This window comes from Microchirus variegatus, assembly GCF_963457635.1.
Source record: "Microchirus variegatus genome assembly, chromosome: 2".
In the NCBI taxonomy this organism is placed as follows: Eukaryota; Metazoa; Chordata; class Actinopteri; order Pleuronectiformes; family Soleidae; genus Microchirus; species Microchirus variegatus.
The window spans coordinates 44041989-44114077 of NC_139803.1; the positions used below are offsets into that span (position 1 = coordinate 44041989).

Sequence of the window (72089 nt, forward strand, 5' to 3'; positions counted from 1 at the left end):
GATGTCCCATTGAAATGTCTCACTGAGATGTCCCATTGAAAGGTCCCACTTGGATATTCCATTGAAATGTCCAGCTCAGATGTCCCATTGAACCTTCTTGGACATCCCATTGAAGCGTCTCAAAGATGTCCCATTGAAATGTCCGACTTGAATATTCCATTGAAACTTCTTGGACATCCCATTGAAATGTCTGCGATGTCCCATTGAAATGTCCCACTGAGACGTCCCATTGAAGCATCTCACTTAGACGTTCCATTGAAATGTCCAACTCAGATGTTCCATTGAACCTTCTTGGACATCCCATTGAAATGTCTCACTGAGATGTCCCATTGAAATGTCCCACTTGGATATTCCATTGAAACTTCTTGGACATCCCATTGAAGCGTCTCACAGATGTCCCATTGAAATGTCTCACTGAGATGTCCCATTGAAATGTCCCACTTGGATATTCCATTGAAATGTCCAGCTCAGATGTCCCATTGAACCTTCTTGGACATCCCATTGAAGCGTCTCAAAGATGTCCCATTGAAATGTCCGACTTGAATATTCCATTGAAACTTCTTGGACATCCCATTGAAATGTCTGCGATGTCCCATTGAAATGTCCCACTGAGACGTCCCATTGAAGCATCTCACTTAGACGTTCCATTGAAATGTCCAACTCAGATGTTCCATTGAACCTTCTTGGACATCCCATTGAAATGTCTCACTGAGATGTCCCATTGAAATGTCCCACTTGGATATTCCATTGAAACTTCTTGGACATCCCATTGAAGCATCTCACAGACGTCCCACTGAGACGTCTCATTGAAATGTCTCACTTAGATGTCCCATTGAAATGTCCAGCTCAGATGTCCCATTGAACCTTCTTGGACATCCCATTACAGCGTCTCAAAGAAGTCCCATTGAAATGTCCGACCTGAATATTCCATTGAAACTTCTTGGACATCCCATTGAAATGTCTGCGATGTCCCATTGAAATGTCCCACTGAGATGTCCCATTGAAATGTCCCACTGAGACGTCCCATTGAAGCATCTCACTTAGACGTCCCATTGAAATGTCCAACTCAGATGTTCCATTGAACCTTCTTGGTACGTCCCATTGAAGCGTCTCACAGACGTCCCATTGAAATGTCTCACTGAGATGTCCCTCGTCCCATTGAAATGTCCCGCTCGAAAGTTTGACGCTAAATTCCAGTTCCACGAAGTTAAAAGATCGCAACGTCCGACACCGAGCGATTTCTTAATCCGTTCAGATTAACAAATCGTTCGTTACGACGTTAGTTTTCGCCGTTTAGTTTGTCGTCAGAGCAGACAAACGTAGTTCTTGGGCACATTCCCGCGTCTCCCTCCCACAACTCCCACAATCCACTGCTCATTCACAGCCTCCACCTGAGTGATGATGTCACCCACCTGCAGGACGAGACACAGATGGGAGGGGGGGGGGGGAGGGTGGAGGAGGGGGCGTGGTTTAAAAACACGACACCTGATCACGTGACCGCCGCCACCGACGTCCTCGTGAATCTCACTCACCTTCAGCGAGATCTCGTCCTCGCTCTCCGCCGTGAAGTCAAACAACGCCTTCGCCGCTCCTTTAGACGCCGCCGCCGCCGCCGCTTCCTGCTGCTGCTGCTCTGTGATTGGCCGAGCTGGAAAACAGGAAGTAGTGGTTTAATCTAATCTAATCTAACGATGACATCATCTGTGTGTGTGTGTGTGTGTGTGTGTGTGTGTGTGTGTGTTACCGTGGCAGGGTTGTGTGAATGCGGCCGGGTAAAGCCCCTCCCTCCCCTCCAGTCTTCCTCTCCTCCACTCGGCGTCCACGTGCTCCGTCACCAGGATCAGCGCCCCCTTGTGGAAGGACAGGTCCTCTGCAGCCTGACCGGGGTAATCAAACAGAGCCAACGCCCACTCCTCGGACTACACACACACATATAAACAGGTTTTTATATCTTAGCGAGGACACAATGTAATCCCTAAACCCCTTACCTTAACCTTAACCATCACAACTAAGTGTCTAACCCTTAACTTAATCCTAAAACCAGGTCTTAAGCGCCTTAAAGATATGAGAACCAGACAAAACGTCCTCAAAAAGACAGAAATACAAGTACAAACACACATAAATGTGTTAGTGAGGACACATTAGAGACATAATGCAGTTCCTAAACCCCTTACCTTAGCCATTAGCTCGGGCCTAACCCTTAACTTGACCCTAAAACCAGGTCTCAACTCTGTTAAAGCCCCTTAAAGATATCAGAACCTGACAAAACGTCATCAAAAAGATAGAAATACAAGTACAGAGACATACAAACTTATTTTTTAATCTTAGTGAGGACACATTAGCCCCTTACCTTAACCATCACAGCTAGTGCCTAACCCTTAACTTAACTCTAAAACCAGGTCTTAAGCTCCTTAAAGATTTGAGAACCAGACAAAACGTCCTCAAAAAGATAGAAATACAAGTGAGGACATAAACTTCTTTTTAATCTTAGTGAGGACACGTTTGCCCCTTAAATTAACCTTAACCATCACAACTAGGTGCCTAACCCTTAACTTAACCCCAAAAACAGGTCCTAACCCTGAAAAATCCCCTTAAAGATGTGAGGACCTGAAAAACATCCTCAAAAAGAAGAAATACAAGTAGGGGTTAGAATTGGGTGAAAACAGTGAAAAAGCCCCTTAAAAATATAAGAACCAGACAAAACGTCCTCAAAAAGATAGAAATACAAGCACAAACACATACACACTTGTTTTTCTCTCTTAGTGAGGACACTTCAGCCCTTTACCTTAACCTTACCCATTACAGCTAGTGCCTAACCTTTAACCCTCAACCTTAAGACCTGGTTTTAGGGTTAGAATTGGGTGAAAACAGTGAAAAAGGCCCCTTAAAAATATAAGAAACAGACAAAATGTCCTCAAAAAGATAGAAATACAACAATAACAACTACAGTTAAAGTCAGATTAGGTCATGTGACCATCAGTGAAACCCGACCTTCCTGTTACCGCTCAAACGAGTCAGGCTTTTATTTTGAAAGCCAGGGTGAAATAAAAAGGTATTTAGGTGTTTTATAAAAGAAGAAAACAAAACTAAACTCCCAGTGAGGAGTTTCTAATCTTCACTGCATCAGACACTGCCCTCTGGTGGTGTGAGGTAAGAACGCGGCGCTCACTCACCTCAGCGTTAGAGTCCTGCGGCGTCTTCGCTGCAAAAATAAAAGACAGTGTTTACGTTTAGTGAAAATGAACATTCAACGGGAGCAAAAGTGACAGATAAAAGGTAAAGAGAAGGAAAACAAAGAGAAACCAGTTTAAAAAACAAACAAACACGGTTTAGTTAGTTAAATACTTCAGTGCAGAACTCGTCACATAATAATACCATAAATCAATAAACTTGAGTAAACAAACGGAAAAGAAACCGTAGGAATCTTTAACTCACCTGAAGTCTCCGTCGTATCCAGCGGCGTTTTCGTCGTTTCCTCCGGTGACGTTTTCACCGTCTGAGGCGGCGGCGGCGGCGGCTCCGTCACCTCAGTGAAGTTGAGCGGGAATATCCCGATTCGCCCGTGGATCTGGCCCCGCCCCCAATCCTGCCCCACGAGCTCCAGGAGAGCGATGACGTCGCCCTGGGAGAAGGTGAGCTCGTCCTCCTCCTCGCCCTCGTAGTCGAAGAGGGCGACGCAGCGCGGGCCGCTGCGACAAAGAAAACACGGAGCACCGGAGTTCAGCGGGGGGGGAGGGGAGTGTGTGTGTGTGTGTGTGTGTGTGTGTGTGTGTGTGTGTGTGTGTGTGTGTGTCACACACACCTGACAGGAGCAGCATCTGGTTGTTCTTTCTGCTCAGGAGGCTGCACAGGTAGGATGGACTGAAGAGAGAGAGGAAACACAATCATCACTCAAATTAAAAGGAGAAGAAAAACATGGCTGCTGCAGGGATGTGAGAGAAATCACTCTAAAATCTAAAATCTGTTAAAGACTACGACGTCTTTATAACACGTTCACGTCTTTATCTTCACTGTTAGACAGACTTTTCCTTGTGGAATCTGAAGTTTCACTCTCCCACACCAAAGCCCATAGAGAAAATCAGTGATTTTAGCTCACAGGGGACACAGGAGCTGCTGGTCCTCTGCTGCCTCGTGTGGTCAAATTGTGTCACTGAGTTAAGTCGAAAATAAATATTTTGAAAGCTGAATTGAACAAAATCAGTCATTGTAACTCAGTGATGGAGGCAGCAGTGGATCAACAACTCCTGCGTCTCTGTGATGTTAAAATCACTGATTTTCTCTATGGGGTTTGGTGTGGGAGAGTGAGTGACTTTGGTGTGGGAGACTGAGTGGTTTACAAATGTCAGTTTTTTGTTAATTAAACCTATTGTACTTCATAAAATCCACATCAGTTTAAGTCTACAGTATCTTTAGAACACGTTCACGTCTTTATTTCACTGTTAGACAGACTTTTCCAACAGGAAACTGAAGTTTGTAAACCGCTCACTCTCCCACACCAAAGTCCATAGAGTAAACCAGTGATTTTAACATCACAGCACACAGGAGTTCACGGGAGTTGTTGATCCACTGCTGACTCCTCACTGAGTTATAATGTGCTATTTTAAGAAATTTGGCTTTTAAAATATTTAATTTAGCCTTTACTCAGTGACACAAAGTGACCACACGAGGCAGCAGCAGACCAGCAGCTCCTGTGTCCCTGTGAGCTAATGGGCTTTGGTGTGGGAGAGTGAGTGGTTTACAAACTACAGCTTATGAAGTGTTTCAGTACCTGAGACTGTGACAGGTCCAGGCTGGGTTTACACTCGCTGTCCTGGTGGACTCCTGGTTCTGGTTCTGGTTCTGGTTCCATGTCCAGGAGACACTCAGACACTGAGCTGGTGACAGGAGAGGCGGGGCTTAGATCCTCCGGGGGCGGAGCAGGACTGGGGTCGTCGAGGACGATCAGCACTTCCTGTTTCTGTGGGACACGTTTAGAAACGACACGAGGTCAAAGCATAAATATTCTGTGTGTGTGTGTGTGTGTGTGTGGGTGGGTGGGTGTGTTCTTGTACTTGCGGCATACTGAGGACCAGTGAGGGGTTTTTAACCAACAAAGTGAGGTCATTTTTACAAAGTGAGGACATTTTGGTCGGTCCTCACTTTGTTTTCATTGAAATCACTTCCTCAGGTTGCTAAAACATGCTTTACTCAATTTGTCAAAAAATATAATTCAAATTTTGGGCAAGATATGATGTTTTTGTCAAATTTTGGACAAAAATTTTTTTATCAAAGTTTTTTTCAAATTTTGGGCGACATTATAGTGTGACGTTTTTGTCACATTTTGGACCAAAAATTTTGGGTACATTTTTTTTTTCAAATTTTGGGCGACATAGTATATATAGTGTGACGTTTTTGTCACATTTTGGACCAAAAATTTTGGGTACATTTTTTTTAAAAATTTTGGACGACATAGTATAGTGTGACGTTTTTGTCACATTTTGAACCAAAAATTTTGGGTACATTTTTTTTTTCAAATTTTGGACGACAGTATAGTGTGATGTTTTTGTCACATTTTGGACCAAAATTCTGGGTACATTTTTTTTTTCAAGTTTTGGACGACATAGTATAGTGTGACGTTTTTGTCACATTTTGAACCAAAAATTTTGGGCACATTTTTTTTTTCAAATTTTGGGCGACATAGTATAGTGTGACGTTTTTGTCACATTTTGAACCAACAATTTTGGGTACATTTTTTTTTTCAAATTTTGGACGACAGTATAGTGTGACGTTTTTGTCACATTTTGGACCAAAAATTTTGGGTACATTTTTTTTTTTCAAATTTTGGACGACAGTATAGTGTGACGTTTTTGTCACATTTTGGTCCAAAAATTTTGGGTCCATTTTTTTTTTCAAATTTTGGACGACAGTATAGTGTGACGTTTTTGTCACATTTTGAACCAAACATTTTGGGCACATTTTTTTTTTCAAATTTTGGGCGACATAGTATAGTGTGACGTTTTTGTCACATTTTGGACCAAAAATTTTGGGTACATTTTTTTTCAAAATTTTGGACGACATAGTATAGTGTGACGTTTTTGTCACATTTTGGACCAAAAATTTTGGGCACATTTTTTTTTTCAAATTTTGGGCGACATAGTATAGTGTGACGTTTTTGTCACATTTTGAACCAAAAATTTTGGGTACATTTTTTTTAAAAATTTTGGACGACATAGTATAGTGTGACGTTTTTGTCACATTTTGAACCAAAAATTTTGGGTACATTTTTTTTTTCAAATTTTGGACGACAGTATAGTGTGATGTTTTTGTCACATTTTGGACCAAAATTCTGGGTACATTTTTTTTTTCAAGTTTTGGACGACATAGTATAGTGTGACGTTTTTGTCACATTTTGAACCAAAAATTTTGGGCACATTTTTTTTTTCAAATTTTGGGCGACATAGTATAGTGTGACGTTTTTGTCACATTTTGAACCAACAATTTTGGGTACATTTTTTTTTTCAAATTTTGGACGACAGTATAGTGTGACGTTTTTGTCACATTTTGGTCCAAAAATTTTGGGTCCATTTTTTTTTTCAAATTTTGGACGACAGTATAGTGTGACGTTTTTGTCACATTTTGAACCAAAAATTTTGGGCACATTTTTTTTTTCAAATTTTGGGCGACATAGTATAGTGTGACGTTTTTGTCACATTTTGGACCAAAAATTTTGGGTACATTTTTTTTAAAAATTTTGGACGACATAGTATAGTGTGACGTTTTTGTCACATTTTGGACCAAAAATTTTGGGCACATTTTTTTTTTCAAATTTTGGGCGACATAGTATAGTGTGACGTTTTTGTCACATTTTGAACCAACAATTTTGGGTACATTTTTTTTTTCAAATTTTGGGCGACAGTATAGTGTGATGTTTTTGTCACATTTTGGACCAAAATTCTGGGTACATTTTTTTTTTCAAGTTTTGGACGACATAGTATAGTGTGACGTTTTTGTCACATTTTGAACCAAAAATTTTGGGCACATTTTTTTTTTCAAATTTTGGGCGACATAGTATAGTGTGACGTTTTTGTCACATTTTGAACCAACAATTTTGGGTACATTTTTTTTTTCAAATTTTGGACGACAGTATAGTGTGACGTTTTTGTCACATTTTGGACCAAAAATTTTGGGTACATTTTTTTTTTTCAAATTTTGGACGACAGTATAGTGTGACGTTTTTGTCACATTTTGGTCCAAAAATTTTGGGTCCATTTTTTTTTTCAAATTTTGGACGACAGTATAGTGTGACGTTTTTGTCACATTTTGAACCAAAAATTTTGGGCACATTTTTTTTTTCAAATTTTGGGCGACATAGTATAGTGTGACGTTTTTGTCACATTTTGGACCAAAAATTTTGGGTACATTTTTTTTTTCAAATTTTGGACGACAGTATAGTGTGACGTTTTTGTCACATTTTGGACCAAAAATTTTGGGTACATTTTTTTTTTTCACATTTTGGACCAAAAAAATAATAAAATAAAATAAAAAAAGTTTTCCAGCCCTTTTTGCTCTGGGGCTCCACTTGCAGTCATTTTATGGTACTGCAACCAGAAGTTCTTTGTAGTTGTGATTCATGAAGTAGATATTTGTAATTGTGTTGATTTATAAAGTGGAAATGCTGGTCCTCACTGTCAGCAACCCAGTCCTCAGTATGCAGCAAGTACAAGAATGAATGTGTGTGTGTGTGTGTGTGTGTGTGTGTGTGTGTGTGTGTGTGTGTGTACCGTGGAGCTGCTGTAAAGTGGATGTCCAGGTTTGGGTCTCGGAGGAAGAGGAGGTCCTTTCTTTGGGACTCTTTGTTGCTGATTGGCCGTCACAGGCGTGGGAGGAGGAGGAGTAGGAGGAGTCTGCGAGGGTGAACACTGACTGGCCGGTGACGCTGCGGGGGCGGAGCCAGCCGAGGCGGAGGTGACGGCTGGAGGCGGAGGTCGCTCTGGGATGGATTTGATGGGCGGAGGACGGAGGGGGAGGAGCTTAACACTTGAGGGCCTGAAGAAGACGATGGAGCACGAGTCAGCATTTTAAACAGAGAGTGTGATGCACTTTAAGGCTGTGTAATTTAAACTCTTAAGTGGGTTTAAGGTTTATTTGTTATTTTATCTGCACCAAAAGAAAAAAAACTGGTTTAACTTGGTTAAATTTAAATGATTATTATTCAAATATAAAGCTTATTAAAGTGTCAGACTCTGCTGAACATCGTCGAGTGAGTCAGGAAATGTTACCGTGGAGGAAGAGGAGGGTCAGAGCTGGAGCTTTCTGCTCTGACTGGAATCACCGGGTTTTTCCTCTGAGCTGGAGCTGGAGGTTTGACCGGAACTGGAGCCTGAGCTGGAGCTGGAGCTGGAGCTGGAGCCGGAGCTGCAGGTTTGACCGGAACTGGAGCTGGAGCCTGAACTGGAGCCGGAGCTGCAGGTTTGACCGGAGCCGGAGTTGGAGCCGGAGCTGCAGGTCCTGCAGGTTTGACCGGAACTGGGTTTGGGTCTAGAGACGTTTGAGAAGCAGCTCCACTGGGTTTGGGAGCCAGAGCTGGAGCTGAAAATGATTCAGATTAATTTTCATTCAGATTAAAATGAATAAATCAAAAATGAAAAGCCACATTTTTGTGATGAATAGACGCAGAAATGAAATCTCCGACCCCAGCTTTAATAAGGTGCTGTTTGAATAGTTGCATCATGGGAAACAGCACTTGTACACACACACACACACACACACAGTGGGGCTCATTTTCTTTGCACACAATCACAGCACTTGTCTTTCACAATACTGGGGGTTGCGTGATAAAACCCTCCCTCACACACACACAGAGAGACACACACACACTTTTGCATATTCCAGCCACTTCACAAGTGAGATTTGCATCTCTAAGCTTTCAAACACTCCCTTGTACGACAGCTACATCCAGCTTAGTCACACACACACAGACACACACACACACACACACACACACACGGACACACACACACACACTCACCGCTGGCTCGGCGTGGTGAGGTCACAGCTGTCGGTTTGGTCGAGACGCCGAGACGAACACTTCCTTCTCTCACTGAAACAAAAACGATTCAGACAAAATGATTATTGAACGTTTCCCAGCATGCTTTGTTGATCCACGACGGTCATATTTCAGTGGTTTAGATTATTTTAGATATATCTTAATAACACGTTCACGTCTTCATCTTCACTGTTAGACAACAGGAAACTGAAGTTTGTAAACCACTCACTCTCCCACACCAAAGCCCGTAGAGAAAATCAGTGATTTTAGCTCACAGGGACACAGGAGCTGCTGGTCCTCTGCTGCCTCGTGTGGTCACTTTGTGTCACTGAGGTCAATCTGAGCAAAGTTTTTCAAAAGCCGAATTGATAAAATCAGTCATTGTAAGTTAGTGATGGAGGCAGCAGTGGATCAACAACTCCTGTGAACTCCTGTGTGCTGTGATGTTAAAATCACTGGTTTACTCTATGGACTTTGGTGTGGGAGAGTGAGTGACTTTGGTGTGGGAGAGTGAGTGACTTTGGTGTGGGAGAGTGAGTGACTTTGGTGTGGGAGAGTGAGTGAGAGTGACTTTGGTGTGGGAGAGTGAGTGACTTTGGTGTGGGAGAGTGAGTGACTTTGGTGTGGGAGAGTGAGTGACTTTGGTGTGGGAGAGTGAGTGACTTTGGTGTGGGAGAGTGAGTGACTTTGGTGTGGGAGCGTGAGTGACTTTGGTGTGGGAGAGTGAGTGACTTTGGTGTGAGAGAGTGAGTGACTTTGGTGTGGGAGAGTGAGTGACTTTGGTGTGGAAGCGTGAGTGACTTTGGTGTGGGAGAGTGAGTGACTTTGGTGTGGAAGAGTGAGTGACTTTGGTGTGAGAGAGTGAGTGACTTTGGTGTGGGAGCGTGAGTGACTTTGGTGTGGGAGAGTGAGTGACTTTGGTGTGAGAGAGTGAGTGACTTTGGTGTGGGAGAGTGAGTGGTTTACAAACTTCAGTTTCCTGAAAAATGTCAACAAATAAGATAAATATGAGTTGATTGATCGTAAACAGGAAACACTGACCCGTTTCCTGCGCCTCGTCAGCTGTAGGCTCCGCCCTCGCTCTGCTGCTGACCTCCACCGAGGGTCTGGGGGGAAGAGTCGGGGAGGATTTATCCAGGTTTCCTCTGGGGGCGACCGCGGGTCTGGGTGGAGGTCTGGGGTTAGTGGAGGAGGAGGAGGAGGAGGAGGAGGAGGAGGAGGAGGAGGAGGAGGCGTCACTGAGGGAGTGGGTGAGTTTGGGTGGCGGGGGCCTGGGGGCGGGGACAGGGGCGGGGACAGGGGCGGGGACAGAAGGCGGGAGCGTCTCAGTGGGGGACTGTGGTTTCGGTGCGAGTGTGGGTTTTTCGGCCGTCCTGACCGGTTGCGGTTCGGCCTCGGATGCCGACGACGACGACCCGCCGTCTTCCCAGAATACTTTGCTGGACGGTTTCGGAGCTTGTGAGAAGCTCTTGGGCTTGGGTGCGACGGTGGGCGGGGCGGATTTGGCGTGCTGTCCCTGGAGACGGGGGCGTGGCCGGGGTTCGGGTCTCGTCGCCGCAGCATCGCCGCAGCTTTCGTCGGCCGCCTGCTGCTCGAAGGCTTGAATCCTCGCTTTCAGAGCGGCCATGTCCTCGCCGTCGTCTTCTTCTTCCTCCTCCTCCTCCTCGCTCTCTGATTGGCCGCTGCTGTCGCTGTGGCGTTCAGGGAAGCCCCAGTCGTCGGAGCTGAAGGCCTGGAGCAGCTCCTGCAGGTACTTCCCCTGACTCACTCCTGCGGCGGCGTTAGCGTTAGCTCCGGCGCGGGCTGCTAACGTGGCCAAACCGTCATCACGCAGTTTCACCAGAGTCTGGACTTGGACTTCGCCGCCGCCGCCGGTTGGCTGGAGGTGGAGCTTAGAGCGGGGGCGTGGTCTAGGTCGCTCGGTTTGGGAGCAGGTGGGCGGAGTCAACGGCGCAAACAGGTCTGTGTCGGCGCCGAGTGCTGATTGGCTGGTGGTGACGTCTTCAGCGTGAGAGAAAGATGGCCGCGGCGGTCTCACTGGTCGTCTCGCTACACGGGGGGGAGGGAAAAAACTCAATTATTTACAAACAAACATCAAACACGAACGTGAAAACAACGGCGAGCGACACTCACGCTGCACGCCGCCACCGCCGCCGGGACCTGGAGCGGACCCCGTGTCCGTCTGTGTGGCGATGGTTATGGAGGACGCGGGACGCGACGAGGAAGAGGAGGAGGAAGAGGAGGAGGAAGAAGATGGAGGCAGCGGCGGCAGGAGAACCTGCTCCTGCGTCTTCTCTCTGATCACCTCCTCATAGGAAGGAGGAGGCTGAGGAACGGGGAAAGCATCATTAACACCAAGTTTAGTTCAGACCACTCACTCTCACTCACCAAAGTCCTGTGGTCACTTTGTGTCACTGAGTTAAGTCTAAATTAAATATTTTAAAAGCTGAATTCACCAAAATAAGACGTTTTAACTTAGTGATGGAGGCAGCAGTGGATCAACAACTCCTGTGAACTCCTGTGTGCTGTGATGTTAAAATCACTGGTTTACTCTATGGACTTTGGTGTGGGAGAGTGAGTGACTTTGGTGTGGGAGAGTGAGTGACTTTGGTGTGGGAGAGTGAGTGACTTTGGTGTGAGAGAGTGAGTGACTTTGGTGTGGGAGAGTGAGTGACTTTGGTGTGGGAGAGTGAGCGACTTTGGTGTGGGAGAGTGAGCGACTTTGGTGTGAGAGAGTGAGCGACTGTGGTGTGGGAGAGTGAGTGACTTTGGTGTGGGAGAGTGAGTGACTTTGGTGTGAGAGAGTGAGTGACTTTGGTGTGAGAGAGTGAGTGACTTTGGTGTGAGAGAGTGAGTGACTTTGGTGTGGGAGAGTGAGTGACTTTGGAGTGGGAGAGTGAGTGACTTTGGTGTGGGAGAGTGAATGACTTTGGTGTGGGAGAGTGGGTGACTTTGGTGTGGGAGAGTGGGTGACTTTGGTGTGGGAGAGTGAGTGACTTTGGTGTGGGAGAGTGAGTGACTTTGGTGTGGGAGAGTGAGTGACTTTGGTGTGGGAGAGCGAGTGACTTTGGTGTGAGAGAGTGAGTGACTTTGGTGACATCTTTATCTTCACTGTCAGACAGACTTTTGCAACAGGAAATTGACGTTTATAAACCACTCACTTTCCCACACCAAAGCCCAAAGAGAAAATCAGTGATTTTAACATCACAGGGACACAGGAGCTGCTGGTCCGCTGCGGCCTCGTGTGGTCACTTTGTGTCATTGAGGTTCATTGAAATGAAGGTTTTTAAAAGCCTTATTGTCAAAATAAGACGTTTGAAGTTAGTGATGGAGGCAGCAGTGGATCAACAACTCCTGTGAACTCCTGTGTCTCTGTGATGTTAAAATCACTGGTTTTCTCTATGGGCTTTGGTGTGGGAGAGTGAGTGGTTTAGAAACGTCAATTTCCTGTTGCAAAAGTCTGTCTGACAGTGAAGATAAAGACGTGAAACATGAAACTGACTTCAGATCAGCTGATCACCTGTACGGCTGGAGGGATGGTGGATCCCCAGATCTGTGCAGCAGGAGGAGGAGGAGGAGGGAACCCTCCAGAGGCTCCGGGGAACCAGGACGCTGCGCTCAGAGGCTCTGCAGACAGGATGGTGATCTCTGGTCGCCTGGCAACAGGAAGTCAGCAGAAGACACACGTTTACAGATTCACTATATGAAAAAGTTCATATTTAGTTTGAACGTTTAAACAGATTAAACAGCGTCGTTCTCTCACCTCCTGTCCCTGTCCCTCTCTCTGTCTCTGTCTCTGGACGTCTCAGAGACAGACGTGGACCTGGTGGACGCTGAGACACAGACGGGGAAACAGCAGACGATAAAAGCGTCAAACACGTGGACACGGATACGGTCTCTTTGATTCAAAGTGTCCTATGTTCAATTAACGTCAAACTACAGCAGCTTTAAAGTGAAGAATTCGTCAAAATTTGGATTTTATTTAAACTCTAAAGTGGAGAAAACAAAAATAAACTAAATTAGAGAAAATAAAAGTCTGTTTTTGACACAAACACATAAATATACATACATGTAAAACTCATTTGCTATGAAACATTTTATTTATTCATAAAAAAGAACAGTTTTGTTCCTTTCCTGCCACTTAGTGTGACAGAAATATCATTAAATAAAGTCCATAAATAATTGACGACGTAAAACACAGCAAAAACCAAACGTCAAACAGCTTTGAATAAAAGAAAAGAACGTGAACAAATAATAAATATGAGCAAATATATCACCAAAATATGACGACATTTATTCATGTTTCTTTGCAGATTTTAATGCTTTATTTACATTAATCAAAGTGTATTTTTTTATTCATATTTAAGCTACAATACATTATTTTGTAAAACCACATAGTTGGTGTTTTTGTGCGTACACTTTTATTTTGTTTAATAAATTAGAACCAGAGACATTTATTTTGAAAACCACAGTGTCGCGTATTAGTGCTGATAAACAGAAACGACTAGTTTTATTTTGAAAACTGCTGGGTTGCGTTTTTCGTGTAGAGCAACAGAAAACTGAGACATTTATTTTGAAAACGACAGTGTTGTGTATTAATGTGGATACATTAATACTTTTATTTTGAAAAATGCAGGGTTGTGTATAAACTGCTGAATACATGAAAAATAGCAACATATTTATAGACAGATTTTTGGATTATGACTCGTTCATTGTTTTAATTTGTTAATTCACGGTTAATTTCATCAAAAAAACACTCTTTAAAACACAAGATTGAGCGATTATTGAAGTGATGACAAATTATATTTAGTCTACGACGAAACACGGGTCGACCTTTGACTGTTACACTTTGACTTTTCCTTGTGTAAACTGACGTCTGTAAACCACTCACTCTCCCACACCAAAGTCCATAGAGTAAACCAGTGATTTTAACATCACAGCACACAGGAGTTCACAGGAGTTGTTGATCCACTGCTGCCTCCATCACTAACTTACAATGACTGATTTTAATGAATTTAAAATATTTAATTGCTACTTAAATCAGTGCCACAAAGTGACCACACGAGGCAGCAGAGGACCAGCAGCTCCTGTGTCCCTGTGAGCTAAAAATCACTGGTTTTCTCTATGGACTTTGGTGTGGGAGAGTGAGTGGTTTATAAACAAATAAGGACTAAACACAGGCCGACCTTTGACCTCTCACACACACACACACACACAGGTTAAAAGAAGACTCACTTCTCTTGATGACGGCTCTGATGGACGACAGTGGACCTTGACTGGAGGAAAAAGAAGAGAAGAGGAAACCGTGAGTCACTTTGTTTTAGTTTAACCTCGTACGTCTCTCTCTCTCTCCGTCTGTTTTCCAGTGACAAACGAAGCTCGCTCGCCCGTCCCCGTCCACTCGGCTAAATTGACGATGTTTTTTCCGTCTGTTTTCTGTCAAAGACGACGCTTTAAGACACGAGACGACAAACAAACAAACAAACAAAGATGCCCCTACGGGGACGATCGGGAACTTTTTTGAAATAAGAGGGAAACTGACTCAGGAATTTTTTTTTCCCCTCTTTCGCTCACACTCACACACACACACACTCACACACACACACACACACACAGATAAAAACAGAGAAAAACAACACTCCCTCATTTCCTTCTCTGTCGTCTCGCTGAAAAACAGACAACGATAAAACACGTTTGTACTGCACTGGTCACTTCACAGTTAAACCTCCATGGTCATTTTTTTATAAAGTTGCGGAGTCATCAGTAAAAAAAAAAAAAACTTAAAAAGAAAAAAGAACTTTCCAGCCTCTCGTTTAAATCACATTACGTCATTTTTCAGGCTCTAAAAGCAGCCGTTTGTTTGAGGTCATCTGAACTTTAACCGTCTTTAAATGTCTTTTTAAGCAACTTTACGACGTCTTTAAGAACGCGTTCGCGTCTCTATCTCACTGTTAGATGGACTTTTCCAACAGGAAACTGAAGTTTGTAAAACCACTCACTCTCTCACACCAAACCCCTTAGAGAAAACCAGTGATTTTAGCTCACTGTGGACACAGGAGCTTTCTGGTCTACTGCTGCCTCGTGTGGTCACTTTGTGTCACTGAGTTAAGTCTAAATTAAATATTTTAAAAGCTGAATTAACTAAAATCAGTCATTGTAAGTTAGTGATGGAGGCAGCAGTGGATCAACAACTCCCTGTGAACTCCTGTGTGCTGTGATGTTAAAATCACTGGTTTACTCTATGGACTTTGGTGTGGGAGAGTAAGTGACTTTGGTGTGGGAGAGTGAGGGACTTTGGTGTGGGAGTTTCCCGTTTGCTGCCAAACAGCAGAAAACTCCTCACCATACTGAGACTCCCCTTCCCCAATAAAACACACACACACACGCACCCCCCCCCACACACACACAGAGTCTTTAAACCCTGTGACTTCTCAGACTGGTTGCCATGCCAACCAGCCGGCAGCCCAAATACTTTGAGGAGTGAGTCAGAGTCAGAGACCTGAGGAGGTGAAAGGCTGAGAGGACACAGAAGAAGAAGAAGAAGAAGTTTTTCTTAAATGGAAACAGTTGAAGATCAAAGAGAGAAAACCATGTGTTTTAAAAGTGGGTCACATCAAACATTCAACTGCTGCTACAAATTATTCATCTTCTTCAAAGACAAAGACTCTAAGAACACACCACTGTTGCTATGGGGGGGTGTTTTACAACGGAGACTTTTACTGTGAAAACTAACAGAATATGATACTTTTATTTTGAAAACCACATGGTCGTGTTTTAGTGTGTAAAGTCACACTTTTATTTTGTTTAATTGTGGAAGAACAGAACCCAAGACATTTATTTTGAAAGCTATGGGATGTTGTTCAATGTGGACTAACAGAAAACTGAGACATTTAATTTGAAAACTACAGTGTTGTGTATTAGTATGGATAATTTTATTTTGAAAACCGTGGGTTAGGTTTTAGTGTAGATCAACAGAAAACAGAGACATTTATTTTGAAAACTACAGTGTTGTGTATTAGTGTGGAATAAAAAGAAAAGTATACTTTAATTTTGAAAACTGCACGGTTCGGTTTTAACATAGACCAACATAAAACTACAGTGTTGTGTATTATTGTGGATGAATTAATACTTTTATTTTGAAAAATGCTGGGTTGTGCATAAACAGAAATGAATACTTTTATTTTGAAAAATACAGTGTTGTGTATTAGTGTGGATAAACGGAAATGAATGCTTTTATTTTGAAAAATACAGTGTTGTGTATTAGTGTGGATAAACGGAAATGAATGCTTTTATTTTGAAAAATAGTGTTGTGTATTAGTGTGGATAAACGGAAATGAATGCTTTTATTTTGAAAACTAAAGTGTTGTGTATTGGTGTGGATCAACAGAAATTAATACTTTTATTTTGAAAACTACAGTGTTGTGTATTGATGTGGATAAACGGAAATTAATGCTTTTATTTTGAAAACTAAAGTGCTGTGTATTAGTGTGGATAAACAGAAATTAATACTTTTATTTTGAAAAATACAGTGTTGTGTATTAGTGTGGATAAACGGAAATGAATGCTTTTATTTTGAAAACTAAAGTGCTGTGTATTAGTGTGGATAAACAGAAATTAATACTTTTATTTTGAAAAATACAGTGTTGTGTATTAGTGTGGATAAACGGAAATGAATGCTTTTATTTTGAAAACTAAAGTGCTGTGTATTAGTGTGGATAAACAGAAATTAATACTTTTATTTTGAAAAATACAGTGTTGTGTATTAGTGTGGATAAACGGAAATGAATGCTTTTATTTTGAAAACTAAAGTGCTGTGTATTAGTGTGGATAAACAGAAATTAATACTTTTATTTTGAAAAATACAGTGTTGTGTATTAGCGTGGATAAACCTAAATTAATTATTTTATTTTGAAAACTGATTGGTTGCGTTTTAGCGTAGACCAACAGAAAAAAGAGACATTTATTTTGAAAACTACAGTGCTGTGTATTAGTGTGGATTAACATAAATTAATACTTTTATTTTGAAAACTGTGTGTTAAGTTTTCGCGTAGACCAACAGAAAACTGAGACATTTATTTTGAAAAATACAGTGTTGTGTATTGGTGTTTTGCTGTTTTTCATGCAGGAGGATTGTGCGTGAACTACTTCCTGTTTACAGCTGACGGCTGTGGTCATGTGACGTGTGTTTCCAGGCGTGTTGGCGTGGATTCAGCAGCAGAAAAAGAAGAAAAAAGAATAGTGTCTCACCTGAGACGATGCTCTGGTTTACGTCTGCCGGGACGACCTGTGGAGACAAATCAGGATTAACACAGTGACAGAGACAACAGCGCCACCTGTAGAGACTACATGGAATTAAAACGAAAGCCGAAAGCAGAAGATTTGAAAGTGAGGACACTTTAGGTTTTTAAACAGCTGACGATGCAAAAAAAAAAAAAACTGGACGACTGGATTTTCCTCTGTCGGTGAGGACTCTCCTCCTTTACTACCTTGTCTCCTTTCCTTCCTTCCTTCCTTCCTTCCTTCCTTCCTTCCTCGCACTGATAAACCACGTCGACTCGACTTCCTGAAAAGTGTCTCAAAATCTAAACGTTTGTCCAAACGTCTTCTTTTCCTCCTCTGTCCAGATAAAATGAAAACCCTCTTTTCTTTCCTCTTCTTCTCCCTTCTCTGGACGTCACAAGGCCCCGCCCACCCTCTTCCCGATTGGCGGGGAGCTGACACAGAGCCGGGCCGTGATTGGCCCACAGCGGCGGTGTTTCTGCTGGAGTCATCAGCTGCTCGATCACTTCCAGATGTTTGAGCTGCAGCAGGAACGACAAAGAGCTGCGTTCAAACACGCCGACGCATGACTCAGCAAAACTCTGCTGCTGCTCGCAGAGGTCAAAGGTCAAAGGGAAACTGAAGCTTCCCAGGACGACAACAGCTGTCAACTCCACCGGGAGGCGCTACTTCCTGCTCATGACCTCATGTTTGTCAATGAATACATGGCTTTTTTTTTAAACTCTGGTTTTCTTTTAACTGTGGACCAACAGAACCCAAGACATTTATTTTGAAAACCATGGGTTACTTGTTGGCGTGGACCAACATAATCTAAACACATTTATTTTGAAAACTGTGAACTGCTTGTTCATGTGGACCAACAGAACCTAAAGACATTTATTTTGAAAACCGTGTGTTGCTTGTTAGTGTGGACCAACAGAATCTAAAGACATTTATTTTGAAAACCGTGGGCTGCTTGCTAATGTGGACCAACAGAACCTAAGACATTTATTTTGAAAATCATGGGTTGCTTGCTAATGTGGACCAACAGAATCTAAAGACATTTATTTTGAAAACCATGAGTTGCTTGTGAGTGTGGACTAACAGAACCTAAAGACATTTATTTTGAAAACCATGGGTTTCTTGTTCGCATGAACCAACAGAACCTAAGACATTTATTTTGAAAATCATGGGTTGCTTGTTCGCATGAACCAACAGAACCTAGACATTTATTTTGAAAACCGTGGGTTGCTTGTTTGTGTGGACCAACAGAATCTAAGACATTTATTTTGAAAACTATGGGTTTCTTGTTCGCATCAACCAACAGAATCTAAAGACATTTATTTTGAAAACTACAGTCTTGAGGTTTTGTTTGGCCCTTTTATTCTGAAAACTGCTGGGTTGGGTTTCATGCACTAAATGCTTACTGCCGCTACCCTGTGGTAATGGACAACCAATGATGTGTTTTTTTTAATAAATGCAATAGTTCTGTATTTATTAAATATACAGTATTTCGATCCCTGTTTTTTTTATTGTAAATGTGGAAAAATCAGCTTTAATTTCAGTTTTGAAGATTATTTTGAAAATCTTCCAACATTTAAATGGTGCAGCTGTGTTTCATAAACATAAAGTCGACTGTGGAGGAAACTAACGAACCTCAGACGCCAGAGAAATTCATCTCAGACTGTCGTTAAATCCACACACACACACGTACACGCACACACAGAGCAGGAATGTTGTAAACAAAGATTCTCAATCTAATCTGACAAATATTCACATTTTAGAAGCTGAATAATGACAGAAACATGAAAATATTCACATTTAAGAAGCAGAAAAATGACAGAAACATGAAAATATTCACATTTAAGAAGCAGAAAAATGACAGAAACGTGAAAATATTCACATTTAAGAAGCTGAAAAATGACAGAAACATGAAAATATTCACATTTTAGAAGCTGAAAAATGACAGAAACGTGAAAATATTCACATTTAAGAAGCTGAAAAATGACAGAAACTTGAAAATATTCACATTTAAGAAGCTGAAAAATGACAGAAACTTGAAATTATTCACATTTAAGAAGCTGAAAAATGACAGAAACTTGAAAATATTCACAATAAAGAAGCTGAAAAATGACAGAAACGTGAAAATATTCACATTTAAGAAGCTGAAAAATGACAGAAACGTGAAAATATTCACATTTAAGAAGCTGAAAAATGACAGAAACGTGAAAATATTCACATTTAAGAAGCTGAAAAATGACAGAAACGTGAAAATATTCACATTTAAGAAGCTGAAAAATGACAGAAATGTGAAAATATTCACATTTAAGAAGCTGAAAAATGACAGAAATGTGAAAATATTCACATTTAAGAAGCTGAAAAATGACAGAAAGTAGAAAATATTCACATTTAAGAAGCTGAAAAATGACAGAAAGTAGAAAATATTCACATTTAAGAAGCTGAAAAAAGACAGAAACGTGAAAATATTCACATTTAAGAAGCTGAAAAATGACAGAAACGTGAAAATATTCACATTTAAGAAGCTGAAAAATGACAGAAACGTGAAAATATTCACATTTAAGAAGCTGAAAAATGACAGAAACTTGAAAATATTCACATTTAAGACTCTGAAAAACAATTGTGTGAATTTAGAGTGAATGTGTGTCATCACAACATCTCCAGACTCTGATGCTGTAACGTTTCCAAAGATATAACCAGTCATTGAGGTGAGGTCAAATTATACGCTTGTCTCGTTCACACAATTATAACTAGTGTTTTCCTGACGTTTAACTAATGGCTCTAAGTGTTGGCTCAGGCCTGCACCATCACGTTTGTGTGTGTGTGCGTGTGTGTGCATGTGTGTGTGTGTGTGTGTGTGTGTGTGAGAAAGAGAACTTTGACCCACATGATGACATATGCTGATGCCTGTTGATACAAGAATTTATGGCGTTGGGTTTCAGAGGGTCACACCCACACACACACACACACACACACACACACAGACTGAAACTAGTCAAAAATGAGAATTTGTTTCATAAAAACACACAAAAATCATCGTATCTGAACAAACCTAATCGTCATATGACACCACTGGCAGATAAATACTGATGTTAGCCACTTCACAAAAGACTTAGCTCATGAAACATACGTCAGTTCACGTCTACGATACCTTCAGAGTACGTTTAAGTCTTTATCTCACTGTAAACCACTCACTCTGCCACACCAAAGCCCATAGAGAAAATCAGTGATTTTAGCTCACAGGGACACAGGAGCTACTGGTCTACTGCTGCCTCGTGTGGTCACTTTGTGTCACTGAGGTATGTTATAATGAAGGTTTTTTAAAGCCGAATTGACAAAATCAGTCATTGTAAGTTAGTGATGGAGGCAGCAGTGGATCAACAACTCCTGTGAACTCCTGTGTGCTGTGATGCTAAAATCACTGGTTTTCTCTATGGGCTTTGGTGTGGGAGAGTTATTGAGGCTTTGACCAATCACAGAGCGGCTCAGAGAGAGAGAGTGCCCCCTATTGCTTGTTCTACTAAGTCTGCGATCGTTTAAGAATATGTTTGACGGACTTTCCCAACAGGAAACTGAAGTTTATAAACCTGAAATTGACGATTCGATTCAGCTTCAAAACTAAACCAAACTCTCCTTTAAAAATTGAGCATTTTAAAATGTAAACGCTAACCCCCGACTCACACGTGTGCTTTATTTCTATATCGTCAAAACGGACTTTATCGTTAAGTGACAACTTTATATTCGGCACACAAGAAAAGCACATTAAAAGTGTATTTTAAGTCCAGTCTGTTCAAAGTTTTGTCAGCACAGTGTTAGATTTTACAGGGAAGCTAGAAATACCACAGAGCTGGAGGATAATCCCAGTGTGTGTGTGTGTGTGTGTGTGTGTGTGTGTGTGTGTGTGTGTGTGTGTGTGTGAGTGGATTATCCAAATAAGTGCAATCCATTGTATTTTTTAGTGCCGTGCAAAAGGTTAACGCATTACACGTTTCCATGACGACTGACCGGAAAAAGGCGCGCGTGACGCCATGTTTACGTGCCGCAACACCGGAGTCCAGGCGCAGGCGCCGCTTACCAGTTAGCTCCGTTATCTGCATTAGCTCCCTTTAGCGCCGTTAGCGTTAGCCTACAGTGGACCTGGAGCGGTCTGTTTATTAAAGGAAGAGAGCAGCGCTAACAAAATAACCAGCGTACCCGTGTACTGCGTGCGTGTGCGTCTGTTTTTTAAAGGTTAGCGTTAACTTTAGAGACTCATTTTAACGACGCGGAGTCACGTAAACATGGCGCGTTAACGTTTGACATCGCTAGTGTTTTTGTCAAAAAATATGCTTTTGGTGGGAGAAATTGTTTGTTCTGTTGCGAAAATTGACTTTACTAAGTAAACACGACTTAGTGACGCAACTATACAAACACATGCTAGGAAATATCTTTTTTTTGTGTGTTTTTTTAAGCAGAAAACAGGGTCATAATAAAGTGCGATTGTCCAGGAATGACGGGACAGATGAAGCTCCCCCTGGTGGCATGTCAAAATAATCCACGAGCTATCTATGAACTATTTTCACCTAACTTTTTACTTGTCCTATATAAGTATATTGTATATATATTGTCCGAGGAATATTCATGACGTCATGTTTTACGGGAAAGTTTCAAGGTCATAAAACGTGTTTTTTGTGTGCCAGTAGGGGGCGATAGATACAGATTAGCTAGCTAGATTAAGTTCCAGTGAAAGACCTTATTTTTATTATTAAAAAAGGTGCTATTTGACACGTGACAACTTCATTGTTCAGCACTTATCAATAAATATGATCAATATCACTTGGATTCAGTGTGAAAAATGTACGATTTTTGTGTATTTTGGGGGTTTATTTTACCTCCGGAGGAGCGGGGCTGCCGTCGGACCACTTGTTCCCGGGTGTCCCTCATGTTTTCCTCGTCTTCCTCAGACCGAGCCTCGGCCATGTCGCTGCTCCTCCTTCTCTCCGTGTTTGTCTCGGTTTGTCTCGGGTAAAAGGAACTGGGTCAACACTCCTCTTTCTCCTCCTGCTGCTGCTGTTGTCTCGTCGCTAACATCCACCACAACCACAACAACAACAACATTAGCTCCGCGACCCCGCGACAACTTCTCCCGATATAACACCGTCAACTTCCCCCGCCGAAGCCGAGTTCCGGCTCGGACACACACTCCGACGTCGCGTTCGGCAGCGACGGCGGCGTCGACGTCGTTGAAAGCCGCTGTTTTGTGTAAAACAACGCGTCAAACTGGGCAGAGTTTCGGCTAAAGTTTCCCTCGTCCTTCCTCCTCTACTCTGCCCGGCTGCTGCTGCTGCTGCTGCGGCGCGAGCTCATCACGCACAGCTGCTGCACGCGCACCGGCCCCGTGACGTCACGGACTGGGAGAAAAAGGGTGCGCGAGCAGGAAAAAAAAAAAACAATTAGCCTAGCAAACAACAGCGTGTCAAATGACCACAAAGACAGGCTAACAGTTAGCTTTAAAAGCGCTAGATCAATATGTGTGCGTTAAATCTGATCATATTCACAGATTGAGGATTTAATAAAGCAAATAAATGTCCAAAGATTATGCTAATAACGAGGCAAAATGACAGTTAAGTGATGCTAATGACCAGAAAGGCACCAAATAATCGTAAAGAGATGCTAAACTATCACAAACAAACAAACTACCTTGAATCTGACCACAAATATGAGACAAGATCATATTTGTGATTGAAAAAGAGAGTTATTTCCAGGTATATGATGCAAAACAACAACAAATAGACTGGAAACGATAGGAAATGTGATGCTAAATGACACGAAAACAACCTCAAAAAGACACGATAACAGTTAGCTTTAAAGCGCTAGATCAATATTTGTGCGTTAAATCTGATCAAATTAACAGATTGAGGATTAACAGTTTGGTCTAAAGCGCTAGATCAACCTTCCGTGTGAAACAGTCAAAGAGATGCTAAATTATTAAAAACAAACAAACTACCTTAAATCTGACCACAAATATGAGACGAGATCACATTTGTGATTGAAAAAGAGAGTTATTTCCAGATATATGATGCTAAACAACAACAAATAGACTGGAAATGAGAGGAAATGTGATGCTAAATGACCTTTAAAAGTAAAATGACACAAAACAACCACAAAAAGACACGATAACAGTTAGCTTTAAAGCGCTAGAGCAATATTTGTGTGTTAGATGGTCGACTTAAATCTGATCAAATTAACAGATTGCGGATTTAACAGTTTGGTCTAAATCGCTAGATCAATCTTCCAAGTGAAACAATCAAATAAAGGTACAAAGATTATGCTAATAATGAGGCAAAATGACAGTTAAGTGATGCTAATGACCAGAAAGGCACAAAATAATCATAAAAAAGACAAAAAGTGACCAGAAATATTATCACAAAATGACAGAAACGACCAGAAATTACAATAAATATGATGATAAAGACAAAAATGTTCAGGAATATAAGACAAAGAGGGAAAAATTACCTAAGATAACAATGAAAAATGGCCAAAACAGACAAAAATGAACAGACATACAACACCTGACACGGTTTGTGGTTTACAGTGAATGTAAATGACGACAACAGGACGTTTATTACATGTGTAGAAACTGTATTTCATCGACTTCCTCAGGAACAACGGACGATGAATGAGGAGAGAAAAGCCAAAGAAACCATGACGAGGCAAAAATATCGTGATTACAGCGACGGAGTCACGACGAAGACACGTAAACAGTCATTAACGCGTCCGGACTCTCAGACGATCGTCGTCTGTAAATAAGCTTTTGTGCTTCATTTCAACATGTTTTCATTGTGATAAATGTGATTAAAAAAAATTCAAATGAAATTAAAATTCACAAAACAAGATTTGACTGGAAGGTTTGAAAAATCTGTAGTTTCACTGTTTTACCACTAGAGAGCAGCACTGGTGTTTCTATCTGCAGGTGAGCAGTCAAACACTGACCTCTGGTGGATAAAGGCTGACATTGAAAAGACACATATATCACATCGTGTGGCCACTGTTTTAAGTTTATAAATACAAAGTGACGTGTTGTCTTCAATTCGGCGCACATTACAAGTGATAAATCAACATATTTCATTCATTCACATGTAATTTAATGATTTCAAAATGTACTAATTTTGTTTAAAATCGTCAGATATTTATTTGTATTTCATATAAGATGCAGATATTTAAGTCTTTCTCTCTCTCTCTTTGGGGCGTGTTTTATTATCCTTGTGGGGGCGGGGCTTCAGTGTTACCTAGCAGCCAGCAGGAGTGATTGACAGCTGAGCGGATTAAATCCTCAGTGAGTCTGAGCTCAGTGTGGACAGAAAGAGCTCAGCTCTGGACAGAAACCTCGGGATTTTACTTTTGATTATTTGTTTGTTTATGTTTGTTTTTGTTGATCTGTTTGTTTCTGAGACTCTGACGGAGTTTTGGAGACTTTTATTTTGGGGGTTTTTTTGGAAGAAAAAGAGCGACAGAGTCCAGGAAAGTGAGGAGCAACTCACTGCAGGTGCAGGTCAGTCCATTATATATATATATATATATATATGTATATATATCTGTGTATATAAAGTAATATAACATGAGTAAAAATACAACAAAACAAGAACAAAACAAAAAAACAACACATACATTAAATATAAAGTAATAATAATAATAATAATAAAAAACACTTTTTTATGAGTGTGTGTTAATTTTAGCAAATAAAACATGTAAATAACTAACTTTCATATGAATTTTGGGACTTTTTTTCCCCTCAAAAACGTTGAATTTCCTTGGTTTTTGTTTATTTCTTTAGAGAAAATGAGACGTTTGAGGTGAAATCAGGACAAACGAGGACACCGACCGTAATAAAGGTGCAAAAACAAACACAACAACTGTACTGTGTGTGTGTGTGTGTGTGTGTGTGTGTGTGTGTGTGTGTGTGTGTGTGTGTGTGTGTGTGAACCAGCAGCTGGTTCAAGAGCAGAGATTAGAGAATCTACGAGAACCAAGGAACTGTGTCAACAAACGAAAACCACGTCCACAGACTGATCTTCATCATCATCATCATCATCATCATCATCGTCATCATCAGGGTTTAAATCAAACCACAATCTGATAAAATGAAGAAAATGAAAAAATTAGGTCAATAGTCTGTGTCTGTGTGTGTGTGTGTGTGTGTGTGTGTGTGTGTGTGTGTGTGTGTGTGTGTGTGTGTGTGTGTGTGTGTGTGGGCTTAATCCCTGGTTTGTGTGATGGCATGTGACAGTCTGACAGTCTTTAACACACACACACACACACTGGTGTTGGTCAATTGTGGGGACATTAAATCAAGTGACTCACCCTAATCTGTAATCTAATCTAATCTATAAAACCGATGTCAGATCAAGTCTACGACATCATTAAGAACATGTTCACGTCTTCACCATTAGACAGACTTTAACAACAGGAAACTGAAGTTTATAAACCAATCACTCTCCCACACCAAAGCCCATAGAGAAAATCAGTGATTTTAGCTCACAGGGACACAGGAGCTGCTGGTCCTCTGCTGCCTCGTGTGGTCACTTTGTGTCATTGCTGTATATCTGAACGACGGATTTCAAAAGCCGAATTGACAAAATAAGACGTTTATACTTTGTGATGGAGGCAGCAGTGGATCAACAACTCCTGTGAACTCCTGTGTGCTGTGATGTTAAAATCACTGGTTTACTCTATGGACTTTGGTGTGGGAGAATGAGTGGTTTATAAACTGTTCCATTCCTACATTTCAGCAGTTGTTTGTCACTAAACTGTATCCATGTAATTGTTGCATTGATGATGTGTCCTTAAATGTACCCTCTGACAAACACACGTTTGGGATTAACCATCAGTTTATCACAAATAATCTGTCCTTCTAATCTCTCTCTCTCTCTCTCTCTCCACAGCAGCAGCACAGTGGTCAGTACAGTACGGCGCTCGTTCTCCCTGGGAATTCCTGGAATGTCCTGGAACGCCCTGGGTGCGACTCAGACGTACTCGGACCACACTTCCTGTTTCCTCATGGCCACTGACGACCCTCACTTCCTGTTAGTTCTCAGTCAGAGATGAAGTCGGAGACAAAAACACAAACGAGCTCAGGAAACTTTGTGTTTGTGTGTCGCTGTCATGTGTGATGGTCTGGTGTCCTCTCTGTTGTGTGCGCCCCCTGCAGGCCAGCAGCTGAACTCTGAACCCAGGAACTCGCTGTAGTCACATGACAGCCGCTCACGATGATGGCTTCAGTGGTCGTCGGGGGCAACCGGAAAACGTCTCTAACACTGAGAGGAGTCGACCCAGAGACCTGCATGATCGTCTTTAAGAACCACTGGGCTCAGGTAACGAGTTAATGAGTTAATGTCTCAACCAGCCACACTATTCAGTGAGGGATCGGTTAACCGATCAACTAGCCAATCGACGAATAGATCAACCAACAAACATAACAGCCAACCAACCAATCAACCAACTAACAGAACAACCAACCAACCAACCAACGAAAGAAACAACTAGCCAACCAACCTACAGAACAACCAACCAACCATTCAACCAACCAAACAACGAAAGAAACAACTAGCCAACCATCCTACAGAACAACCAACCAACCATTCAACCAACCAACCAATGAAAGAAACATCCAACCAACCAACCAACCAACAGAACAACCAACCGACCTATAGAACGACCAACCAACCAACCAACCAAACATCCAACTAACCAACCAAACAACCAACCAACCAAACATCCAACTAATCAACCAGCCAACCAACCAACCAACCAACCAACCAACAGAACAACCAACCGACCTATAGAACGACCAACCAACCAACCAACCAAACATCCAACTAACCAACCAACCAACCAACCAACCAACCAACCAAACATCCAACTAACCAACCAACCAACCAACCAAACATCCAACTAACCAACCAACCAACCAACCAACCAAACATCCAACTAACCAACCAACCAACCAACCAACCAACCAACCAGCCTTCACTGTTGTTTTTCCTCTCATATTCTATTTATCTTTTCTTTCTCTCAATCACTTCAGTTCATCCCTTTTTCCTCATAATGGTTGGCAGATAACTGTGTGTGTGTGTGTGTGTGTGTGTGTGTGTGTGTGGTGTTCCTGGTCCAGACTCTGGCTCTCAAACACAGGATCCATTTATGACAAACCTCTCTCTCTCTCTCTCTCTCTCTCTCTCTCTCTCTCTCTCTCTCTCTCTCTCTCTCTCTCTCTCTCTCTCTCTCTCTCTCTCTCTCTCTCTCTCTCTCTATCTCTACACTCGCCAAGAAAACCAACAAGAGGAGTGTGTGTATGTGTGTGTGTGTGTGGTCATCTCAGGGGTCAAAGGTTAACACAAGTCCAGACAGTGTGTTACATTTGTGTCTATTCATTCATGTGTTCACCCGTTGTTCTGCTTTCTACTGAAACTCTGACAGTCTGACCTGGTCAAAAGATACTCTTCAACCAACCAACCAACCGACCAATCAACCAACTAACAGACCAACCAACTGACCAACAAACCAACTGACCAACAAACCAACCAATTGACCAACAAACCAACAGACCAACCAACCAACTGACCAATCGACCAACCGACTGAACAACAAACCAACCAACTGACCAACAAACCAACCAACCAACCAACTGACCAACAAACCAACAGACCAACAGACCAACCAACCAACTGACCAATCGACCAACCGACTGAACAAACCAACCAACCAACCAACAGATCAACCAATCAACAGCCAGCCAGCCAACCTAAGAATACCTAAAACTTTCTACAACTTCTTCTACGACGCTAGCACAACCACCACAGCTCAACTCTGGCTTTGGCTCCTCCCACTCCTGACAACTTTCATCCTGTCCATTTACTTCCTCGTCTATCACTCAAAACTGTCAAGAACACTTATGTTTTCCTTAAAAAGTAGACGATTGGCTCCTGGGAGGAAGGGGGCGGGACATGTGACGTCTGAATGGACTTGCCCTTCAAAATAAAGTCAGTGACGTCTCTCTGTTCAACCTTGTTTTGTGCAGGTGGTGAAGATCCTGGAGAGACACGAGCCGGGTCGCAGCAGCACCGGTGCGTTGGGTTTCCTCTCAGGTCACATGAGCATCAGCGGTGGTTCTGGTTCTGGTTCTGGTTCCGGTTCTTTACGCCTCGGTCCGATCCCGGCAGACGAAGCCAGCGCCGTCCAGAACTACGTGGAACACATGCTGTTCCTGCTGATGGAGGAAGAGGCGGGGAAAGGTTAGCGCGCGACACAACAAACAAACAAACAAACAAACAGAACTCCAGAACTCTTTGTGAGTAGGTGCTGCAGAGTTTGACCTCTGGTCCTGGTTTCAGGAGGAGCCAAGACCAAAGACCTGTTGACCTGTCTCTTCAAGTCTTTCAAGGCACTTACAGACATTTGAAGATGCTTCACGACCTAAAAGACGCAGAGATTTCAAGACTCTACAAGACCTTTCATGTTCTCTAAAACCCTGTAAGACCAAAGACTTATTTCTAGACTCCCAAAGACTCTGTAAGACCAAAGACCTCTCGATACAGACTTCAAGACCTTGAAGATTCTCCAAAACTCAAGACCAAAGACTCTGTAAGACATTTGAAGACACTTCACAACCAAAGACCTGTTGACCTGTCTCTTCAAGACCTTAAAGACTCTCCAAAATCCTTCACAACATAAAAAGACGCTCAGAGACTCTTGAGATTCAAGACATTTCAAGACTCTTCAAGACCTCACATGTTCTCTAAGACCCTGTAAGACCAAAGACTCAATTCTACTCACCAAGACTCTGTCAGACACTTTAAAGACCTCTGGTCCTGGTTTCAGGAGGAGCCATGGGTCCCATCCTGGAGTTTGTGGTGGTGGAGGCCGTTATGGAGAGGCTGTTCCTGTGGAGCCTGAGGAGACACTTCACCGAGGACATGAAGCTGGAGCAGCTCAGGATGTACCAGATGCTTCTGTCTCAGGCCAAACAGCCGCTGCTGCATCACAAACCCGTGCTGCGGCCGCTCATGATGCTGCTCGCCTCCTGTGCCGGACCCGGACCAGGACCTGGACCAGGTGAGGATCCGCGGAACCAACGCGAACCCTGGATGACGGAGAATCGTGTTTTCACGCTGCGTTTTCCTCCGCAGATAGCGGCGGCGTGGTGGAGGCGGAGCTTGTGCTGCTGCTGTATCAGCTGTGTGTCGCTCTGGTCAAAGACTCATCTGTGCTGGAGCTGTTTTTCCACACCAGTGAGGACCAGGGAGCGGCCAACTTCCTCCTCTTCTCTCTGCTCATACCATACACACACAGGTATGTGTATGTGTGTGTACACACACGTGTACTTATACACACACCTACAGTATGTTCATGTGCGTGTGTGTGTGTGTGTGTGTGTGTGTGTGTGTGTGTGTCAGACAGGGGTCAGTAGGTCAACAGGCCAGAGACGCTCTGCTGCTCATCATGACTCTGTCTGAGTCTGAGCCTCGAGTCGCTCGACACATCAGTGACAACACATACTTCTGTCCTGTGAGTACACACACACACACACACACACACACACACACACACACGCATGCACGCACACAGACACACACACACACACAGACATAGACACATACACACACACACACACACCCCTCACGCACACGCATGCATGCACACATGCACGAACACACACACACACACTCACATTCACACACACGCACGCACACACATGCATGCACGCACACACACACACACATGCACACACACACGCATACGCACACACACACACGCATACGCACACACACACATACACACCCACACTCATGCACACACACACACAGACACACACACGCATGCACGCACACAGACACACACACACACACAGACATAGACACATACACACACACACACACACCCCTCACGCACACGCATGCATGCACACATGCACGAACACACACACACACACTCACATTCACACACACGCACGCACGCACATGCATGCACGCACACACACACACACATGCACACACACACGCATACGCACACACACACACGCATACGCACACACACACATACACACCCACACTCATGCACACACACACACAGACACTCACACACACAGACACACACTCATGCACACAGACACACACACACAGACATAGACAAATACACACACACACACCCCTCACGCACACGCATGCATGCACACATGCACGAACACACACACACTCACATTCACACACATGCATGCACGCACACACACACACATGCACACACACACGCATACGCACACACACACATACACACCCACACTCATGCACACACACACACACAGACACTCACACACTCATGCACACAGACACACACACATGCACAAACACACAGGAACGCACACACACACACACCCCACACTCACACAAATACGCACACACACACACACACACACACACACACACATCACTTACATTTTCATGAATCAGATCTGTGTTTAAATAATTGCTGACTCATTCTTTCCATTCATCATAATCTCATTATTACAGTTATGTAATAAATTAATGAGCTCAGGAACAGAGTGTGTGTGTGTGTGTGTGTGTGTGATGACATGTTAGCATATATGCTATCTGCACAAAAATATGATTGAAAATGGATAAAAAGCATATAAAGACCCAGCATTAACACAATAACGTTGTTGATGTCGGCCATTTTGGCTCCGTCACTGCCAGTTACTGTGTGTGTGTGTGTGAGATTTAGACCTCACTCTGACCTCAATCTCTCCACACAGAGCAGATTAGTAACTCAGCGTGAGATTGGCTCAAACACAGAGGGATTAGTAAGTCTGCACGTGATTGGACGTCGTGTCTTTGTGGAGACGATGTTTGACCATCACTGCTGATGCTGTAACAACAGAGACATGAAGACATTTAGAGACATTTAGAGACGCTTCACAACATAAAACACTCCCAGATTCAAGACTCTACAAGACCTCATGTTCTCTAAGACCCTTTAAGACCAAAGACTCTTTTCTAGACTCTGTCAGACACTGTAAGTAGATTCAAGACTTTTTGAAACTCTTCAATACCTTGAAATACTCTCTTCAAGTGTCTTCAAGACCAAAGACCTGTTGATCTGTCTCTTCAAGACTCTGTCAGACACTTTAAGTTGATTCAAGACTTTTTGAAACTCTTCAATAACCTGAAATACTCTCCAAGACTCTTCAAAAACAAAGACCTGTCAAGACAGTCTTCAAGACCTTAAAGATTCTCCGAAACTCAAGACCAAATACATTTAAAGACGCTTCACAACATAAAAAGACGCTCAGAGACACTGAGATTCAAGACATTTCAAGACTCTTCAAGACCTTTCATGTTCTCTAAGACCCTGTAAGACCAAAGACTCAGTTCTAGATTCTGTCAGACACTTTAAGTTGATTCAAGACCTTTTGAAACTCCTCAACACCCTGAAATACTCTCCAAGACTCTTCAAAAACAAAGACATCTCAAGACAGTCTTCAAGACCTTAAAGACCAAAGACTCTTGCAGACATTTGAAGACACTTCAAGACCTAAAAGACTATCCAAGACTCTCCAAGACCAAAGACCTGTTGACCTGTCTCTTCAAGTCTTTCAAGGCACTTACAGACATTTGAAGATGCTTCACGACCTAAAAGACGCAGAGATTTCAAGACTCTACAAGACCTTTCATGTTCTCTAAGACCCTGTAAGACCAAAGACTTATTTCTAGACTCCCAAAGACTCTGTAAGCCCAAAGACCTCTCGATACAGACTTCAAGACCTTGAAGATTCTCCAAAACTCAAGACCAAAGACTCTTGCAGACATTTGAAGACACTTCACAACCAAAGACCTGTTGACCTGTCTCTTCAAGACCTTAAAGACTCTCCAAAATCCTTCACAACATAAAAAGACGCTCAGAGACTCTGAGATTCAAGACATTTCAAGACTCTTCAAGACCTCACATGTTCTCTAAGACCCTGTAAGACCAAAGACTCAATTCTACTCACCAAGACTCTGTCAGACACTTTAAGTGGATTCAAGATCTTTTTAAACTCTTCAATACTCTTCAAAAACAAAGACCTCTCAAGACAGTCTTCAAGACCTTAAAGATTCTCCAAAACTCAAGACCAGCGACTCTTGCAGACATTTAAAGACACCTCACAACCTAAAAGACGCAGAGATTCAAGACATTTCAAGACCTTACATGTTCTCTAAGACCCTGTAAGACCACAGACTCATTTCTAGACTCCCCAAGACTCTGTAAGACACTTTAAGTAGATTCAAGACCTTTTGAAACTCTTCAACACCCCGAAATAATCTCTTCAAGTGTCTTCAAGACCTTAAAGACCTTAATTTCAAGACTCTACAAGACCTTTCATGTTCTCTAAGACCCTGTAAGACCACAGACTCATTTCTAGACTCCCCAAGACTCTGTAAGACACTTTAAGTAGATTCAAGACCTTTTGAAACTCTTCAACACCCCGAAATAATCTCTTCAAGTGTCTTCAAGACCTTAAAGACCTTAATTTCAAGACTCTACAAGACCTTTCATGTTCTCTAAGACCCTGTAAGACCACAGACTCATTTCTAGACTCCCCAAGACTCTGTAAGACACTTTAAGTAGATTCAAGACCTTTTGAAACTCTTCAACACCCCGAAATAATCTCTTCAAGTGTCTTCAAGACCTTAAAGACCTTAATTTCAAGACTCTACAAGACCTTTCATGTTCTCTAAGACCCTGTAAGACCACAGACTCATTTCTAGACTCCCCAAGACTCTGTAAGACACTTTAAGTAGATTCAAGACCTTTTGAAACTCTTCAACACCCCGAAATAATCTCTTCAAGTGTCTTCAAGACCTTAAAGACCTTAATTTCAAGACTCTACAAGACCTTTCATGTTCTCTAAGACCCTGTAAGACCACAGACTCATTTCTAGACTCCCCAAGACTCTGTAAGACACTTTAAGTAGATTCAAGACCTTTTGAAACTCTTCAACACCCCGAAATAATCTCTTCAAGTGTCTTCAAGACCTTAAAGACCTTAATTTCAAGACTCTACAAGACCTTTCATGTTCTCTAAGACCCTGTAAGACCACAGACTCATTTCTAGACTCCCCAAGACTCTGTAAGACACTTTAAGTAGATTCAAGACCTTTTGAAACTCTTCAACACCCCGAAATAATCTCTTCAAGTGTCTTCAAGACCTTAAAGACCTTAATTTCAAGACTCTACAAGACCTTTCATGTTCTCTAAGACCCTGTAAGACCACAGACTCATTTCTAGACTCCCCAAGACTCTGTAAGACACTTTAAGTAGATTCAAGACCTTTTGAAACTCTTCAACACCCCGAAATAATCTCTTCAAGTGTCTTCAAGACCTTAAAGACCTTAATTTCAAGACTCTACAAGACCTTTCATGTTCTCTAAGACCCTGTAAGACCACAGACTCATTTCTAGACTCCCCAAGACTCTGTAAGACACTTTAAGTAGATTCAAGACCTTTTGAAACTCTTCAACACCCCGAAATAATCTCTTCAAGTGTCTTCAAGACCTTAAAGACCTTAATTTCAAGACTCTACAAGACCTTTCATGTTCTCTAAGACCCTGTAAGACCACAGACTCAGTTCTAGACTCCCCAAGACTCTGTAAGACCAAAGACCTGTCGACACGGACTTCAAGACCTCGAAGACTCGCCAATACTCAAGACCAAAGACACGTTTCAGGACTCTACAAATCCTGAAAGATTCTCCGAGACCCTTTTAGACAGAAGACATTTGAAAGCATCATTAACCGTTGTGATGTGTTCAGGTGTTGGCCACAGGTCTCTCTGGTCTCTACTCGTCTCTTCCTGCCAGACTCCAGGTCTACAGTGAAGACTGGTGCTGTCTGGAGCCGGACGACTGGCAGCAGGTAACCATGACGACCACAACTCGATTTATCTGTAACCATGACGACCACGCCTCGAGTTATCTGTTACCACGACGACCGCAACTCGATTTATCGCTTAACGATAAGCGGACAAATAACGCCGTAAATAACCGCCCCCTCGCGTCCGCAGGTTCCAGCGCTCGTCCACTTCCTGAATTCACTGGACTTCTGCAGTGCCGTTACCAAGGTAACGTCAACAACGCACACACAGGCTTCGAACAATGGTACAGCCCAATGAAAACAAACCTTTATCACCTTGCGTGTGTGTGTGTTTATCTTTATCTGTGTTCTTTCAGGTCGCTCATCCTTCCGTACGCTCTCAGCTGCTGAGCTACATCTACAACGGCTTCCTGGTCCCGGTCCTCGCTCCTGCTCTGCACAAGGTACTGAAGGACAACGCTGTGGTCACTGATAACACTGATGTGTTCACTGATAACATTGTTCCACTGTGAGCAGACGTAGCTCTGCCCATTCTTCTCCTCTGTCCAAAACCCTGGCTCTACACCTCTTCTTCTTCTTCTTCTTCTTCTTCTTCTTCTTCTTCTTCTTCTCTATGTGATGACAATGTCAAATATTCGTCAGAAATGAACCTATATTAAAGGGACACTGCCTAGTATTTATGGGTTTATATGACCCAAAATTACTGTGGCCCTGAGGTGCTAAACACAAACGCAAAACACAAAACACAAACGCAAATTAAAAAACACAAACACAAAAACATTAACTCAAAACGGAAACACAAATCACACAACGCAAACACAAATGCAGAAAACACAAAAACATTAACTCACAACGCAAAAGCAGAAAACACAAATACATTAACTCACAACGCAAACACAAATGCAGAAAACACAAAAACATTAACTCACAACGCAAACACAAATCACACAACGCAAACACAAAAGCAGAAAACACGAAAACATTAACTCACAACACAAACACAAATCACACAACGCAAACACAAAAGCAGAAAACACAGAAAAACATTAACTCACAACGAAAACACAAATGCAGAAAACACAAAAACATTAACTCACAACGCAAACACAAAAGCAGAAAACACGGAAAAACATTAACTCACAACGCAAACACAAAAGCAGAAAACACGAAAAAACATTAACTCACAACGCAAACACAAATGCAGAAAACACAAAAACATTAACTCACAACCCAAACACAAATCACACAACGCAAACACAAAAACATTAACTCACAACGCAAATACAAATCACACAACGCAAACACAAAAACATTAACTCACAATGCAAAAACACAAAAGCAGAAAACATTAAATCGCAACGCAAACACAAATGCAGAAAACACGAAAACATTAACTCACAACGCAAACACAAATCACACAACGCAAACACAAAAGCAGAAAACGCGAAAAAACATTAACTCACAACGCAAATACAAATGCAGAAAACACAAAAACATTAACTCACAACCCAAACACAAATCACACAACGCAAACACAAAAACATTAACTCACAACGCAAATACAAATCACACAACGCAAACACAAAAACATTAACTCACAATGCAAAAACACAAAAGCAGAAAACATTAAATCGCAACGCAAACACAAATGCAGAAAACACGAAAACATTAACTCACAACGCAAACACAAATCACACAACGCAAACACAAAAGCAGAAAACACGAAAACATTAACTCACAACGCAAACACAAATCACACAACGCAAACACAAAAGCAGAAAAACGAAAAAACATTAACTCACAACGCAAACACAAATGCAGAAAACACAAAAACATTAACTCACAACCCAAACACAAATCACACAACGCAAACACAAAAACATTAACTCACAACGCAAATACAAATCACACAACACAAACACAAAAACATTAACTCACAACGCAAACACAAAAGCAGAAAACACAAAAACATTAACTCACAACCCAAACACAAATCACACAACGCAAACACAAAAACATTAACTCACAACGCAAACACAAATCACACAACGCAAACACAAAAACATTAACTCACAATGCAAAAACACAAAAGCAGAAAACACAAAAACATTGACTCACTTTATCTCACTTGGTAGAGCTGCCGTCTCATGTAGAAGTACACACTACAGATATCCTCAGTTCAAATCACGCCCCAAGCAGAAAACACAAACACTAAAGCATTTAACACAACAACATTATCTCACAACGGAAACGCAAACAAAAAAGCAGACAACACAACGGAATTATGAGCGACGACACTGGTCGATCGCATCATAAATCATGTTTATGTTTTGAAATCGTGTTTTGGCATGTGGCGCCATCACTGCAGTCAGTAGAGTCTCAGCTGTCGAGCAACCACGGGTTGAACCAGTTACGTCAGAAAACCAAACCTAAAAAGACTTTGGTGTTTTGAATTTGAATGCAGTAACTGTTTTTGGCCACATTCTTACACGTGGCGCCTTTAACGTCCTTTTTTGGTCGTGATCAGCTGACACTGGAGGAGGCCATGACCACGACGGCGTACCTGGACCTGTTTTTGCGCTCCGTCTTTGAACCCGCCCTCCTACAGATCTTCCTGTCCTTCATCCTGCTGCACGCGCACGACGGCGTGCAGATCCTGGACACACTGGTCAGCCGGGTCAACACGCCCTTCCAGGTAACTAACACACACACACACACACACACACTGAACACGGATGTCGTGATTCCGTTTCTGATGAAGTAAGACGAACCTTCTGTCTGTCATCAGTTGGGTACGGTGTCTCTGGCTCTGTTCAGGACTCTGATTGGTCTGTTCTGTGAGGACGTCATGCTGCAGCTCGTCTTCAGGTCAGATTTCTACTGAGTTTGGTCACATTGATGCTGTTTGGTACAGTAGAGCAGTGTTTCCTAACCCTGATCCTCAGGGAACTCTGCCCTGCCATGTTTTAGATGTTGCCCTGCTCCAAAAACACCCGATTCAGACGAAACATTACAATTTTGAACAACATTTTTTTTAACAAAAGTTGAAACATTAAATTAAATTAAATAAAAAAAATTTTGACAAAAGTTGAAACTTTATTCTTCTTCTTATTACGTTAATTGAAAGATATATTTTTCTTTTTGACAAAAGTTAAAACATAACATTTTCGAATTTTTTTTGACAAAAGTTGAAACATTAATTTTTTTTTAAATGACAAAAGTTGAAATATTATTATTTATTAAAAAAAAAAAATTCTATTAAAAAAGTGGAAACATTATTTAAAAAAAAAAAGAATTGTATTACATTTTTTTTTTCAAATGACAAAAGTTGAAACATAACATTTACAAAGAAAATTGGTAAAAGTTGAAACTACATTTTTTTTAAATGACAAGAGTTGAAACATTTTTTTAATGGTCAAAAGTTGAAAAACATTTTTTTTGAAAAAAATTTGAAATATAACTTTTTTTCAAATGACAAAAGTTAAAACTACATTTTAGATTTTTTATTTTTTTTTAACAAAAGTTGAAACAATTATTTATTAAAAAAAAAAATTAAATGGTCAAAAGTGGAAACATTATTTAAAAAAAAAAAAAAATGTATTAAATTTTTTTTTTCAAATGACAAAAGTTAAAACATAACATTTAAAAAAAAATTGGTAAAAGTTGAAACTGAATTTTTTTTAAATGACAAAAGTTGAAACAACATTTTTTATTTATTTTTTTAACAAAAGTTGAAACATTACATAAACAGGGCAACATCTAAAACATGGCAGGACAGAGTTTCCTGAGGATCAGGGTTGGGAAACTGCAGTAGCGTGCGTATTTTCTTACGCTACCGAAATAACCAGCGCCAACCGTTCCACTCTTTGGCGATCCTTCCCTTGGTGTACCAGAGTACAAAGCTACGCTAAGGTCACGACAGTCAGCTCCCTTGAGATCGGTGTTTCTTCAACGCCCACAGTCTAAAATAAGAGCTGCTGGACGTCCTCCATTGTCGTCTGTTGTGTTGCGTTCCATGTCGTTGTCACCGGTACGACGACACGATGTAAACACAGCTTCCGTGTCCCTCAGGTACCTGATTCCGTGCGGCCACCTGAGCAGGAAGCAGCGCTCGTCCTTGAACCGGAGGGACTGCCACGCCTCCGGCGCCACCTCCTTCCTGCTCCTCATGCCCTCCTGGTGCCCCGTGAACCTCCACTCTGAGCTCATCCACTGGGCCAAAGGAGCAGGTGAGGAACATCGTACTGAGACATGGACCTGAAGACCTTCACGGCTGCTCGTACCAACTTATCTTCTCTGTTTGCGTTAGACCCGTCTGTGTCGGACAGCGTCGGTTACTGCCGCGGCTCGGACTTCCTGATGGACGTGAACTACCTTCAGTACCTTTTAGACGCCCGACAGGCCATTTCCACCTCTGACAGGTCAGTGAGTCTGATGTTTAAAGATGAAAAGGCTTAAGCTTTATCCTTCAAATGAGGGTCAAGACCTTTTGAAACTCTTCAAAAACAAAGACCTCTCAAGACAGTCTTCGAGACCTTAAAGATTCTCCGAAACTCAAGACCAAAGACTCTTGCAGACATTTGAAGACACTTCACGACCTAAAAGTCTCTCAGAGACCGAGATTCAAGACATTTCAAGACTCTACAAGACCTTTAATGTTCTCTAAGACCCTGTTCGAGACCTTTTAAAACACTTCAATACCCTGAAGTACTCTCTTCAAGTGTCTTCAAGACCTAAGACCTGTTGACTTGTCTCTTCAAGACCTTAAAGACTCTCCAAACTCCTTCAAGACATTTAAAGACGCTTCACAACATACAAAGAAGCTCCAAGACGTTGAGATTCAAGACATTTCAAGACTCTACAAGACCCTTTAAGACCAAAGACTGATTTCTAGACTCCCCAAGACTCTGTCAGACACTTTAAGTTGATTCAAGACCTTTGAAACTCTTCAATACTCTGAAATACTCTTCAAAACCAAAGACCTGTCACAACAGTTTTCAAGACCTTAAAGATTCTCCAAAACTCAAGACCAAAGACTCTTGCGTACATTTGAAGACACTTCACGACCTAAAAGACGCTCAGAGACGCCGAGATTCAAGACATTTCAAGACTCTACAAGACCTTTCATGTTCTCCAAGACCCTCTAAGACCAAAGACTCATTTCTAGACTCTGTCAGACACTTTAAGTAGATTCAAGACCTTTTGAAACTCTTCAATACCCTGAAATACTCTCTTCAAGTGTCTTCAAGACCTTAAAGACCTTACATGTTCTCCAAGACCCTGTAAGACCAAAGACTGATGTTTAAAGATTAAATGGCTTAAGCTTTATCCTTCAAAAGAGGGTCGCGAGATTGGTGCCAATCTCGGCACAGACGGTGGCGGTCCACATGTCTTTGGACTGTTGGGAGGAAACCGGAGAACCCAGAGAAAACAGGGAGAACATGCCAACTCCACTCAGAAAAAGGCCGTTGTTCCAACCGGATCAGGAACCCGGGTTTTTTTTAGCAACCGTACGACACTCTGGTGTTTTTTGATTTGTCCAACATCTGCACGTGTGACGAGTTGTTGTCTGTTTCTCAGGGCGTGTCGTCTGTGGTCAGCCCCGTACGACGGGATCGACCCTTCGCCTGAGCAATCCCCATCTGACACACCGGGGGGCGGAGTTAAAGAGGAAGAAGACCAAGAAGAAGAAGACGAAGAGATCTTACAGCAAGTCGCGAGTCTTCCGTCCTTGGCCGTCTCACCCACCCCGTCCTCCACGGACAAACCCACAGGAAGAGTCAGTTCTGCCCTGGAGTTGGAGTGGGATGACGATATTTTTGCAGACGATGAACCTTCCTCACCTCCTCCTCCTCTTCCTCCTCTTCCTCTTCCTCCTCCTCTTCTTCCTCCTCAGCACATCCAGGAAATGCGACGCAGTGCAATCAAGTTGGTGAACGGCTCCTACGTCGAGGAATCGGAGTTCCAGGACGACGTCCTGGTCTACGACCTCGTCGCCCGGACGGACGCGAGGGCGGCCGTTTTGGAGCGAACCGTGGCATCGAATCATCAACGGCGAAGCGTCGCGCGCGGTCATCGAGCGTCCGCGACGATGTTGGCAAAGAGGAGGAGGAGCGAATATCACGGGATGGAGGTGATAAGGATGGACGAGGAGGAGGAAGGCGAGAAGAACGGGTCAGAACAAGTCTTCACCAACGGATTCGACAGAAACGGTCACGTCGTCGCCGAAGACGAGCAGGAAACCGACGGTCGCGCAAAACGGCGTCCGACAAACGCGTCGCGCAACAAAGACGCCGAGCGGCGTTCTGCTCTCCTCTCTGAAACCACCGCCGCCGCCGCGTCGGGAAGTCTGCCCGGCAACAGCGACTTCCTGTCTCAGTACCACCAGCTCATGCTCTCTCTGGGGGCGGAGCCAGACTTCGACGACATCACCGACAACATGGGCGCGTTCAGGAGGCGTGTCCGAGCCCTGAGGAAGAGGCTGGAGGAGGAAGACGACGACGACGAGGGCCTCGGAGAGGAATCCTTCTTTAGCTCCTCCATGGAGGACAGTGAGGAGGAGGAGGAGGAGGAGGAAGGAGAGGAGACGAGGAGACAAGGAGTTCCTTTTACAGGTTTGTTTCTGTCATTTAAAGGGTATTATCACAATATTTAAGTCCCGATATTTAAATCAAGATACGATATTATCACGATATTTAAATCAAGATACGATATTATCAAGATATTCAAGTCAAGATACGATATTATCACGATATTTAAATCAAGATACGATATTATCAAGATATTCAAGTCAAGATACGATATTATCACGATATTCAAGTCAAGATACGATATTAATATTATCACGATATTTAAGTCAAGATACAATATTATAGTCACAATACGATATTACAACAATATTCAAGTCAAGGTACAATATCACGATATTCAAGTCAAGGTACGATATCATGATATTTAAGTCACAATACGTTATTATCACGATATTTAAGTCAGGATATGATACTATCATGATAGTTAAGTCAGGACACGATATTATCACAATATTTAATTCACAATACGATATCACAATATTTAAGTCATGATATGATATCACGATATTTAAGTCATGATACGATATTATCAGGATATTCAAGTCAAGGTACGATATCACGATATTTAAGTCAAGATACGATATTAATATTATCACGATATTTAAGTCAAGATACAATATTATAGTCACAATAGGATATTCTCACGATATTCAAGTCAAGGTACGATATCACGATATTCAAGTCAAGGTACAATATCATGATATTTAAGTCACCATACGATATTATCACGATATTTAAGTCATGATATGATATCACGATATTTAAGTCACGGTACAATATTATCACGATATTTATGTCACAATAAGATATTATAACGATATTTTAATCAAGATACAATATTCTAACGATATTTAAGTCAAAATACGATATTATCACCATATGAAAGTCAAGATACGATATTATCACCACATTTAAGTCCCGATATTTTAATCAAGATACAATATCACCACGATATTCAAGTCAAGGTACGATATCACGATATTCAAGTCAAGGTACAATATCATGATATTTAAGTCACCATACGATATTATCACGATATTTAAGTCATGATATGATATCACGATATTTAAGTCACGGTACAATATTATCACGATATTTATGTCACAATAAGATATTATAACGATATTTTAATCAAGATACAATATTCTAACGATATTTAAGTCAAAATACGATATTATCACCATATGAAAGTCAAGATACGATATTATCACCACATTTAAGTCCCGATATTTTAATCAAGATACAATATCACCACGATATTCAAGTCAAGGTACGATATCACGATATTCAAGTCAAGGTACAATATCATGATATTTAAGTCACCATACGATATTATCACGATATTTAAGTCATGATATGATATCACGATATTTAAGTCACGGTACAATATTATCACGATATTTATGTCACAATAAGATATTATAACGATATTTTAATCAAGATACAATATTCTAACGATATTTAAGTCAAAATACGATATTATCACCATATGAAAGTCAAGATACGATATTATCACCACATTTAAGTCCCGATACGATATTATCACCACATTTAAGTCCCGATATTTTAATCAAGATACAATATCACCACGATATTTAAGTCAGGATATGATATTATCACGATATTTAAGTCACGGTACGATATCACTTCTGTGGAGCAAAGAAACCAGAAAATATTCACATTTAAGAAGCTGTAAAGATCACACCTGAGTTTCTCGTGGCGTCTCAGGTCCGTTCATCAGCGTCCTGCTGTCGCGTCTCGAGAACCTTCTGGAAAACTCCATCGCCGTGAACCTGCTGGTGACGGGGATCCTGGCCCAGCTGGCGTCGTACCCGCAACCTCTGCTGCGCTCGTTCCTGCTCAGCACCGACACGAAACACCGACAGACCAACGTCCGCACGCTGTACCAGGTAACAAACAAACACGTTTATCTGCTAACGTTACTTCTTATTTCATGTCAAAGATTCACTTCTTCTTATTATTTTTCTCGTCTCTGCAGGTGTTAGCGTCGGTTCGTGATCAGATCGAGCGCTACGTAGCGTCCAGACCAGAATACCCAGGTCTAGTCGCTCAGGCCTGGAGGTTCTTGTTGGCCAAAGACCAGGAGAGCAAGTTCAGAGGTTAATGACCGCTAAAAACAAGCTAATCTAGGTGGTACGAGCAGGTGTTAGCATCGGATCGAGCGCTACGTGGCGTCCAGACCAGAATACTCAGGTCTGGACGCTCAGGCCTGGAGGTTCTTGTTAGCCAAAGACCAGGAGAGCAAGTTCAGAGGTTAGTGAATGCAAAAACCAAGCTAAGCTAGGTGGTACGAGCAAGTGTTAGCATCAGATCGAGCGCTACGTGGCGTCCAGACCAGAATACTCAGGTCTGGTCGCTCAGGCCTGGAGGTTCTTGTTGGCCAAAGACCAAGAGAGCAAGTTCAGAGGTTAGTGAACGCAAAAACCAAGCTAAGCTAGGTGGTACGAGCAGGTGTTAGCATCGGATTGAGCACTACATGGCGTCCAGACCAGAATATCCCGGTCTGGTCGCTCAGGCCTGGAGGTTCTTGTTAGCCAAAGACCAAGAGAGCAAGTTCAGAGGTTAGTGAACGCAAAAACCAAGCTAAGCTAGGTGGTACGAGCAGGTGTTAGCATCGGATTGAGCACTACATGGCGTCCAGACCAGAATATCCCGGTCTGGTCGCTCAGGCCTGGAGGTTCTTGTTGGCCAAAGACCAAGAGAGCAAGTTCAGAGGTTAGTGAACGCAAAAACCAAGCTAAGCTAGGTGGTACGAGCAGGTGTTAGCATCGGATCGAGCGCTACGTGGCGTCCAGACCAGAATACTCAGGTCTGGACGCTCAGGCCTGGAGGTTCTTGTTAGCCAAGACCAGGAGAGCAAGTTCAGAGGTTAGTGAACGCAAAAACCAAGCTAAGCTAGGTGGTGCGAGCAGGCGGAGCTAACGGCTAAGCTAACAGACGTTTCAGAGTCAGCAGATCTGTTGTGTGCTGTTAAAACCAGAACTATGTGGTATCTAAGCGCTTACAGTGCCCTCTGCTGGACCATGCGCTCATCACTTTAGGTTGTACATTTTCAAAGGTATTTCTGGTTTAATTTAATGACAAAAGTCGTAAAAAAAACTCCACCTAAATCTGTTTTAAGAAAAGTTTGAATGGAATTTCAGATAATTTGAGTTAGAAATGATTAAGAATGTGTTAAATAAAGTCGTGAAATTCACTTTTACGACTCATTTTAGGTCATGAAACGTTTCTTACGCGATGTTTAATGTCGTTAAAGTACAACTTTCTTCAATTTTGTCCAGTTGTGTCCTCATATATTGACCTTTAGCGTCTCATGTCCTCATGTCCACGTCCTCGTGTCCACATGTCCTTGTGTCCTCATGTCTTCGTGTCCTCGTGTCCACATGTCCTTGTGTTCTCATGTCCACATGTCCTTGTGTCCTCATATCCTCCACATGTCCTCATGTCCACGTGTCCATATGTCCTCGTTTCCTCATGTCCTTGTGTCCTCATGTCCTTGTGTCCTCATGTCCTTGTGTCATCGTGTCCTCATGTCATCGTGTCCTCATGTCCTTGTGTCATCGTGTCCGCATGTCCATATGTCCTCATGTCCACGTGTCCTCATGTCCATATGTCCACCTGTCCTCATGTCCATATGTCCTCATGTCCATGTGTCCTCATGTCCATATGTCCTCATGTCCACGTGTCCTCATGTCCATGTGTCCTCATGTCCACGTGTCCTCATGTCCATATGTCCTCGTGTCCACATGTCCTCTTGTCCACATGTCCTTGTGTTCTCATGTCCACATGTCCTTGTGTCCTCATATCCTCCACGTGTCCTCATGTCCTCATGTCCACGTGTCCTCGTGTCCACATGTCCTCGTGTCCACATGTTCTCATGTCCTGGTGTCCACATATCCTCATGTCCTCGCGTCCACATGTCCTTATGTTCACATGTCCCACAGAGTCCCTGGAGTCTCATGGCGGCGCCATCAACGAGCCTCGTCTTCCCAATGGCTCCGTGAGGAACCGTCTGGCTCCGCCTCCCGTCGCCGTTTTGCCGCCGTGCCCCTCGATCCCGCCGCAGGCGAAGAGCCGAGTGTTCGCCGTCGTCCTGTTCGCCGAGTTCCTCAAAGAACTCGCCGCCGTCGCCCAAGAGCACGGCGTCGCTCCGCACTGACGTGACAACAAAAAGCACTCGACGCAAATAATCTGAAGATTAAAGTCAGATTCCTGGCTGCACTTGAACGGTTATTTATGTTAACGAACGTCGTTTGTCTACGTTATTATTTGTCGGGTCAGTGCAAATCGTTTTCTACACTTTGTTTCTTTCATCTTTGAGTAAAAATAAAATAAATTACCAGATTATGCCAACGGTTATAAACCGGATTAGTTTGACGGAGGTGAAGGTAAAGTGTTTACATTCATGTTAAAGGTCCGATTTTAGTCAAAGACGAAGACAATAACTCCGTTTTCTTTTAAACACCGTTAGCGCGACTAAAATCGAGCTAGTCTTAGTCGGACTAACGTACCTGGATAATGTGCTTCATAGTCCGATTACTGCATGTGTACGCTGAGTCCGACTGGACTGGATGTAAACGTGCTAGCTTACAGAGCGCTACAGCTAGCTAGCTGCTGGAAAGGCCGGCTAACTTGTGAAAATGTGAATTTATTAATATTTTAAACGACCATACGTTAAAACTCACACATGAAATACAGCAACGGAGAAGTTTTATTCTCCTTTTTGGAATATTTTTTTTTTACTTCCTCAAAAAACAGTAATATTTCACATTATAATCCACAGTGAATATTCAGACATTCACATTAAAAATATCACATTTATCTTGGTTTTTTATCTTCATTAAGTTCATTGTGTGTTTGATGTAAATCATGTGTCTTTTGTGTCGACTTCAGGTCAAATATGAAAACATGGTACACTGTTTTTTTTTTATGTGTTGTATAAATAAACTTTAACCTTGACCTTTGACCTCGATCAGAGTCAAAAAGGACTTTTATTGACCCGTTTTGTTGATCTGGTGCAGGTTTGCTGACTTTGGTTTGGGAGAGTGAGTGATTTTCTGAATGATTTCAACCACGTTACAAGACTCACCTAATTTAATCTATGTCAATGTAAGTCTACGATATCTTCACTTTATCACAAAATGTGGTTAAAAATGTGTCAATCGGAGAATTAGCATCTTAGCATTCTTAGCATTGAGATGATCTAATAACAAAAATATACACACACATAATATATATGTTTACATGAGTTATATATAAAAAACCTTTAAAATATATCTCATTTTCCTTGGGGGCTTTTATTTTGAAGGATAGAGTGATATAAAAAGTAGACGTTTAAACGTCTCTGATGAAATATCGTGTCGTTAAAATTAAAATAATCACGTAAATAAAGAGCTCTTATTGTGACAGAAGATATGATTTTAAAACTTGTTTTTTCACATTTTTACGTCAAACTGACGAAAGAAAACAGTTGATTTGTTCATTCCATGTTTTTTATTTCAATAATAAAGTTACACACGTTATTATGATAATCTGTTAAAACATGAACATTTTACGTTAAATAAGTGAAACGAGGGATTGTTTTCTCTTCAGTTTATGATGAAAAATGTCAATAAAAAAGACGATTTTTTTAACACTGATTTAAAATTGGGATCAAATTTTTTTGACAGAAAATAATGAAAATTAAAAGGCAACATTGTTTTCTGTCAATTTAACTGATGACACTGAGTTTTATTCAGGGGCAGCCTCTGCTGAGAGAGCGAGGACATGGAGGACACACTCCATCGTGACATTTAAGCTCACAGGTGTGAAACCAACAGGAGAGACAAGCACGACACACCTGCAACACACACACACACACACACACACATACATTAGTATATGATGATAAAACAGTAGAATAATAAAGGTGTGTATTGTGTAGTGCAGTGGTTCTCAACCTTTTTGAGTTGCGACCCCCAATTTAACATGCACTGCTGTCCACAACAGCAGTCTGTAAAGTGCAGTCAGGTGGTGAAAAGCTGGTGTATCCAGTGAACTTTTTCAGCCCAACCGCTCGTCGTCATTCTAACGTCTGATTGGACGCTACATTCATTTTGATTTAATTATTTATTTTTATTTTTTAATTTAAAAAAAATATATACATTATTTTTTTAAATCTATTTTTCCAGAATGATTTGGCGACCCCCAGAAATCATCTCCCGACCCCAATTGGGGTCGGGACCCCAAGGTTGAGAACGGCTGGTGTAGTGTGTATTGTTGTTGTCACCTGTTCACAGTTCCACTGAGGACTCGCACACGGCCTCTCAGTTTTCTCTTTGCCACACCCACACGACTGAATACTGACTCTGTGACACGGAGCACACTCTACACACACACACACGCACATGCACACACACACACACACACACACACACACAGTTATTATAAGACGTTGATTTTATCATGAGATTTAATTGACATGTGACCTTTATATTTAGTGTCTGTGTTTGTGTGTTTAACTGTGTGTGTGTATGTAACTGTGTGTTTGTCTGCATGTGTAACTGTGTTTGTTTGTGAGTGTGTGTTGAACTGTGTGTGTGTTTAACTGTGTGTGTTTGTGTCTGTGTACCTGTGTGTGTGTTTAACTGTGTGTGTGTGTGTACCTGTGTGTGTTTAACTGTGTGTACCTGTGTGTGTTTGTGTCTGTGTACCTGTGTGTGTTTAACTGTGTGTGCATGTGTACCTGTGTGTGTTTAACTGTGAGTGTGTGTTTAACTGTGTGTTTACCTGTGTGTGTGTTTGTTTAACTGTGTGTGTACCTGTGTGTTTAACTGTGTGTGTACCTGCGTGTTTGTGTCTGTGTGTGTGTAACTGTGTGTGCATGTGTTTGTGTGCGTCAGTATGTGTGTGTGTTTGTGTGTATGTACCCGTGTGTACTTGTGTGCAAGTGTTTGTGTAGAATGTGTATGTGTGTACATGTACGTGTGTGTGTGTGTGTGTGTGTAAATACCTTTGTGACAGCGTTTTTTACACTTGTGTTGTTTGCAGCTCAACAATTTGCCGCACTTTTCCTGACACGACCAATCCTGGAGAGAGAGAGAGAGAGAGTCAGTCACACATACACACACGTAAAAACCATACATGTACCTTGTTGTTACAGCGACGGGGGAGGGGCTTAGCTTTGCCGCACAGACAGGAAACAGTCACCATTCTTGGACACGGAGGACAGGGACCTGAAAAGAGACACATTTTACCCATAATGCTCCTGGGCCTCTACAGGTGTGTGTGTGTGTGTGTGTGTGGTTACCATGGTGACAGAGCAGCAGACAGGTGTGTCCACAGGACGGTTTGAGCTCCTTCTCACACACTTCTCCGCATGAGTGAGGCACCAACCAGGGGTTAAAGGGAGGGTCCTGCAGTTTCCCACAGTAACACATGTACCTGAGCACAACACACACACACACAAATGTAGTAACTGTTTTTGGCCACATTCTTACATATGGCGCCTTTAATTGTATATATTTCTATTATTTACACTCAACACAACCCTCTTCTCCTCTATTTGTAGATTTAACTACATTTGTAGTTTGAATGTTTACTGGATTTTATTAATTACTATTTTCAAGGCTTAAATATCAATATTATATTGTTTATTATTGATTAATCTGGATTACTTTTCCAGATGTTTTTGGTCCATAAATTGTCAGAAAAAGCTGAAAAAACCTTCCTCTCAAACAAAACAAACATATTCTAATAATAAATAGTTATTGATAAGTGATCAGTCCACGATTATTGAGTTGGTAATCGTTTGCGTTACCTGTTGGGCGTGGCACTGGGAGGATACTCAGCTTGACACTTGGGACTGAGGAGGGAAAATTAAAAAAACATTTATATTCATCAATCATTTGGTCTATTTATACGATAATAAATGAGTTTAAGATGTCAGAATGTGTCTTTCTGCACGTGTTTAACGTGAGTTTTGTGTCCCAGTAAAGCAAATGTTATTTCCTCCTTTTTCGCATTATATAGCAAAGTTCGCAAACTTTGGTCCCCGCTAAAGTGAGCAGGCCAGAATGTGTGTGTGAGCGTTCGGCTCCTCCAGTGAACAGACTTGCATACATGCTTTAGTTGGGGACCACGATGAACAGAAATTTTGCGTTCACGTTTATTTTCCGTGCAAAAATTGACAAATAGCAAAGTTTGCGAACTTTGGTCCCCCACTAATGTAAGCAGACCAGAATGTGTGTGTGAGTGTTTGGCTCTTCCATTGATCAACGACTCGCATAAACACGATGTCGCTTCTCTACGCGTTTGTTAAACAAAAATTTTGCGTTAACATTGACATTTTGTGCAAAAATTGACGAATAGCAGAGTTTGCTAACTTTGGTCCCCACTATAGGGAGTAAGCCAGAATGTGTGTGTGAGTATATGGCTCCTCCACTGAACAACGACTCGCATAAACACGATGTTGTTTCTCTGCGCGTTTGTTAAACAGACATTTTGCGTTAACATTGATATTCTGTGCAAAAATTGACGAATAGCGGAGTTTGCGAACTTTGGTCCCCACTATAGGGAGTAAGCCAGAATGTGTGTATATGGCTCCTCCATTGATCAATGACTCGCATAAACACGATGTCGCTTCTCTACGTGTTTGTTGAACAGAAATTTTGCGCTAACGTTGATGTTCCGTGCAAAAATTTGACGAATAGCGAAGTTTGCAAACTTTGAACTTTGACCCCCCCCCCCTCCTTCGGAGGACACGCCCCCAAGAGTGCCATAGCATCGTTTGGCTACTTTTTACGCAATCAAATGAAAGCGTTTGTGACGATATTGTAGAGATTTTCAAAATAAAAGCTCCTCACCAGGGCCACAGTTGCTGCTTCGGACCGAAGGCGGAGTCTCTCGCCCATTTCTGCAGACAAACGATGTGGAAGAGAGAGAAGCAGCTGCTGCAGCTCCACACCTGCACACACACACACACACACACAGTTTAAATAACGATGACTCATCGATCGGCGGATCAATACAGGAAGTGATGGATCGGCGTCTGACCGGCTGTGTGCTTTTCATGGACGCGCTGCAGATGAGGCAGGTGAGGGCGCCGGACTGAAACAGGTCACTGTCGTACTGACCGGTCCTGACCAGACCAGTGACATCACCACCTACACACACACACACACACACACACACACACACACACACACACACACACACACACACACACACACACACACACACACACACACACACACACACACACACACACACACACACACACACACACACACACACACACACACACACACACACACACACACAATTCTTTATCTTTGATCTCACCCGCGTCTTGGCATTTTCCAAACATCACAAAGTGGGCGGGGTTAACCTGTCTGGTTCGTGTAGGTGGTGACGCCCACTTCGCCGTCGTCATCATCATCATCATCATCATCATCATCATCGGAGGAGGAGGAGCTACTCTGATCCTCAGTGGACTTGGCTGCCAGGGAAGAAAAATCAGTCATCAATAATCAATCCTCACTTTGATCTGATGACATCAGAGGGGGGGGGGCGTGTCCTCACCCGGTGGAGGCTCAGGGGCCGCGGCGACACGGAACGGTCCTCCTCGTCTCGCGGCCCACATTTCCGCGGCGGTGACCTTCGGCCATCCTCGACCGCGACCTCGACCGATACCATACAGACGCCAGGCCGGCTCCGTGGCAACCGTTTCCCGAACTTCACAGACACAGAGAGGGAAACGGTCGTTATTACACTTGATCAAAAATAACTATGATTCAGGGAAAAAAAAAATCTCCGTAAACAGCACATTGTTTGTGTGTAATTTGCATATTGAAACTTTTTAATACAGATTACACTTAAAAACACGTACGTACGATAGCAAAAGTGGTAAAATATGTTGTATTGTTACAAAACGTTTCATTGACGTAAGAAAAAACACATTTACAAAACGGAATAATGTTGAAAAAATATGTTCAATGTTTGTAAAAAAACAATTTTTATTACGTATTGTAAAAAAAAAACTACGTGTCCTCACCCTGTGGTGGTCCAGGGGCCACGGCGACCTGATCCCCTCCCCCTCCTCCTGCGGCGGCGACCTGATTCGTTCCTCCTCGTCCTGCGGCGGCGACCTGATCCGTTCCTCCTCCTCCTGCGGCGGCGACCTGATCCGTTCCTCCTCGTCCTGCGGCGGCGACCTGATTCGTTCCTCCTCCTCCTGCGGCGGCGGCGACCTGATCCGTTCCTCCTCCTCCTGCGGCGGCGACCTGATCCGTTCCTCCTCGTCCTGCGGCGGCGACCTGATTCGTTCCTCCTCGTCCTGCGGCGGCGACCTGATTCGTTCCTCCTCGTCCTGCGGCGGCGACCCCCGGCCGTTCTCTGCCTGTCTGCGGAGGTCGTGAACTTTCACCCTGACTGCGACCACACTGAAGCCAGTCCGGCTCCATGGCAACTGTTTCCTGGTCTTCACAGACACAGAGAGGGAAACGCCATTATTTATCAAAAATAACTGTGACTCTTTAAGGATAAATCGTTACATTTACAGGAAATAATACAATTTTTTTTCATCAACATCAGCAAACCTAAAAACGCAAAATACAATTTTTTTTCGTCATAAATCATGAGGTTCGTGGCACTTCAAGTTAAGGCTCACGTTAAAAAAAAAAACATTAATAACAGCCATTTTCGATATTCGCGATTGTCGTGAAAATGTACCACAGTTAAATTATCGTCAGTACTTTTATCGCTGTAGTGGCGAAAGTCCACTTAAAAGGCAAGAGAAAGTCATATGAAGGGTTTGCACGTTTACTTCCACTTGCCGTAAATCCGAGTTTCGCTCCTGTATCCGAGCCTGTCGAGGATCAGCAACGCGTAGAAATGTTCCTTTGATGTTCCGGGTTTGTGAATGACGATCAATAGGTTCAGTAAAACAGCGTAATGCAATATCACGTAGTGACCTGGCGGTTAAAAAACCTGCCAGATATTCTCAGTACATATATCTCAAAGCCTCTTTGTATCACAGCCAGCAAAGACATCAAAGTGTCCATGATGCCCTTTATCCAAAGGACACATTTAGCAACAAAGTGCTACAAAGCTACACAATTTTCAATAAAATCCTTGAGGCCAACAGTTGACAATTTAGTGATGGCTAGATGAAGCCTCATGAACCACTGAAGCCTTCCATCCGAGCAGTTCATCCTTGGGCCAAAGCTTTATGAGGCTTCATTTGCTCTACTGCGCCATCAAGTGGACAATAAGTGTGAAGCTCCGACATCAGTTGTGCTTAAATGATTCTGATAATAAACAAAAATGTGCTTGAAGTACTTGTGTCTGGGAGATAAAAAAAAAAACCCACTTGTGTCTGGGGGAACACCAAAAGGTGATTTGGTGTCAAAGGTTCGAGGTCGTTTAGGTCATCAGACGAAGTTGTTATTGCTTCGATTTCACACACGAGTGCAAGCAGAGCTTCATCATCAATAGTCTGCTCTTTCAGCAGAGCTTTGAGAAGTTTTCTCACATTCCCAATCTGCCTTTCCCATACGCTGCCGAAGTGGCAGCAGCTCAGCCACCACCGCGGCAACCACCGGCCGCCGCTCTGCCCCCGCAGCCAGGTAGGAGCGGACCAGATGTCCTGTAGCGTCATGTAACGCAACGTAGCGTCATGTAACGTAACCTAACGTAGCTTCATGTAACGTAATGTCATGTAACATAACGTCATGTAACGTAATGTCATGTACCCTAACTTCATGTAACGTAATGCCATGTAACATAACGTCATGTACCGTAACATCATGTAACGTAGCGTCATTTAACATAACGTCATGTAACGTAGCGTCATGTAACGTAGCGTCATTTAACATAACGTCATGTAACGTAACATCATGTAACGTAGCGTCATGTAACATAACGTCATGTACCGTAACATCATGTAACGTAGCGTCATTTAACATAACGTCATGTACCGTAACGTCATGTAACGTAGCGTCATGTAACGTAGCGTCATTTAACATAACGTCATGTAACGTAACATCATGTAACATAGCGCCACGTAACATAACCTCATGTACCCTAACGTCATGTAACGTAACATCATGTAACATAACATCATGTAACATAACATCATGTAACGCAATGTCATGTAACATAACGTCATGTAACTTAACATCATGTAACGTAATGTCATGTAACATAACAATGTCACGTAACGTAGCGTCATGTAACATATCGTCACGTAACATAACGCCATGTAACGTAGCTTCATGTAACGTAGCATCATGTAACGTAACGTCATGTTACTGAACCTCATGTACCCTAACGTGATGTAACGCAACGTCGTGTAACGTAGCTTCATGTAACGTAACGTCATGTAACTGAACCTCATGTACTTTAACGTCGTGTAATGTAACGTAACGTCATGTAACGTAACGTCGTGTAACGTAACGTCGTGTAACGTAACGTCGTGTAACGTAACGTCGTGTAACGCAATGTCATGTAACTTAACGTCATGTAACGTAACTTCATGTAACGTAATGTCAGACAGACAGGTGTGTGTGTGTGTGCGTGCTTACCATGGTGACAGAGCAGCAGACAGGTGTGTCCACAGGACGGTTTGAGCTCCTTCTCACACACTTCTCCGCATGAGTGAGGCACCAACCAGGGGTTAAAGGGAGGGTCCTGCAGTTTCCCACAGTAACACATGTACCTGAACACAACACACACACACACACACACACAGGCTGTTTGCAGCAATAACACAATCCATTTTGATGGTTAATTGTTTATATTTCTATCACTTACATAGAACTGGACTGGACCGACACAGCTGCCAGCGAAGAAAAATCAGTCATCAATAATCAATCCTCACTTTGATCTGATGACATCAGAGGGGGGCGTGTCCTCACCCTCCTCGTCCTGCGGCCCATGCTCCCGTGGCGAGCCCCGGCCATTCTCGTTTTCTGTCTGCGGAGGTCGTGAACTTTCATCCCGGACGGCTCTGGCTGCGACTTTCCCAGCGCGGCGTGAACCTCCGGCTCCCGAAGTCGCTGCCACCGTCTCCGCGATCAGCCGAACCGAAGCCCCCGGCTCCTGCCAGGTTTGGCCTGGTGAACAAAACGTTTATGTGTGTGTTAAAAGTATTGTAACGTCATGAAAAACGGCTTAGCAGCAAAACGTACTTAACTTATTAAAACAGTGTAGGGGCGGGGCTCTTTAAGGATAAAATGTTACATTTACAGGAAATAATTAATTTTTTTCGTAAAAATCTGCAAACAAAAAACGTAAAATACAATTCACTCTCAACTGCACTGCTGTTAGCCGGTTAGCAACCACATGCTAATCGCCGCAAACAAACATCACATCGGGCTTTCCAAATGAAAGCGTTTGTGACGATATTGTAGAGATTTTCAAAATAAAAGCTCCTCACCAGGGCCACGGGTGCTGATTCTGACCAAAGTCGTCGTCGGTGATGGACGAGACGAGGAAGGCGGAGTCTCTCGCCCATTTCCGGATACACACGAGGTGGAAGAGAGAGAAGCAGCTGCTGCAGCTCCACACCTGCACACACACATACACACACACAGTTTCAATAACGATGACTCATCGATCAGCGGATCAATACAGGAAGTGATGGATCGGCGTCTGACCGGCGGGTTAATCTACAATCTACAATCAATCTACACACAATGTTGAAACATGTCATGACTAAGTTTAAAGGTGTGGTGGTATAATCCAGTTTACAAACCACAAAATACAATTAAATAATACTCCAATTGTTCAAAGAAATAACGCCTCTTCAAAGTGTAAACTGAAATCCCTTCTACGGGGAAACAAACTAAGGAACAGGAAGTCTGGGAAAAACTTAAAAAGAAGAATTTACTCACTTATAGATTAAAATTTTTTAAATAAACCAGAAACATAAGGACCTCATGCAGTTGGTATTCTGCATTGTGTGGTCAAAATTATGTTTGTTATAAAACAAACAATAATAGACAGTAATACAGTATACAAACAAGTTTTATCAGAACATAGTCTTTGTTTACTGTTTTTGTATGTGTTTTTTGCATCTCCGCTAGTTTGGATTCGCGGGGGGGGGGTCAGTTTAAACCAGTTCATGGCAGTTATCGGCAACGGACTGACACTTCCGGTTGACTGCGAGTTCCACAGCAATGCTAACCGCCGATAACCGCCGCAAATGCCACTTTTCATACAGTTAGCCATTTTCGACATTCGCGATTGTTCGTGACGATGAAAATTTACCACGATTAACTTACTTTTATCGCAAATTTATGACCATATCCCACATCGGCCAGCAGTAAACACACCTGTACCTGTACCTCAACGGCACTGCTGTTAGCCGATTAGCATCCACATGCTAACCGCCCGCCGAACTTTGAGTGAAAACAGCCGCAAACAAACATCAAATTCGGTTCAGAACAGAGATTGAGACGTAAATAACGCGCCGGAAACAGCGGGAGTTCGAAGACTGAGACAGAAAGACGGAGAAAAAAATACTTTTGAGTGGTTTTAACTTCAACTTACTTTGAATTACGGCGCACACACACTCAGGAAGTAGCAGCAGCGGGAGAGCGGTTGACGAGGTTGCGTCATGCACGCAACGCCGCGCGGTGCATGCCGGTACTTGCAGTCAGTTTAGGTTTTTGAATACTGGAAGTTAATAGGAGCATAAAACTACAAATCCCGCTGGGCACAGTGACACACAGACAGTGCGACGTGTCAACAAGCACAGGCTACGCTTTTATCATGTTTTTATTATATATATAGATATCATTTATAATTTAGAAACATTTATATAATTTATACATTTTTATTTTAATCAACTATTTTTTTTTTTTAGAATTAATTTAATTTAATTTAATTTAATTTAATTTAATTTAATTTAATTTAATTTAATTTAATTTAATTTAATTATTACATTTTATTTGATCAAATTTGGTTGACTTTAACTTTAATGCATTATTTATTAAAACACACGAAATCAGCAAAAAATAAATACACTATATAACACGATTTAAATGTAAATGAATGAATATGCATTTTATATATGATGTGTTTTTTTCAATAAAAAAGCCGTTCATTTTTACAAAGTTGTATATAAGCAGACTGATGTTATTTTGACTCTTTTATTCCTTTTTTGCTCAGCAGCTTTAAAAACAACAACAACAACAACAACAACAACAACAATGCACCTGAGTTTATTGATGAAGACGCCGTGGGTTTGTAGTTCTAGTTTTAAGCCGCTGATCTACACATTTAAGCTGTTTTTCGCTGACTCATGGTTGCTGTGAAATAAGAACTATGTAAAGCTTATTTGCATATTAAACACATGATACATTATAGTAACAATGTTTTATGTCTGATAAATATCAGATTTATCTTGGTTTTTATCTTCATTAAGTTGTGTGTTTGACGTAGATCATGTGACTTTGGTGGTGACTTCAGGTCAAATATTACGGTGGCCCTGAGGTGCAAAACACAAACGCAAATCACAAAACACAAACGCAAATCAAAAAACACAAACACAAAAGCAGAAAACACAAAAATATTAACTCACAACGCAAACACAAAAGCAGAAAACACGTAAACATTAACTCACAACGCAAACACAACGCAAACACAAAAGCTGAAAACACAAAAATATTCTGTGTTTTTAACAAACGGAAGCTCTACCAAGTGAGCTAAAGTGAGTTAATGTTTTTGTGTTTTCTGCTTTTGTGTTGTGTGATTTGTGTTTCCGTTTTGAGTTAATGTTTTTGCGTTTTTGATTTGCGTTCGTGTTTTTTGATTTGCGTCCGTGTTTTTTGATTTGGGTTCGTGTTTTTTGATTTGGGTTCGTGTTTTTTGATTTGCTTCCGTGTTTTTTGATTTGCGTCCGTGTTTTTTGATTTGGGTTCGTGTTTTTTGATTTGCGTTTATGTTTTTTGATTTGCGTTTGTGTTTTTTGATTTGCGCTCGTGTTTTTTGATTTGCGTTCGTGTTCTTGATTTGCGTTTGTGTTTTTTGATTTGCGTTTGTGTTTTTTGATTTGCGTTCGTGTTTTTTGATTTGCGTCCGTGTTCTTGATTTGCGTTTGTGTTTTTTGATTTGCGCTCGTGTTTTTTGATTTGCGTTCGTGTTCTTGATTTGCGTTTGTGTTTTTTGATTTGCGTTTGTGTTTTTTGATTTGCGTTCGTGTTTTTTTATATGCGTCCGTGTTTTTTGATTTGCGTCCGTGTTTTTTGATTTGCGCCCGTGTTTTTTGATTTGCGTTCGTGTTTTTTGATTTGCGTCCGTGTTTTTTGATTTGCGTCCGTGTTTTTTGATTTGGGTTCGTGTTTTTTGATTTGCGTTTATGTTTTTTGATTTGCGTTTGTGTTTTTTGATTTGCGCTCGTGTTTTTTGATTTGCGTTCGTGTTCTTGATTTGCGTTTGTGTTTTTTGATTTGCGTTTGTGTTTTTTGATTTGCGTTCGTGTTTTTTTATATGCGTCCGTGTTTTTTGATTTGCGTCCGTGTTTTTTGATTTGCGCCCGTGTTTTTTGATTTGCGTCCGTGTTTTTTGATTTGCGTCCGTGTTTTTTGATTTGCGTTCGTGTTTTTTGATTTGCGTTCGTGTTTTTTTGATTTGCGTTTGTGTTTTGCACCTCAGGGCCACCGCAAAATATGAAACATGATACACTGTTTTTCTTTTAAAAATGTGTTGTATAAATAAACTTTCACCTTGACCTTTGACCTCGATCAGAGTCAGCGCTTACATCTGCTGATTTGTTAGGAATCGGTGTCTTCACTTCCTGTGTTTTCATGTCAACAATCCAAGCCTGGACTCAGGGTCATGCAGTGCTGCCATCTGCTGGTAAATCACGCCCTCAGACTCCTTTTGGAATAAAAGACACACGTGTAAGATTATTGTTAAAGTCCAGACCTGCAGCTACAGACATGAAGAACATCGTGTCTGTGAAGCTCCTGCAGCAGTGGAGAACCTGAGGAGACCTGACTCTGACTCTGACTCTGACTCTGAGCGTGAAGCTACAGTTCCTCCCCGGTTCCTGAATCTGAGCGTGATGATGTGAGTCAGTAGGTGTGGTGGTGACGTCCGTGTCTTTGTCTGTGGTTTGCTGCTTCCTGTCTCCGTCTCATACAGCGGTGAGGAGACGCATGACTGACAGATAACGGAGACCTCCCGTCAGCTGGAGAACCTGAAGCTGGTGGTCTGGAGTTTGACGGAGCAGAAGGTGATGAAGGTGATGAAGGTGATGAAGGTCTACCTGCTGCTGTGGACTCTGCTGGGTGAGTGTGTGAAGAAACAACAGCAGCTGAGCTTTAAAGGTCTCCATGACATTATCATACATGTGTGGGTTGTTGGGTTTTTTTCTGCTGAGTCATTTAAAGCCACGCGTTACATCCATCAGTGTGAACGTGACAGAACATGGAAAATGTCAACATTTACATAAAAAACCAAAGCGATGCTAATGGCTAAGATAATCTTTTGGTTTCACAAAAGACTCAGGAGAAGGAACTGAGTGTTGTCCCACTTCTTTGACGTTCTACCCACTTCCTGTCCCCGTGAGTCACTTCCTCTCTGCAGGTAAGACCAGTCCACTGGTCTGTGACTTTTATCATCGCGTCTCTACTGTTGTCACTGGAGTTGACTGAAGTTTCCACTTGTCTTCTTGTTCAAACCATGGCCTCCTCGTCAAAACCAGCGTGGACCAGCATTATGATGGTCTATTCTGGTCCCTGCTGGTCTATGTTGATCCATGCTGGCCCACCAGCATGACCAGCATAAAACTAGCATAAACCAACAAAGACCAGCATAGACCATCATAGACCAGATTAGACAAGCATAGACCATCATAAACCACCATAGACCATCATAGACCAGAATAGAAAAGTATAGACCAGCATAGACCAGAATAGACAATCATAGACCAGCATAGACCGTAAAAAGACCATCATAGACCATCGTAGGCCATCATAGACCAGAACAGACCATCATAGACCAGAACAGACCAGCATAGACCAGAACAGACCAGCATAGACCAGAACAGACCAGCATAGACCAGCATAGACCAGAACAGACCATCATAGACCAGCGTAGACCAGAACAGACCATCAAAGACCATCTTAGACCAGAACAGACCATCATAGACCAGAACAGACCATCATAGACCAGAACAGACCAGCATAGACCAGAACAGACCATCATAGACCAGCATAGACCATCATAGACCAGCATAGACCATCATAGACCAGCATAGACCAATATAGACCAGAACAGACCAGCATAGACCAGAACAGACCATCATAGACCAGCATAGACCATCATAGACAATAACAGACCATCATAGACCAGCATAGACCAGAACAGACCATCATAGACCAGCATAGACCATCATAGACCAGCATAGACCATCATAGACCAGCATAGACCAATATAGACCAGAACAGACCAGCATAGACCAGAACAGACCATCATAGACCAGCATAGACCATCATAGACAATAACAGACCATCATAGACCAGCATAGACCAGAACAGACCATCATAGACCAGCATAGACCAGAACAGACCATCATAGACCATCATAGACCAGCATAGACCAGCATAGACCATCATAGACAATAACAGACCATCATAGACCATCATAGACCAGAACAGACCATCATAGACCAGCATAGACCAGAACAGACCATCATAGACCAGAACAGACCATCATAGACCATCATAGACCAGAACAGACAATTCATAGACCAGAACAGACCATCATAGACCATCATAGACCAGAACAGACCATCATAGACCATCATATATTTCTTCATAATCTAAATGAAATGAAACAGATGAAACAGCTTAAAATGAAAGACTTTTTTTCTAAAACCACTTTAGACGACAATGACAAAAAAATCTGCTGAAACCACAAGATGTTCTTTCCCTGCAGGTCTGCTCGTTAACATTAGCATCACTAGCATCCGTCTCTATCGGTACCTGTTAGCGTTGCTAACTTCACTCAGAAGTGAGGGACGTTCATGAAGTTTGGAGATTTATATCTGGTTTATATCTGATTTCTGTTTTCAACAAACACTTCATTCTAAGCCATTTCCAGAACTTTTGTATTAAAACAGGGTTTTGTTTTTTTTTTAACCCAAAACTCAAACAAAGAAACGTCTGCTCTCAACTTTCCAGAGATTATCACGCCTTTTAAAAACAGCTTATCCAGGAATAACTAAACCACGTACCTCAAGAAGGACTGCAGTGATATAACATGATTTAAGATAATCTAAATGTAGCCGTTTCAGAATTTCTGACTAAACGTTTAGTTTGAAAACTGTAGACTTTTATTGAGTTGTTTCATTGACCTGCAGGAACGCTCATGGTTTTATCCACGGCTGACGATAATATTGAAATGGACGACGAGGATCTTTCAGTGGACGGCAGCGGTGACTTAGTGTCGTCGTCTTCTTATTCCTCAGGTAACTCTTTGTTGTTAGAGATACGTTGATGTTACCATTAACTCTTACTTTGATTTTTCCTAAACCTGCTTTTATTCTGAAATGTTACTTGTACTGAATTATAATCTCTCTCTCTACCAACAGTCAACACCACCAGTGCCTCCTCAGCTCTCGTCGGCGCCCCCTATCTGGTCTTTGTTCCCTTACTTCTGTACATGTCGGCACACTGGAGACATTTGTATCACCTGTGTTGTGACTTTGTTCGACTTTAAGTAATCGTTGTTGTTGTTTTTTTGTAAATTCTGAACTTCAGTGACTGAGGTTTAGACGATGTGATGATTTATCTGTGAATAAAACTGTAAAAACTGATCTTACTGTGACGTCTTTTGTCCAAATATCAGCTGACATTTAAACATTGAAACATTTAAACACTGAAACATTTAAACATTGAAACATTGAAACATTGAAACACTGAAACATTTAAACATTTAAACATTAAAACATTGAAACATTAAAAAACTTTGAAACATTGAAACACTGAAACATTTAAACATTTAAACATTGAAACACTGAAACATTGAAACATTGAAACATTAAGCATTGAAACATTGAAACATTAAGCATTGAAACATTGAAACATTAAACATTGAAACATTAAACATTGAAACATTTAAACATTTAAACATGGAAACACTGAAACATTGAAACATTGAAACATTGAAACATTTAAAAACTGAAACATTGAAACATTGAAACATTTAAACATTTAAACACTGAAACATTGAAACCTTTAAACATTGAAACATTGAAACACTGAAACATTGAAACATTTAAAAACTGAAACATTGAAACATTGAAACATTTAAACACTGAAACATTAAAACATTGAAACCTTTAAACATTGAAACATTTAAACATTGAAACATTGAAACATTTAAACACTGAAACATTGAAACATTGAAACATTGAAACATTGAAACACTGAAACATTTAAACACTGAAACATTGAAACATTGAAACACTGAAACATTTAAACATTTAAACACTGAAACATTTAAACATTTAAACATTGAAACACTGAAACACTGAAACATTGAAACACTGAAACATTGAAACATTTAAACATTTAAACATTGAAACATTGAAACATTGAAACACTGAAACATTTAAACATTGAAACATTGAAACATTGAAACACTGAAACATTTAAACATTTAAACATTAAAACATTGAAACATTAAAAAACTTTGAAACATTGAAACACTGAAACATTTAAACATTGAAACATTGAAACATTGAAACACTGAAACACTGAAACATTGAAACATTGAAACATTAAGCATTGAAACATTGAAACATTAAGCATTGAAACATTGAAACATTGAAACATTTAAACATTTAAACACTGAAACATTGAAACCTTTAAACATTGAAACATTGAAACACTGAAACATTGAAACATTTAAAAACTGAAACATTGAAACATTGAAACATTTAAACACTGAAACATTAAAACATTGAAACCTTTAAACATTGAAACATTTAAACATTGAAACATTGAAACATTGAAACATTTAAACACTGAAACATTGAAACATTGAAACATTTAAACATTGAAACACTGAAACATTTAAACACTGAAACATTGAAACATTGAAACACTGAAACATTTAAACATTTAAACACTGAAACATTTAAACATTTAAACATTGAAACACTGAAACACTGAAACATTGAAACACTGAAACATTGAAACATTTAAACATTTAAACATTGAAACATTGAAACATTGAAACACTGAAACATTTAAACATTGAAACATTGAAACATTGAAACACTGAAACATTGAAACATTTAAACATTGAAACACTGAAACATTGAAACATTTAAACAGTGAAACATTGAAACATTTAAACAGTGAAACACTGAAACATTGAAACATTTAAACATTTAAACATTTTAACACTGAAACATTGAAACATTGAAACATTGAAACACTGAAACATTGAAACATTGAAACATTGAAACGCTGACAAAATACTAAGCTGGAGGCTTAATGTTTAAATGTTTCAATGTTTGAATATTTAAATGTTTCAATGTTTCAATGTTTCAATGTGTAAACATTTAAACATTAAGCCTCCAGCTTAGTATTTTGTCGGCGGCCATCTTGGAGCTTAGTGACCATATTTGAAAGCGTATGGGAGGCGGAGCCTGATATTGTAAGACACGCCCCCTTGTGCTGATTTGGTCAGATGTGGAAAAGCTCAAGCTCGTCCACCTGCAACGATTGGACAGTACGCTCTGTCAATCAAGGTGTAGCCTTTATTGACCCCGCCCCCCCAGAGCATCAATTTACCTCCATTCCTTTGTACATGATTTAAAAAGTGACGTCATGTTCTCTGTGAGGGGCAGTTTGTTGTCATACACTACTTCACCACTAGATGTCATTAAATCCTACTAAACTCTGAGGATTTTCCCTCTCTTTTCCTATGAATAAATATAAATATACATCTATGTACAGTATACATATATGTATATATATTTCCTATATAAACAAAGTGAGCGAGTGGTTTGATGAACCGTACAGAAGTGAATTTAACGATGAACTGAGAGAGTTTGACAGTTTGTTTGAACATCCGGTGTCGAAGTGGAACTGACTGAGGTCTCACTGTGGTTGATGACTTCCTGATGAAACCTGAGACTGAGACTGAGGGGGGGGGGGGGGGGGCTGTGGGGGGGGGGGGGGGGTTCAGACGCTAATGCTTGGCCAAAAGTACGTGGACAACCATCGTCTAAATATGTTGTTCTGTTGAGGAACCAGAACCAAGTTAGACCAGAACCCTCCAAACACCAGGACTAATGAGCAGAGACCAGGACTAACAGAGTCAAGCTAACTGAGACCAGGATTAACAGAGTCAAGCTAACTGAGACCAGGATTAACAGAGTCAAGCTAACTGAGACCAGGATTAACAGAGTCAAGCTAACTGAGACCAGGATTAACAGAGTCAAGCTAACTGAGACCAGGATTAACAGAGTCAAGCTAACTGAGACCAGGATTAACAGAGTCAAGCTAACTGAGACCAGGACTAACAGAGTCAAGCTAACTGAGACCAGGATTAACAGAGTCAAGCTAACTGAGACCAGGATTAACTGAGTCAAACCAACTGAGACCAGGATTAACTGAGACCATGATCAGAGACCAGGATTAACAGAGACTAGAACTAACTGAGACCAGGATTAACAGAGACTAGAACTAACTGAGACCAGGATTAACAGAGACTAGAACTAACTGAGACCAGGATTAACAGAGACTAGAACTAACTAAAACCAGGATTAACACAGACTAGAACTAACTGAGACCAGGATTAACAGATAGTCAAGTTAACTGAGACCAGGATTAACAGAGACTAGAACTAACTGAGACCGGGATTAACTGAGACTAGAACTAACTAAAACCAGGATTAACAGAGACTAGAACTAACTGAGACCAGGATTAACAGAGACTAGAACTAACTGAGACCGGGATTAACTGAGACTAGAACTAACTAAAACCAGGATTAACAGAGACTAGAACTAACTGAGACCAGGATTAACAGAGACTAGAACTAACTGAGACCAGGATTAACTGAGACTAGAACTAACTAAAACCAGGATTAACACAGACTAGAACTAACTGAGACCAGGATTAACAGATAGTCAAGTTAACTGAGACCAGGATTAACAGAGACTAGAACTAACTGAGACCAGGATTAACTGAGACTAGAACTAACTAAAACCAGGATTAACACAGACTAGAACTAACTGAGACCAGGATTAACAGAGTCAAACTAACTGAGACCAGGATTAACTGAGACCAGGATTAACAGAGTCAAACTAACAGTCTGTTAATCTTGGTTTCAGTTAAACACAAACACACAGAGAATGAAGTCAAAAGGCAAAAGTGAGGCTGTTAAGATGGAGGAGTGTGGGCGAGCGAGGGCGAGAGAGACTGAGAGAGAGCAGGAAGAGAGAGAGAGAGACTGAGAGAGAAGAAGAAGAGGAGTGTGTGAGCGGAGGTGTGGAGAGAATAAAGCAGATTAACAGACTTTCCTCATGTTCAAACTTTAACAAAGAAAATAAAAGTGTGTCAGGATGAAGAAGTGGAGTCAGCTCGTCTTCCTCGGTGAGTTTAAAATAAGATTAACTGTTTTTGTGGATTAGAGATTATTTCTCTTTGTAAACCTTGAAATATTTAAAGTTTGGTCCTAAATCTTCACTCAAAGGTAAATAAATGATGTTTAATGTTGAGTCAGTGACGTTTAGGAAGTTAACGCTAACGTACGCTTTATTTAAGACAAGAGACAAGAAGACGTTTCAAAAAAATAATCCCGCAAAGGAAAATTCTTGGCGACCCGGGCAAAGCAAGTTTAAAAAAAATAATCTTGGCAAAGCAAGTTTTAAAAAAATAATCTGGGAAAGCAAGTTTTTAAAAAATAATCTGGGAAAGCAAGTTTTTTAAAAATAATCTGGGAAAGCAAGTTTAAAAAAAATTATCTTGGCAAAGCAAGTTTTAAAAAAATAATCTGGGAAAGCAAGTTTTTAAAAAATAATCTGGGAAAGCAAGTTTTTTAAAAATAATCTGGGAAAGCAAGTTTTTTAAAAATAATCTGGGAAAGCAAGTTTAAAAAAAATTATCTTGGCAAAGCAAGTTTTTAAAAAAATGATCTTGGCAAAGCAAGTTTTTAAAAAATAATCTGGGAAAGCAAGTTTTTTAAAAATAATCTGGGAAAGCAAGTTTTTTAAAAATAATCTGGGAAAGCAAGTTTAAAAAAAATTATCTTGGCAAAGCAAGTTTTTAAAAAAATGATCTTGGCAAAGCAAGTTTTTTTAAAAATAATCTGGGAAAGCAAGTTTTAAAAAAATAATCCTGGCAAAGCAAATCTATAAAAAATAATCTGGGAAAAGCAAGTTCTAGAAATAATTTTGGCAAAGCAAGTTTTTCAAAAACAATCTTGGCAAAGCAAGTTTAAAAAATAATCTTGGCAAAGCAAGTTTTATTTTTTTTTAATCTTGGCAAAGCAATTTCTTTTTAAATAATCTTGGTGAAGCAAGTTTAAAAAAAATAATCTTGGCAAAGCAAGTTCTAGAAATAACCCTGGAAAGTCCAGTTGTTTTTGTAGTCTGAGGTCATGAAGTCTTGAAGACCTCATCAGGTCCTGCCTTGGTCTTGGTCTTGGTCCCTAACTGTTGTGGTCCTTGTTTCTTGGTGTTTTCACGTTAGTTTCTGTGTGTTTTGTTTTTACGATTTGTTTCCTCCATCTTTGTTTTTTTGTTTTCTTTTTGTCTCAGTTTTAGCAGTTCCATCATTCTGTGGAGGACAAGAACCAACAACAGTTGGAGAAGGTACGTCATGAAGGTCAAGGTCAGACTGACACCCTGAGGACACACTGTCCTCTGCTGTCCCATAATCTGCTGTATTTTACTATCATATCAACGTCTTCCTGTCCTCACGTGTCCTATTGACGTATGTGATGTCTTCTGTGACAAAAGCATCAAACTGAGTGTCCCTGTCCAACATTGTCCAACGTAGACACAAACCCTACCACGATGGAGACGCCGCTGCCACAGACGCCGTCTTCACACGAACCTGAAAGTAACGCTGCAAACCTGACGCTGCAAACTCCTACGTCCCCCGAGTCTGTGAATGCAACACCTTCTTTAGCCGCTATAGACAACACGGTAAGAGACGGCGTCCACAAATAAAACTGAGGGACGCTAAGTCTCTGTGGTCTCACGTCAGTGTTGTCTTCAGACGGCTGACGAGGACGTTAGCAGCGCGGCGTCGACGACGGAAGCCGCGGCCAACGCGTCAGGCAGCGCGGCCGCTGACAGAACCACGGTTTCCACGGCAACGCAGGGCACCTCGGCTAACCCAGGTAGCTTCAGAGGTTGTGCGTCTCACTTTCGTCTTCCTGTGTGTCAAACCACAACTGACACACAATCTCTGGTTTCTACAGACTCTGCAGACACAACAGAGCAACAGCAGGGGCTTTTATTTTGACACCCAAAACTGAAGTTTCAGCAATACTTGTTTTTTTTTAAAAGTACGACGTAAATTCAGACGTTTCACTTTGGTGCGTGACGTTTTTATGCAACTTCCTGTCTACAGTTTTTGACACATAGGTTCCATAGACCAGCATAGCCCAACATAGACCAGCATAGCCCAACATAGATCAGGATAGACCAGCATAGACCAGGATAGACCAGCTTAGACTAGCATAGACCAGCATAGACCAACATAGACCAGGATAGACCAACATAGACCTACATAGACCAGCATAGACCATGATAGACCAGGATAGACCAACATTGACCTACATAGACCAGCATAGACCAGGATAGACCAGCATGGATCAGCATAGACCAGAATGGAGCAGCATAGACCAGGATAGACCAACATAGACCTACATAGACCAGCATAGACCATGATAGACCAGGATAGACCAACATTGACCAACATAGACCAGCTTAGACTAGCATAGACCAGCATAGACCAGGATAGACCAACATAGACCAGCATAGACCAACATAGACCTACATAGATCAGCATAGACCAGAATAGACCAGCATAGACCAGCATAGACCAACATTGACCTACATAGACAGCATAGACCAGCATAGACCAACATAGACCTACATAGACCAGCATAGACCAGGATAGACCAGCATAGATCAACATAGACCAGCATAGACCAACATTGACCTACATAGACCAACATAGACCAGCATAGACCAGGATAGACCAACATTGACCTACATAGACCAGGATAGACCAACATAGACCAGGATAGACCAACATTGACCTACATAGACCAGCATAGACCAACATTGACCAACATAGACTAACATAGACCAACATAGACCAGCATAACAATTTGATATAAACGATGGTGTCATCAGCGTATATAGAAATACTGTAATCCTGGCTTTGAAATTAGCGAAAGGCAAATGTCAACATTTGAGCGTTGACTGACTTTGTTGCTTTCATTCATTCTTCTAGAGATAATTGTAGACAGGAGCAGTTCATCTTGGGGTAAGGATACTTTATACGACTGTACTAAACTCTGCGTCCTCTTTCATGCTAATAAGACCTGACATTAATCCTTCCTTTATCTGCTGCTCTTCAGGTTACGTGATCATGGTGTTGATCATCATTGTCATCATCGCTCTGTTCGTCATCCTCCTCTGTCTCAGGAGAGCGTCCAGGGTAAGTCGACACGTTACAGCTAGCATGAGCGCGAGCTTCCTTTTAAACGTCACATTAACACGACGACCGCAACGCCCTCCGTTTGTCCAGACGTACTCGTTCGACCTTCACCGCCCTGAACCCGTTTCCAGTCGGTTCACCGAACCCACCGGAACCTTCGGAGCGGTCTACGTGGACGACCTGGGTGTGTGTTAGCGCCGTGTGCTCACGTTTTAATTCAACCGTTGAGATCGTCTCCCGACATTTAAGTGCTTTATTTTTCTGCGTCGTATCTCAGATCGACCGACGCAGAAAGATCAGGTGACCATCACTGACCTGTCACTTCGTCCAGTCGCCAACGGCACGAGCCCAAAGTCAGGAGACAACGGCGCGACGAGCGAGGGCGGTGCTGCCGAATGTATGCGTTTGTTTTTAGCATCTTTAGCATAGTTAGCGCTGCATGAAAGTTACACCGTGTCCTACTGTGTCTTCTCTTTCTCCAGCTCCACACGAACAGTCAGATTCAAACGGTCCGGAGACGACTGCGGTCGGGAACAGCAACCCGGCACCAGGGGAGGTCGTCCCCGCAGACCTCGCAGGCCTTGCAGGCCTTGCAGACCTCGCAGGCCTTGCAGACCTCGCAGACCCCGCAGACCTTGCAGACCCCGTCGACCAGACACCTTTGTCACAGAGCAGCACAAACCTGTTCCTCAACGACAGCGTGGAACCACAGCAGAACGAGAACAACAACAACCCATGTGAGATTCGTACTCATTCACACATCCAACAAAAAATCATTCCAGGAACCAGGTTGACACGTTCCTGTGAACTGGTGGGAACTGTAAGACAGGGATCATAAATGTGGTCCTGGTGTCTTCAAGCGTCTTCAGTCTATAACAGAATTCTTATTTTCCCGTGTCTTTAACAGCGATTAGCTCCTGTGAGCCGTTCGTCGAGATAAACCTGGATGAGCCGGCGTGGTGCGATCAGCTCCTCAGTTCTCCTCAAGCTTCCTCCTCTGTCCTCCCTTTCTCTACTTTCTCCTTCTCGTCCTCTTCTTCTTCTTCCTCTTCTTCTTAACACCTACGACGAAGACCCCAAAGACGACCATGAAGACAGAGACTCGGTCTCAGAACAACCGTCACTGTTTGACTCATGAAAATAAAATCCAGGTTTTTCACTGGACCTTTTTGTTTCTGCCAGGTCCACATGCTGGTCTATTCTGGTCTACAGTGGTCTAATAGACCAGCATAGCCCAACATAGACCAGCATCGACCAAGATAGACCAGCATCAACCAGGATAGACCAACATAGACCAGGATAGAAAAACATGGACCAACATTGACCAGTTTAGACTAGCATAGATGAGCATAGACTACCGTAGACCAGGATAGACCACCACAGACCAGTGTAGACCAACATAGACTACCATAGACCATCATAGACCATCATAGACCACCATAGACCAGCATGGACCAACATGGACCAACATAAACCAGTTTAGATCAGCATAGACCTCCATAGACCAGGATAGACCACCATAGACCAGTGTAGACCACCATAGACCACCATAGACTACCATAGACCATCATAGACTACCATAGACCAGCATAGACCAACATGGACCAACATAGACTAGTTTAGAATAGCATAGATAAGCATAGACTAGCATAGACCAGCATAGACCAACAGATCAGCATAGACCGGCATAGACCAATATAGACCAACATAGACCACCATAGACCAATATAGACCAACATAGCCTAACATAGACCAGGATAGACCAACATAGACCAACATAGCCCAACATAGACCAGCATAGACCAACATTGACCAACATAGTCCAGCATAGACCAACATAGACCAGAATAGACCAACAATGACCAACATAGACCAGCATAGACCACCATAGACCAACATAGACCACCATAGACCAATATAGACCAACATAGCCTAACATAGACCAGGATAGACCAACATAGACCAACATAGCCCAACATAGACCAGCATAGACCACCATAGACCAACATAGACCAACAATGACCAACATAGACCAGCATAGACCAACATTGACCAACATAGACCAGCATAGACCAACATTGACCACCATAGACCAGCATAGACCACCATAGACCACCATAGACCAACATAGACCAGCATAATAAGAGGACTCCGCTCTTTTTGTCTGGATCTTGAGAAAACTGGTTCCAGGGCACAGAAGAGGTCATTTTTTCATGTCTTTTGGTGCCTGAAGTCCATTTGAGTGCCCCCTACATGTTCATATTCACACTGTCATGAGTCAAAAAGTTTCAAAAAGCTTAGTTTTCAAAAGTTCTGATGTGTTTTTCTTTGTTTTTTTTTCTGTTTTAATAAAATAGGTTCATAGTTAATTTTATCAGTGTCTGGTAACTAATATGTACTGTTTTGACCTAAATTCACTTTATTTTCCAGTTAAATTCACACCATCAAATGTGTTTCAGTTGTGAGGACAGCGCCCCCTGGGAGCCAAAGAAACCATGACCATGTGATGCACGAGGATGAGGTTTTAAAAACATGCTGTTTATTCACCAGGAAGTGACAGAGATACAAACTACAGTGTAGAAATAAAAACAAAAACAAAGGCTCCCAAAGAATTTTTCATTATTACATTTCTATGACGCTAAAACAAAAACAATACTAAACACACACAGTTTAAAGTCACGTAAAGTGGACATTTATAAGTGCATGGGCTTTTTTTAAATCAATCAATTTAAAGCAAAGTAAACAATATTTGACTGAGTATATGATTGTTTTTTGTGTAACAGCATTTTGAGTATATTTGTAATAACAGTAGAAACAGCAGAGTAAATACTTTGGATTAGGGATGCACGATATATCGTGAGTTTCTGATAATAATACAGCTGTTGTAGGACATATATACGTATATATGTAGCTGTAGGGGGCGCTAGCAGCTTATTCAGTCACTGTTTCAGTCAACAGTCATTCGTACGTTTGCGTTTAATACATTTTAAAGAAAATATCGGCCGATCATCGCGCTGATAATATCATGCATCCCTAATGTGATCGTGTTCATATCACATCTGACTATTATGGGTTTTTGGTGTTTTTTTTCCCTTTCATACATTCATTTAAGGCTAATTCCTCAAAACTCGGTTAGCTTAGCCGTTAGCATAGTGCTTCTTCTTGTCTTGAGGACCATTTGAAAGCTGCTTTATACGACGCTTTCACCCATTCATTCACACTTTCACACCCGTCGACATGTAGACTAGCGGAGCCGGGAATCGAACCCACAACCTTCGTGTTGAAAGACGACCCCCCCCCCCCCCACTAGTGTCCCTAATCCTCATCCATACATAATCCCAGGTCTTCCCGGTCATTTTTATGGTTTAGGATTTTGATTTCTCTATCTTTACTCGATGTTTTCACGTTTCTTTCTTTGATAAAACTACGAATTATCAAGTAATTGTTCGCTTGTTCTCTTTTAAAGGTGCAGTACGTCAAATTGACGGGATTTTCTCTGTCGTTTGGCGCAAATTGATAAATATAAGTGCATACTTTGCTGTTTTGCTTTAGCCAACAACGAGACTTTTACGTTAGCATCTGGGTCAGCTCTACAGGGGCGGCCATTTTGGACCATGGCCATGTTTTGATGCTACTACACTGCATGTGCGCTTGTTCTTGGAGGACAAATTAATTTTGTCCTAGTGCAAAATATAAGTTAAATATGCGTCTACACAGTAGACAGTTACGATGCGCAAAAGCATTTAGCGATAAATGCTCACAAGGCGCAAAATGGACGGTTTTTATTGTTGGAACTTTGAACGTGTGACGTGTTTTTCCAAATTTCACCAATTCAATCCAATTTCAATACGTTTTTGTTTGTGTTTATCTCGTTATATAAAGTATATCAGACACTTTGATTCTGATACACTCTGTATTTAACGTAGTGATGGAACGAAAAAGCAGCTAACGCAGTTTACGTGAGGATGAGAGACTTTTCTGTATTTTGTAGTGATGTGCGTTAGCGCTGACGCCGTTAGCGCCAGTAACGCCGTAACGCTAACGCACAGCACGATTCCATCACCGCTGACCGGAAGAATATGCGCGCGACGTCACGTTTACGTGCCGCGGCACCGTTTACCAGTTAGCTGTGTTAGCTCCTTTAGCGCCGCCTATAGTCGAACTGGAGAGGTGCGTTTATTAAATGTTTTTAAAATTCAGCGTTAATTTAGAGACTGGTTTTTAACGTAAACATGACGTCACGCATGGCCTCTTTTTTTCGGTCAGTCGCGTTGGACACGCGCCATGCGCTAACGTTAACGCAGTTAGCGTGCACAGCTCTTGTATTTTATGGTTTTCTCAGGTGTTTTCTTGATATCAACAGGAAGTTCTTCTCGCTGAGACATCAGCTGAACCTTTGTGGTCCAGACTTCTTTGTGCTAGCCGACGTTTTTGGTAGCGCGCTCGCTCCGAGCGCGTGGTCAGACGTTAGCTTGTGTCGGTGGTAAAACCACAGGGAGAGGGCTAAACACCGGCTCAAACAGACGCTTCTTCTCACATCCTGATTTACTCATAAGAGAATTTTCCCCCTTAAACCGTGAGACACAGTAGCATCTGTACATCAGAGCTCCTCC

General features: G+C 41.7%; 2 protein-coding genes across 2 annotated transcripts; one reads left to right on the forward strand and one right to left on the reverse strand.

Annotated features, from left to right (window-relative positions):
• Positions 1–1287: 1287 nt before the first annotated feature.
• On the reverse strand, positions 1288–22261 carry LOC310942396 (uncharacterized protein; the record flags this gene model as incomplete). Its single annotated transcript, XM_083907776.1, has 18 exons — positions 1288–1412; positions 1533–1648; positions 1745–1919; positions 3174–3202; positions 3436–3689; positions 3803–3861; positions 4769–4957; positions 7761–8025; positions 8259–8568; positions 9008–9079; positions 10067–10211; positions 10260–11074; positions 11159–11351; positions 12546–12681; positions 12789–12858; positions 14261–14301; positions 17273–17309; positions 22174–22261. 18 exons carry the CDS (start codon positions 22259–22261, stop codon positions 1305–1307), a joined length of 3102 nt encoding a protein of 1033 aa, XP_083763902.1. The 3' UTR covers positions 1288–1304.
• A 4286-nt stretch (positions 22262–26547) lies between these two features.
• LOC310942407 (FHF complex subunit HOOK-interacting protein 1A-like) lies at positions 26548–44951 on the forward strand (the record flags this gene model as incomplete). Its single annotated transcript, XM_083907787.1, has 16 exons — positions 26548–26652; positions 28359–28572; positions 29159–29392; positions 29467–29629; positions 29734–29845; positions 34122–34223; positions 34372–34428; positions 34538–34624; positions 36709–36876; positions 36970–37049; positions 38253–38410; positions 38491–38602; positions 39762–40795; positions 42500–42681; positions 42771–42891; positions 44737–44951. 16 exons carry the CDS (start codon positions 26548–26550, stop codon positions 44949–44951), a joined length of 3144 nt encoding a protein of 1047 aa, XP_083763913.1.
• Between the last annotated feature and the right edge of the window lie 27138 nt (positions 44952–72089).